Here is a 72,089-nt window from a genome sequence, read left to right as displayed (position 1 = left end):
GCGTTCGATAACTCAAAACGCGCAGTAAATCGAAATTTTCGGAATTCGTAATGACCCAATTAAAGCTACTTCCCGCGCTCCAGCTGATGGCCAACTGGAGCTCGGAAGTCGGGGGGTAGTGTTGGGGGAAGAACCCCAAGCCATACATTCACGGAGGCGCTCGGCCGAAGAACGCCAGCCGGAAAGTTGCTCGGCCAAAGATCGCCGACCAGAAAGCTGCTCAGCCAAAGGATGCCGACCAGGAAGGCGCTCGACTAGAAGGCGCCGACCAGAGAGCGCGCCAAGAGGTGCCCAACCAAAATAAGCTGCTCGGTTAGAAAGTGCCGACCAAAGACAGCGCCGAGGCGCTCTGCTAGAAGGTGCTCGCCTAAAAGGCGCCGACCAGGAGTACTCAAAGCAGCCCCGCCACAGGGCGCCCCATTGGGCGATCAGCTCGGCTCGGCACCCTTGCCGAGCCGATGCCTTAACCAAATGTTCAACCTCCGCCTAAAGTCCAAGGGACTTGACAACTCCTACGACTTGCGACCTGCCACTATCTCCAAGCCATCAAGGCATAAGATCTCCGCAGGCGTTCGGCACGACCTGCCATTAATGCATGAGACTCCCTCAAGTCTCCGATGCACTCAGGCATTTAATGAACACGGCCCAAGACGATCTCCGGATCACTGAACCGTCAGAGCGCATGGCTCTACCTGACCGCCGGTTCATTCGGTAATAAATGCACTTACCATCCACAGACCCCAGGCCCGCTACGGCCGGCGGTTCAACCACTCCAACAGGTCCGATCGACCGTGACAACTCCCTGGTTTCGGTCTGATTCGGCCCTGATCTCCACTATGCCATAAATGGGCCAAATCGTGCCCAATTATCACAGACAGGGACAAATCCCCCGGTTACCTCCCAGGTAACGTAACCCCCTCCTATAAAAGGGAAGCTGGGAGAACCAAGGGGGGGAAGAACAAACAAAAAAACGGAAACAGATCCCCGGGACTGAACCCGCCGGGAAGCACAGACACAATTGAGGACATCATCCTCTTCGTCTTCTTTATTTTATCCAAATGTTCTTGCTGTCTTCTCCATATACTCTCTTCCCTGCTCTCTCCACATACTTGCCCCCTCTGACTTAGGCATCGGAGGGCCGGCGCCGGGGAGCCCGGCCACCGGTTTTCCTTGCAGGACTTGCACACCCCCCCGCAGCGGAGGACGCAGCCGGCCGGCGCACCGCCGTCCGCCCCCTGTAGCAGCGGAGCTCCTCCTTCCCCGGCTTCGCGGCGGCCCCCGGGTCCAATTTCCAGCAACAGGTAGATTGAAGGGATCCTACAACTATAAATAGAGATGACCAATAATTATAAAAGGCATTTTGAGTTGAATTAAATTTCTAGTTTTTTTCATTATTCTATGAGTTGAGTTTATTATTCTTGTTGCTTTCTTCCTCCTATTTTGCTATTCTATTACTAGAAAGATCTTCTTCCTATTTGAAAAGGGATTTTTATGTGCACTATCTTGGCATCAAATCAATTTTGATTCATTCATTGTGTTCTACATCAATATTAGAAGCCATAGTCTTACAACATGGCTATATGCTCTGTTCTGGCCATGAGGCAATTTTTTTTCCTTTACGATAATCACCACACTATGACCTACTAAAAGACTTATACGAGGGAGATGCAGACTTTGGAGTTATTTGGTCCTCCTTTGAGCATTATGATACTCCTAACTTTTCTCTCTTCTTTGGAACTCAGACTTTGCATCTCAACCTGTTTCATGAGAGAGAAGATTATTCAAGAGCTACACCTTAGAGGATCGAATCATTTCGGATAGGATAAGCCGTAACCTTTGTCAAAGAAAAGTATTATTGGCCTTAGTTGTGGCATGATGTGATCTAGGTCACGTATTGTTATGCTTCTTTGCCTATCACTATAGCTTCATGAATTGAAGTGAGCATATTCTTAGTTTTTAGCTTACCTAGAACACCATGGGTTTAAGCCCATATATGTAACCGGAAAAGTTTGCCCAAATGGCTCACTTTATCTTCTGCTTGAAGATGCTGAATGCTTCATATATATGTGATGAATCTATACTTCGAAGAGGTGTCGAGCCATTATAAAAAGCTATCTTGAGTTGAATTAACTTTCTAATTATCTATCTATTATTTTGTAAGTTAAGTTTATTATTCATGTTGCTTTTTTCCTTCTATCTTGATACTTCATTGTTGGGTACATCTTTTTCTGCTTTAAAGAGAGATCATCTTGTGCACTACCACATAATCAAGATGAACATAAATATGACCATAACTAGCATGTCTTATTTCTAATATATAGGTCAAACATATGAAATCTTGCCTATCTTTCTATCATCTACATCTAAATGTTGTGGCTATGTTCTGCATAGATTCTCGAGAAACTTTTATTGGCATCATCTTGAGCAGCTCCCTCTTTGGAGACCTTCAGGCACCAATTTTGGTTGCATTCACTTTAGGGGCTTAATTGGAGAAAATCTTAGGCATTCTTTAGTACACTATTCCCATTTTCAATTCAATAATCTCAAAATAGTATAAAGAATATGTTATTCACCTTCTTATACCTAGATACTTAACGCACTTCCCTCTATGTCTCACTGTAAAACAACTATATATTATCACAAGTATTTGATAGGTCAGAAGCTTGTAAGACTACTTGATGGCCTAAAGCAATGTTGGTGGCACATCCTACCTTAAGATGTATGTATTGCGTAGTATGTGTTTATGACTACTCATCTGTTTCACATCTCAGGCATCACAAAGATAAGACTGCCATTGACACTCTTGTTGGATGATCAAATAGTTTCCCATTAACAAATGGATTTCATAGTCCTCTTTAAAGTGTTCCCTTCTCCAAATAGTTGTCCTTTTAGAGAGATAGAGAGAGAGAGAGAGAGAGAGAGAGAGAGAGAGAGAGCTGGTAGGCACGATCTACCAACTCATTACCTGAATTATTTTAGATTTAGCCAACCAACTAGGACCCATGTATCTATCATAGATGCTGCACCAATCCGACCAAGAGAGAGAAAAAGGACACACCTTCTATAAAATTCTACCTTGTAATTACTATCATAGATACGATCGTGAGATGGTGAAAACAGAGACTGCAAATAGGAAGTTACTGTTCTTAGATCCCCTATCTATCAACCAATCAACCTTACCCATGCGGTAAACTTGGGACTCTCTCTCATCATTGTATCAGCTCCCTTTTTCTATATTTGCTTCCTCTCTCCGCAATTTTCTACAACTACCTCTTGCATCCCTTTTCTCCCTTTTTCTCCCTGCCTCCCTGTCATCCCATTCCCTGTCTTCCATTTTAGCTGGCTTGTCCTCTGGGCTTTGTGGAAGGGCAAAGGAAGCCCAGCAATATAAATGAAGTACTAACGTATGGAAGAAGTGGTGGTGGAAGGATAGGAGAAGAAAAGAGGGGCTTCCCTTTTGGTGCATTCTTCTATTGTTGTTAGTCGATCCATTTAGAAAGCTCCAAAAAGGCAAGCAAACAAGAGCAATGGCATTCCAAGGGACGCAGACGAAATGCACGGCTTGCAGCAAGACGGTCTACCTGGTGGATAAGCTCACCGCCGACAACCGAATCTACCACAAGGCCTGTTTTAGATGCCACCACTGCAAGGGAACCTTGAAGGTACCTTTGCACACCCCCCCTTCTCTCTGTATCTATCTCTTAGATCTCTTGACAGATAACTGTCATGGCATTGTTTTTTTTTTTTTTTTTTTTTCTGGTGGCAATTGTATGATCTCTTTGAAGTTTTGGATGCTATTATCCCCATTTGATCCAATGATATCTGAATATTTTTTTTGGCTACCTACATTTCTAGCTGCAGTCCCTGTTCAAGTATGGATTCATTAAGACAGCTCTGTTCTTTCTTTTCTTTCTTTCTCTCTCTTTTTTTTATAGAAGAAAACCTGTTCTATGTTGTAACTGAAAATGTCTCTTTTTTCTCCTCTATTTCTGGTAGAAATATGAGGCTCTGAAGAAAAATATGGTGACAATAATTTGATACTTCTAACCTTGGATCCATCTCATTTGAAGGATTACCTCCAATTGATATGTTTTTCTAATCTATATCTTTATTGATATTCCTTTTGGGCTTTGGCTTGTTTAACATTTACTCCACCAAGTTCATCTATATGCTGTTGGGGAACTAATGTCTCATAGTTTTCCTCTAAGTTGTGAAGTCTAGTTTTCTGTAGCAAACCTTTTTCCATGTACACTTATTTCACTAGAGATGGTACGGATGAATATAATGCTATCAATCATCCACAAAAGATTAGAACATTCAAATTGTTCATCAGATTCAATAGCTCAGCCAAGAGAGGTCAAACTGAGAGGAAATCATAGAGCAAGACCGAACATCACAGAGAAAAAGAAGATGCATGTCAAGAGCACTCAATTCCTAATAAGAGTACTTCAGATCTATTTTGGCTTTTATAAGTTTCAACAGAGAAATGCTTGCATGTGGACTTCATTGACAAAGAATTGCTACAACATGCACCTGCTAAGATGCATAACCAAAAATGTATGAATAGTCGCATGCATTTGATTTAAACAAACTATGGAGCAAGAACCTGTATGTGCTGCCGGCTTTTATGTATTCTTCACTGACAGTTTCTTTTTGCAGCTGGGAAATTATAATTCGTTCGAGGGAGTCCTCTATTGCAGGCCTCACTTTGATCAGCTCTTCAAGAGGACTGGCAGCCTGGACAAAAGCTTTGAAGGTTATCAATGTTCCACTCATTCCCTCCAACATACTCCTTTCAATTCTGATACTCAAAATTGTCTTCAATTACCTTCTCAGGGACCCCAAAGGTTGTCAAGCCAGAAAAACCTGTTGATACTGAGGTACAGTAATCAGTCTGAAGACATTTGCAAGGTTCATGCATTTATAAATATCAGATATCCATTTCAGAAAACATAAATATCAGATATCTTCTGTCCGAAAAGACCCATACAACAACAACTACAAGACCTGAAGATAGTCCTTCCAGACCCCTTCATGCTTCTCTTAATGTTTTGGTGATTTGTGGGAAGCAATGTTGAGTCACCTTTGAGCTGAAAAAATTTCTTGACCTATCCCTAAATCTAGATTGAAGAAGTACCTGCAAGTACCTTATAAAATGTTCGTTTTTTTTTTTGTTTTCCTTTGAACATATATTCTCCATATTAATCTTTTGGGTGCTGCTAATCTTAATCTTGGACTTACACTGAACAGAAACCAACAGCCAACAGAGTTTCAAGTTCATTTGCAGGAACCAGAGAGAAGTGTGTTGGATGCATGAAGACAGTATATCCTATTGAGAGGGTAACAGCTTTCATTCTAATCAATACTGCTTCCTCTACGCTGGGACATCTGTCCACACACTTGCACATATTCCTTAATGCATATCTGATCTTCTCATGCCACCATTGATGCACTACTAATGGAGTATTGAGTTGAAGAATCTATGTTGTATATCGTGATTTAAATTACAAAATACCTAGAACAATCAATTGGTTTGGTAACTCGCAAGCATGAAATGGATCAAACCATTTCACATACTTCAATACTTTACATTCCTCGAAATACTTACACTCTACCTTTCAACATTGTATTGCAGGTTACGGTTAATGGGACCGCATATCACAAGAGCTGCTTCAAATGCACTCATGGAGGATGCGTGATTAGCCCTTCAAATTACATTGCTCATGAGGGAAGGCTCTACTGCAAGCACCACCACATTCAACTGTTTAAGGAGAAGGGGAACTACAGCCAGCTCGAAACTGACCAAGACAAGATGGGGAATGAGGCACCAGCCAGCGCAGGAGAATTGGTGTCGTAATTCATGAAGACAGATGCAGCTATCCTATTTCTCTTTCCTGCATGTTTCTTCATCCCGTGAGGAGCTGTGATTCGCTGAAATTTCAATGTATGGACCATTAAAATTGTTCGGTTGTGTTTTCATTGGGACTGTGCATGATGTTTGCTGGTTTTGAAAGAGCTCTGGACTGAATTAGTATCTGCTTGTAATGCTTCTTACTAGGTTCTCATGGAATTTCGATACAGTTCTTTTCGGATCTGTGCTTGAGTGTGGTTCAGATATAATGTATAATTTCTAGAAACTGGAGGTACTTGAAGCTTAAGTTTTTATTTGATCGCTCATATTGATAGTAGGTAATTAAAGGAGAACACTGAAGCTGGGAAAATGGCAAATGTTTAGTCATTACTAGAAATATCAGAGAACTCCCTTGTTAGATATGCCTTCATAAGAGCTTGAACAAAGTGTCCGTTTTCGAATTATTTGAAATTGTTTTAGAGGATCCAATTATTACCACTCAAGAGGCCTTCCGTTGCATTATTGCCTAAGAAGGCCAGAGAAAGCATGAAATTTCAATTGGAATTAAATGGTAGTCTTCACGAAGTGATCTCCTCTTTGAGTTTGGAAAGATATCCTCATAGGAGTAAAGATTGTTAAATGAGACGAAGACATGCTTCTGCAACGCTATTTGACCACCATCGGATATGACTAACTACGAGACCGCTTTATTATGACGCAGTGAAGATGCGGTTGGAATGAATTGGACTGTCAGAACTAAAAATAAGTGAAACCAGATGGAATGGAATAAGAAGTTACAAATATTCCGTCGAAGATTAGAATTTAGATCAGTGGGAGAATGCTTAAGGATGAGTTGGACGAATGCAGCAGCTTTTTCACTCTGAGACTATCTGGTTTGAATCAGATCAAAAATTCATAGTACTAGAGAAGAAAATTTGGAATGAGAATAAGAAGCAGCTTGGCGCATCTTTCTCCTATCCGGAAGCACATCTGCAAAGATCTTTCGCAATTTTGGAATTGCACTACCTTCAAGCTTGGTGATGGACGACACATTTCAATTCTGGAAAGACTCGTGGATAGATACTACTACCCTTTCTCTCTTATTCAACGATCTTTACTCCAGAGCTGAAAAATCTAATGTTTTGGTTGCAAACCGACGAGCATTGCAGATACCCTTATATGAAAGCTTACCCAGAATGAGTCGTTCACTGTGGATTCGTATTACAAATTTCTTAGCAGTGGAGGATTGCTTTGCCCTTGCTACAAAGTCATTTGGAAAGCAGAGAAATCTAAGAAAATCAAATATCTTTCTTTGGCTTGCTTTGAAGAATTGGCTCCATACAAGTGAAGTGTTAGCTAAGAAAGGTTGGATGTTGAGTTCGGATTGTCCACTCTGTGGCCGTAGTCTGGAAAAGGTAACTATCTTTTTCTTAGATGTCCTTGTGTTATAGCATTTGGTCCACTTTCAAAGCTTCTTAGGGGCCAAGCAGCTTCCTATGACCTAGGGACTTCATGGAGGAAGAGAAGCTCAAATTGGATGCTAAAAAAAGCATGGGACCACTTATTAATGGCATTACGCATATGACAGGAATAAAACAGAACAATATTCCTTAAAAATCTATTTGTATGACTGGGCTAAAAATTCTATTAAATTTATAGATTGAGCTAGTGCAAATAGCAAAATCATGTTTATTTTTTTTTCTCCCTATGAATCAGGCCAGCCCACTCTAAAACTATTCCAAAGTACTCATGAATATAGGAAGAAAAAAAAAACTTATGATTTTGCTAGTTACACTAACCCAGTTTAAAAATTTAATAGAATTTTCAGCTCAATCATCCAGCACTAAAGAAAAAATGCTTCGTCTAATCCGTTCTTACCAAGGTTCTCTACACCTTTCACCTATGGGAACATCTTGGCTCACATAAGGTCAAGGAAGGCCACTAGAAAATCTGGAACTGCTTGAGATCAATACTGCCGGCTAACCAACCTTGAATCCCTGCTGACACTTGTTTTGTGCATGTAAATAAACGCCTGGTCAGAAGGGTCTTGACTCTTGTTTCTGATTTTCATCTCCTTATCTTCCCTTCATCTTTGTACATTCTGCTTCTTTTCTTGTATCATATCTTCCTGATTAATAAACTGGGGGAAGAACCTTTCTTCTCCCTGATTCCATCCCCCCCCCCCCCCCCCCCCCAACCACCAAAAAAAAAAGCAGCTTATAATGACCGTCGAACAAGTGACAACCACTGACAATCGGAAAGAACAGATTATAAAAGAAGATAGCAACAGACAATCCGGTGAAACTTTTATTTTGATGGACTGGGTCACCAACAGCAATAAACCGCAAAGCAGATGTAAGGCTGATTGTGATTCTCCAGTTCTATTATCACACAGCAGTTGCATGGCAAGGAAAGATTGGGTGCGAGAAGTTGCAATCGCATGGCCTAGAACCCAATAATCAGTCAAGTATCAAGCTAGAGGGCAAAAAACCTGCACTCCCTGATTAGTACACTGCGGTGTAAGCTGATTTTCAAAGTCTGATCATAACAGAAGCTCCATGATTTTATTTAACCTCAGCAAGATACCAGAACCAAGGTTAAGAACCTAATGCCATCATTATATCTGCAAATAATTAGCAGCAAATAAAAGGATAACTGAACTCCATCCCCTGAGTATTACATGTATGCATTGCGATAAATTATGTTGATTTAATGTTAAGCAGAACTGAAGAACGAATTTCCATTAAAATACAAACCCACCTACCTTGCAGGATGACAACTCATGCATTGATGAATAATAAAAGAAAGTTCTGCACTTATATTGTTGTATACTGTCACTTCTTTTTTTTTTTTTTTTTGCTAAGAACGGGTGCTTCATACAGTACGGGTATGAATACACCCAATAAGATCAAAATACAAAATCTCGCGGAGTGCCAATGGCAGCTCCGCCTCCCCCGACCACAGGGCATACTCCGAGTGGTGGGCCGCATGGGCAGCCACCCAATCGGCTGCCCCATTGGCCTCCCTGAATACATGCTTGGCCAGATAGGCCCCCCCCTCACACAACATCACAATATCGCGAATCAAGGGGTGGTCTGAGCCCTCACCCCTCAATCCCCTCTGTATCCATCGGACGACAGTGGCCGAGTCACCCTCCAAAATGATCGAGCTGGCTCGCAATACTACCCGTGCATGTCGAAGGCCTGCCCAGGCTGCTCGCAGCTCTGCTTCAGGAACAGATGTGTCGAATAACTGACAGCCACCGGCGGCCACCAACCTGGAGTGCGGGCCCCGTATGACAAAGCCTGCACCGCCACTCGTGCCGCCATCCAGAACCGATCCATCAAAGTTGACCTTGAGGAAGCTCGGGGGTGGGGGCTCCCAGGTGAAGAACACCAACTGAGGAGCTGCCGAAGCAGAGGGGGAACCCCAGGTGTCCCGAGCTGTCAAAGATCGATCTGGGTGAAAGGCGGGTCTGATCTCCGAGGCCTGTGCTCGAGCAAACTCTGCCACAAACCTCGGAGACACCCTGCGCTCACCGAGAGTGCGGGCATTCCTTGCCAGCCAGATCTGAAGTGCTGTGCAAGTAGCTCTAATGCCCTCCTCACGGGTCCGTAAACTGGCTAACCACTGTCGTATCACCCGGAGAAACTGAAGCCGCTCACTCCGGGCCTCCTGCGGGATCCCTGCCCACTGCCATGTCGACCTCGCCCATGTGCACTGGAAGATAACGTGGTCCACTGACTCCGCAGCTCCACACGTCCCGCACTCAGCCGGGACCCCCCACCCACGCCTACTCAACTCTGCTCTCGTAGGAAGGCGGTCCCAGAACACCTTCCATAGAAAGAGAGCTACCCTCGGGTGAAGTCCAGATCTCCAAATCCACGTGCAATCCAGCCCCGGCTCATACTCTGGCTGAATGGCGCGCGTGAGATCTCTCAGCCTGACACTGGCCTGGCTCGAGGTGCCCCATACCCTGACATCTGGCCCCCCGCATCCTGGTAACGGGAGGGATCGAATCCTCGCGGATAGGTGTACCCCAAACAATAGCCTGAGTCTGGCCTCATCCCACTCAGCACCTCCTGGTGCTAGGAGGTCGCACACCCGTAGCCCCTCAACTGCCTCTGTGTCAAACATAGTCGGCCAACTGCTCAGGGGCAAGGAGTCCACCCATGAGTCGCCGGTCACATCAATACTCCGGCCGTCGCCGATCAAACACCTGACGTGTGCCGATACTGACGGCAGGTACCTCCCGATCTCACGCCACATGTAGGATACTCGGCGACCCCTCTGTGCCACCCCCGGAGCCCCTCGGCCATATCTGGCTGCCATCACCTGACTCCAGAAGCCGTGTGGCTCTAATATGAACCGAGCCGCATGCCGAGCAATGAAAGCCTCGCGCCTCTCAATGAGGGACTGCACTCCCAGACCACCCTCACTAGTGGGACGGCAGACCTGCTCCCATGCTAACAAGTGCACTCCGTGACCTCCACCGAATGACCCCCACAGGAAATTCCGAAGAAGGCGTTCGATCCTTAACAGGACCGTCTTCGGAACCACTGTGTTGGCCATGAGATACACCGGTATAGATCCCAGCACCGCTCTGACCAGTGTCACCCTCCCCATCATGGATAAGGAAGATGCCCTCCAACCCTCCAGCCTGCTCTGAACACGCTGCACCATACCGGAACACTCAGCCACCCGAAGTCTCCGGCCAATAGTAGGCACGCCCAGGTAGGTAAGTGTCCCCTCCTGCTCCGGTATCTGTAGGATCCCTCTGATCTCGTGTCTGACTCCGCTCTCTGTGCTGGGGCTGAAGACGACAGTAGATTTGGAAAGATTCACTCTCTGTCCGGACGCCGCGCAGTAGGCCGCCACCACCTGGCGAAGAACCCGAGCCGCTGAAGTCCGTGCCCTGGCCATGAGAAGACAATCATCAGCAAAGAGTAAGTGGGTGAGAGGGTAGGCCCCCGGGGCTGGGATATAAGCCTCCAGCTCCCGGCTGGCACACGCTCTCTGCAGAGACCGAGATAAAACATCAGCACAGATAATAAACAGATAAGGGGATAAGGGACATCCCTGCCGTAGTCCTATAGAGGACTCGAAGAATGGTGTAGGTGTGCCGTTGATCAAGATAGAAAACCTTGGCTCCCGAACACACCCCATAACCCAGCCGATCCACTGCCTGGGAAAGCCATATGCCTCCAGCACCCGCTGAAGGAAGCTCCACCTAATCCTGTCGTAAGCCCGCTCCATATCCAACTTGACCGCCATCAGACTATGCCGCTTCGATGCTCGCCGAAGATCCCACATCATTTCCTGGGCCAACATGACATTATGAGAAATATTCCTGCCGGCCACAAAAGCCCCCTGCTCCTGGCTAATAATACCAGGCAGGAGGGGTTTCATTCTGCCTACCATAATTCTTGCCACAACCTTATATAGGGTTGTGCACAAACTAATGGGCCGAAAGTGACAAGGTTCGGCCGCATTTTGACGTTTAGGTATTAGTGTGATGAATGTGGCCTTCCAGTCCACAGGCATAACTGCGTGGGCAAAGAAACACTGGATAGCCTCCACCACCGCTAGTCGAATAATACCCCAATACTGCCGAAAGAAAAAGGGGGGAAAACCGTCAGGTCCCGGGGCCTTGTCCGCTGCCAAGGCCCAGACTGCCTCCTGTACCTCCTGTGCCGACACCTGCCGGGTCAGAGATACACTCTCAGCATCACAAATACCTGCATCCACCGTCAGAGGGGGGGCCCCATCACTGGCCTCCTCATCCTCCGTCCATTTAGAACGGAAAAAATCGAGTAAGACCTGCCGGATGGCAGGCTCGCCCTCCACACGATGTCCAGATCCATCTCGCAGTGAGTGGATCATGCTCCTCAGTCTCCGGATGACCGTCGACCGATGAAAGAACCTGGTGTTGCGGTCACCCTCGCTTACCCACTGCACCCGAGATTTTTGTCGCCAAAAGATCTCATGCTGCCGTAGTAGCGAATGATGAGTCGCAAGAAGTCCCCGGAGGTCGGCCATATCGTCCTCCGGAAGCACGCCTCCAAGGTCTTCCTTCCTTTGCAGCTCAGCGATCGAGGTCTCGACCCCCTCCAGTCGCCGAAAGATATCGCCCACAACTTCACGGTTCCATCGGCGGAGGCGCCGTTTGGTCAACTCAAGTTTGCGTGAGACCCGTTGCATGGCATCACCATGCACCGGGGCCCGCCACGCCTCGCGAACAATATCCCAAGACTGGGGGTACGACAGCCAGACCTTCTCAAAGCGGAAGGGGCTGCGGTGCGTGGGGCCTGATGAAGTGGACAATAGCAGTGGGCAGTGGTCCGAGCCAATCCGTGACAAATGACTAACTCGGCCTGTGGGAAAGCGGAGGATCCAATCAGGGGTCGCAAGAGCCCTATCTAATCGCTCCCAAACCCTAGCACTGCCCAACTGATTATTACACCAGGTAAACTGTGGTCCCGAGAAACCCAAGTCTACAAGGCCGTTCCGAGACACAAAGTCTCGAAACTCTCTCCTGTCCACTCGGTCAGTGTAAACAGCTCCCCCCCGCTTCTCATTCGCGCTCTGGATACAATTGAAATCACCAATTGCTACCGCCGGGATGCCCTGGGCGGTCAGGTTGGTGATCTCCTGCCAGAGGACTCTTCTAGCTCGGTGGTCCGTGCTGGCATACACACCACACAGTACCCACGGAGCAGCGTCGGGTCGTGATACTATCATGATTACTTGTTGGGAGCAGTGGTGGAAAACATCAACTGTCCCCACACCCCGCCTCCACAGAACCAAGATGCCTCCCGACAACCCCTGAGAGTCGACTGCATAGGTCTCCCAATCCCTCTCCATGCGTCGTCTCAACCGGCTAAGTCCGTCGCCAGATAATTGGGTCTCGCATAGGAAACAGATCTCCGGACTATGGACCTGGACTAGTCGTTTGAAGGTAGACATGAAGGACGGCTTGGCCGCCCCCCTGCAATTCCAAGCAAGTATCGTCATGGATCACAGTCCACATAGTCGGCCTCAGACCCATCCTCTCCCAAGGTCACAGAACCACCCTCAGGCTCGGCGCCCCGGCAGTCTCGCCCCTCCTCGCCACTAGCTACGGATATGACCCCCATGACGGCTGCCCTGACACGCTGCACGGCAGTGGAATGGTCCATGCCCCCTCCTAGTGGCGGTGCCTCAGCCATGCTCCCCGCCGCATGTGGGATGGGGTGGTCCCCCACCACGCACGTGCCTGGGTCAGCGTCCTCCCGCACCCCCGCAGCCGGTGTGCCGAAGCGAAAGACTCCATCCGGGCCCCCCCAGGGCCCACGACCTCGCCCCACAGTCGCGGCTCACTCGGAGCGCCCACCATGGGGTGGTCCTGGCCGTCGGCCTGTGGGCTAAACTGGAAGGGCCCCGCTAGTGCCACAGGTCCCCCAGCCAGGGTCAACTCGTCCTGGGCTAAGAAAACCGGGGCACACAAATCCCCTGAACCCAAGGCTGGCTGGGCGGAGTCCAGAGGACCCCCACCCGCCAGACCCTGAGCAGCCCGGGCCTCCGGGCCAGCCCCAGAGGCCGGAACCATCAGGGCCAGCGGGCCCATGTCGGATTGGGCCCGCGGGCCCTGCAGGTCCACAGGGCTCGCGCCCTGCTCACTGGGGAAGATCCCCGCGACCGGCGCGCCCTCGTCATTGGGCGCGCCCGCGACAACAGGCGCGCCCGCGACAACAGGCGCGGGCCCCGTGCGGGGCGCGCCAACAGCCCTCGGCGCGCCACCGGCGCCTGGCGCGTCGTCAGGAGACGGCGCGCCAATGGCGCCGGGCGCGCCGATGAAGCGGGCCGGCCCACGGCCACGGCGCCCAGCCCGCTGGGCCCGTGCGCGTTGGGCCTGCCCAGGGGCTTGGTTAGGCAGACCTGGGCCCCCTTGTGGGCCGCGGCCCGCTGGGGGCCTCGGCCGTTTTTGGGCTTGGGCCCGTACCACATCCATCCCACCAGGCCCAGGCTCAGCCCGTGGGAGAACCGGGTCGACCGAGGCGATCTGGTCGACCCGCCAGCTCGGCCCCGGGTCCTCCGGTTCGACCGAATCGAAGTCCGGGTCGCCTCCCAAATCAACCCAGACGCTGCCTGTTGGGAGGTCCATAGCCGGTCTTTCCCCATCGCCGGCCAGCGGCGACCGGCGGCGCGCGACCTTCGTTGGCTTCTGCCAACCGTCGGTGTCCGCCGGTGACGCCGGCGAGGTCGGGCCAGCCGCCGTGGGTGGCACCCGAGTCGAAGACGACCCAGACCCCTTATCGGGCCCAGTCGTCTCCCCCGGTCGCGGCGGAGGGTTCTCCCATGGGGCTCTCCGCCGTGTCGCCACCATCCAAGGGCCATAGACTGGCCCTTGGTTCTCCTCTTCCATGGCCAAAGGCGACTGCTCTGTCCCGTCCTCCGGGTCCACCGCCTCCGAGAACGAGCCGTCCGCAGCACGGCCCTTCTCCGGGAAACGACAGGCGGCAGCGTCCGCATGACCCATGCGCCCACACCGGGGGCAGATCGCCGGGACGTTTTCAAAAACAAATGGCTGCCATCGTACCTTCTTGATTCCCTGGATCAAAACCCCCGGCAACAGGGGCGCCGTGGTGTCGATGGCCACCTTCACCCGGGCAAAGCCCATTGCCCCTTGTTGCTCGGTGATTTCGTCCACCGCAATCGGCCGGCCCGCCCTTGCCGCAATGTGGAGTATGGTCGAAGTCGACCAATACTCCGGCGGAAGGCGGGGCAGTCGAAGCCAAACCAGTGCGGTCTTCACCGTGTCGGCGTCCGGCTCGAAATCCGGGACCCAAGGGCACATGGCGAGGAGCTGCCCCGCCACCACCCACGGGCCCTCGCTCAGGGCACGGTCGCGGTCCTCCGTCGACCGGAACCGGAGGGCGATGTGGTCGTCCGCGAGCGGGACGGCCACCACGTCCTTCAGTTTAGCTCGGGCGGCCACATCTTTGGCCACCCACTCCGCCGGGACGCGGCGGCCGAAGCTGCGCGCCAGCAGAGCACAACCCTCCCATTTCAGCCGGGCCGCCGCTATCGGCTCCTCCGGTAGTCGGAGGACGTCCGGGAAGCGGCGGCTCAACCGCTCCACCTCCTCGGCTGTGGGCCGTTGAGTAACCCATGGCCCCGGCCGTGACCAAGCGCCGGAGTTACCACCGCGCCCAAATGACTTGGACTTACCTGGTCCTCTAGCCGCTCCCTCCGTCGTCTTCCCCGTCGGTTCCGTCGACTTCCCAGCCGGCGCCTTTCCTTTGCGGTCCATAGGGTTTCCCCCAGCCGCTCGAGGACCACCGGAAGCCGAGAGCACGCGCAGAGAGGGGAAGTCCAGGTTCCTGTGTTTCACACCGCCCCGCCCGCCCGCCGTGGATGCCACACCGGAAGGCAGGGACCTAGCCAAGCACCGACGAGACGCCGCCGGCTAGCCGTTAACTTTCTCGCACTTCGCTGGAGCTTCTCGCTCTAACTAGCCGTTTGGCATACTTTTTCTGTCACTTCTTTAAGCAGTCATGATCACCTTTAAAGTGACAAATATTAAATACAATATGCACCTTCCACCTGCATCCACATGAAACCAATACGACACATTCTAGTTGTCTTTGGACCAACAGAGACCACATTCTGTCCATTGTTGGGACAATGTTCAGAACCAAATTTACATTACAGAATCAAGGTTTTAAGATGACTTATAATGAAAAAACACCAGTTCCTGCAGTCCCCACAGTGGAAGTTTCTGGTGACACTTGGTGCTCAGCTTACAGATATATGGTACAACACAGAAAAATTGAGGTCAATATCATTCTGTCATCATGGCCATTCAGGGTCCTTAGTAAAAATCGATCAGATGTGTATAGATAGTTTTGTTTCAAAAAAGCATCACAACTATACATAATTACATACAGAAGTAATCATGCAGCCGTGTTTGATGCTATCAGTGACGAATTGAGCTCATCCTACATCAATGGCTGATATCCCTTGATTAATCAAGGTTCTTTTTCCCCTTTTCATGGGTGGTGAAGTGACGGTTATCAATGGACAAATTCAAAATATAAAGGCCATAGTGATGAGACAAGATAACTGCCAACTTCCTAAATTAAGAGCAAAAATATAAGAAAATTATTAGGAAGAGAAGTAAATAAAAAAATATATCATAAGATCTTACAGTAGCCTTGCATTTCTAATTTGCTAAGGAGAATCAAGATTTCTGGAAACATCACCAACGTTGCATCATCTAACTTCCTAAGAAGGCCATTCTCTCAAAATACAAGGCATAATCACACCACCTCGAGCAATCAGATATTGCTGAACATTGGAACAATCCTAAGTTTCTCATAATTTTATGGAGTTACGCTGCCACTTTATGCTGCATGCCAATTAATCACTCACCACCCTAATAGCTTATGATAACATAATTACCGCAAATATAATATCTTACCAACAAAGTCCATTGTTCCCAAGAGAAAGACAACATCTATTCCATCAATTGCACCAGGTTGTCCTTGTGGAAAAGCCCGTTCTTGTAGAAAAGTTGGACCACACACACAAAATACTCTTTCCCTTCCAAGGCAGTTTCCTATGATAAGTGGGATGCATTTTAGTTAATCAAGATATTAATTCCAATTCTACTTTGAAAAAGAGCAATCGGTTATTGCCATAATCACCTACATCACATTTAACAAGCTCCTGCAACATTCACAAAAATCAGTTACTTATTAATTCCCTGTGATGCAATAAATCAATTACGTTCATAATGCAATGTCACCAAATGTTTGGCCCCCAGATGATCCCACATACGAATCTCATATAACTCATGAAAGTAAACTGGGATTATTTCCTCATAAACAGAGTGTTTTCTATTAGGGCCACAAACACATTCTCAAAGGCCTCTACCAAATTGTTCATTTGTTAACGAAATATTTTTTATTCAGTAATTATGGGTAAAACTACCAAACTGAACTTCTGGGTTTGCAAAATAAATTGCAATTCAACAGTTATCTGTGGCATGAAGAGAAAGCCAGTTCATTTCTTTGTCAATGAGAGAGTATTCTCAAATCAAGTGCCAAAAGATGAAGAGAACTTTAATGCAAATGGCAGTTTAACTTGTACCTGAGTAGACAGCATCCCTGTCTGCTAAGTTTAAAACCCATTTATTTGCAACTAGGTTAGTTAATTTAAAGATAACATACTAAATACTATTTTGAGAGACTGGCTAAAATTCCTAAAAGAGGTAGATATCCTTCGTCTAAGCAAACCATCGAAAACATCAGATCTTGGATTCACGCACTTCTTTTTTTTTTTTGCTGAAAGCGGGTTATCATACACAACGTGTATGAATACACCCAATAAGGTCAAAATACACTAGCTCACGGAGTGCCAATGGCATCTCCGCCTCCCCCACCCAAAGGGTGTACCCTGAATGGTAAGCCGCAAAGGCAGCCACCCAATCGGCCGCCCCATTGGCTTCTCTGAATACATGTTTGGCCTCGACGGCCACCCCAACCCCACACATCATCTCAATGTCCCGAATCAAGGGGTGGTCTGTGCCCACACTCCTCAGCCCCTCCTGGATCCACCTGATGACTGTGGCCGAGTCGCCCTCCAAGACAACCGAGCCAGCCCGCAGTACCTGCCTCGCATATCGAAGACCCGCCCAAGCAGCTCGTAGCTCTGCCTCGGGGACCGAAATGCCGAACAACTGACAGTCACCTGCTGCCACCACTCTGGAGTGCGGGCCCCGTATCACAAAACCCGCACCACCCCGCGCACCTCCATCCTGTACAGATCCATCGAAGTTGACCTTGAGGAAACTCGGGGGTGGGGGCTCCCAGGTGAAAAACACCATCTGAGAAGCTGCCGAAGCAGAGAGGGAACCCCAGGTGTCCCAAGCTATCGAAGGTCTATCGGAAGAGGGTCTGATCTCCAATGCCTGTGCTCGCGCGAACTCCGCTACAAACCTCGGTGACACCCTGCGCTCACCGAGGGTGCGGGCGTTCCGGGCCAACCAGATCTGGAGAGCTGTGCAGGTCGCTCTAATGGCCTCCCGACATGTCTGAGGGCAGGCTAACCACTGCTGTATCATCTGTAAAAACTGGAGCCTTCCACTCCAAACCTCTCGCGGGATCCCTGCCCACTGCCATACCGACCTCGCCCACGTACACTGGAAGAGCACGTGGTCGACCGACTCCTCGACACTGCATGTACCGCACTCCGCTGGGATCCCCCAACCTCGCCTGCTCAGCACTGCTCTCGTCGGAAGGCGGTCCCACGCCACCTTCCATAGGAAGAGTGCAACTCTCGGGTGAAACCCCGACCTCCAGATCCAGGTGCAATCCCGTCCCGACTCATGCTCTCGCTGGATAACCCGGGAAAGATCTCCCAGTCTAATGCTGGACCGGCAAGAGGTGCCCCAAATCCTGACATCTGGCCCCCCACATCCAGGCACCGGGATGGACCGGATCCTCTCAGCTAAGTGTCCTCCGAACAGCTGTCGTAGCCTGGCGTCATCCCACCCAGACTCTCCCGGGGCAAGAAGATCGGAGACCCGCAGCCCCTCTACTGCCTCAACATCGACCGTGGTCGGCCACCACCTCAGTGGAACTGTATCAATCCATGGGTCCGTCGTCACATCAATACTCCGCCCATCGCCTATCAGCTACCTGGTATTTGCTGACACCGTCGGCAGGTACCTCGCAATCTCACGCCACATGAAGGAAACTCGCCGCCCTCTCCATGCCACCCCTGAGCCCTCGCGGCCATATCTGGCTACCATCACCTGACTCCACAACCCATGTGGCTCTAATAGAAACCGAGCTGCATGCCGAGCGATGAAGGCCTCACGCCGCTCCAACAGGGACTGCACCCCGAGACCGCCCTCACTGGTAGGTCGGCAGACATGCTCCCAGGCCACCAAATGCACCCCGCGACCTCCGCCGTGTGACCCCCACAGGAAGCACCGCAGCAGTCGCTCGACTCTTAGCAAGATCGTCTTCGGAACCACGGTGTTGGCCATGAGATATACTGGCATGGACCCCAACACCGATCTGATCAGAGTCAGTCTCCCCATCATAGATAAGGAGGCCGCTCTCCATCCCTCTAGCCTGCTCTCTACCTGCTGCACCAGACTGGAGCACTCTGCCACCCGTAGTCTGCGACCTATGATGGGGAGTCCCAGATAGGTCAATGTCTCCTCCTGCTCAGGTATCTGCAAAATCCCTCGGATCTCCTGTCTGACCCTACTCTCCGTGCTCGGGCTGAAGTGAACAGCTGACTTCTGGAAGTTAACTCTCTGGCCTGACGCCGCGCAATAATCCGCCACCACCCTACGAAGGACCCGTGCATCAGAGACCCGCGCCCTGGCCAACAAAAGACAATCGTCAGCGAAGAGTAAGTGAGATAGAGGACTAGCCCTCGGGGCGGGGACGTAGGCCTCCAAGTCCCTGCGAGCACTCACTCTCTGCAAATCACGAGACAAAATATCAGCACAAATAATAAACAAATAAGGTGATAGAGGGCATCCCTGACGCAGCCCCATAGTGGACTCAAAAAAAGGTGACGGTGTGCCGTTGACCAAAATAGAGAACTTTGGCCCCCTAACACACCCCAGGACCCAACCAATCCACCGCCTGTGGAACCCATACGCCTCCAGTGCCTGCTGAAGAAAACTCCATCTAACCCTGTCGTAAGCTCTCTCCATATCCAGCTTAATAGCCATCAAGCTGCGTCGCTTCGATGCTCGCTGAAGATCCCACATCATCTCCTGGGCTAACAGAACATTATGGGAAATGTTTCTGCCAGCTATAAACGCCCCCTGCTCCTGGCTGATAATGCCAGGCAGAAGGGGCTTCATTCGTCCGACCATTATTCTTGCCACAACCTTATACAAGGTTGTGCACAAACTGATGGGCCTGAAGTGACTGGGCTCTGCTGCCTCCTGACGCTTCGGGATGAGCGTGATGAAGGTAGCCTTCCAATCCCCTGGCATCATCGCCTGAGAGAAGAAACACTGAACAGCCTCTACCATCGCTATCCGAATGATACCCCAATACTGTCGGAAGAAAAATGGGAGAAAACCGTCCGGTCCCGGGGCCTTGTCTGGAGCCAAGGCCCAGACTGCCTCCTGTACCTTCTGAGCCGACACCGGTCGGACCAGGGCTGCATTCTCATCATCCTTGATTCGCGCATCCACCCTCAGGGGGTGGACTCTATCGTCGGAGTCCTCGTCCTCCGTCCATCTGGCACGGAAGAAATCCAGCAGGGTCAGTCGGATGGCAGGCTCACCTTCCACCCGATGTCCGGACCCATCTCGCAATGAGTGGATCATGCTCCGCTGCCTCCGGATAACCGTCGTCCGGTGGAAGAAGCTGGTGTTACGGTCCCCCTCATGCACCCACTGAACCCGGGATTTCTGACGCCAGAAGATCTCGTGCTGCCGTAGTAGTGAGTGGTGAGTCGCTAGAAGCCCCCGGAGGTCACCCATGCCATCCTCCGAGAGCGCACCTTCAAGATCTTCCTTCCTCTGCAACTCAGCAATCGCAGTCTCAACCCCCTCAACTCTCCGAAAAATATCGCCCACAACCTCGCGATTCCATCGCCGGAGGCGCCTCCTAGCCAATTCTAGTTTGCGTGATATCCGGTGCATAGCATCCCCCCGCACTGGAGTGCGCCAAGCATCACGGACAATATCCCAAGACTGCGGGTACGATAGCCAAACCTTCTCAAAGCGGAAGGGGCTATGATGACAAGGTCCCGATGATGTAGAAATCAACAGGGGGCAGTGGTCCGAGGCGATCCGAGGTAAGTGACTAACCCTGCAGGTGGAAAAGCGGAGGATCCAGTCCGGGGACGCAAAGGCCCTGTCTAGACGCTCCCAAACCCTCGCACTGCCGAGCTGATTATTGCACCAAGTAAACTGAGGTCCGGAAAAACCTAAGTCCACCAGGCCAATACGCGATACAAAGTCGCGAAACTCCCTCCTGTCCGCTCTATCCATGTAGGCAGCCCCACCCCTCTTATCACTCGATCTCAGGATGCAGTTAAAGTCACCAACTACAACAGTCGGGACACCCTGGGCAGTGAGACTGGTGATCTCTCGCCAGAGGACTCTCCTGATCCTGTAGTCCGTGCTCGCGTACACCCCACACAGTACCCATGGGGCGGTGTCTGGTGCCGATACAATCATAATCACCTGTTGGGGGCAGTTGTGGAAGACATCACAAGTCGCCACCCCCCGCCTCCACAGGAACAGGATACCTCCCGACAGCCCCTGGGACTCAACTGCATATGTCTCCCAGTCCCTCCCCAGGCGCCGTCTCAGACGTGCAAGCCCCTCACCAGATAGCCTGGTCTCACTCAGAAAGCAGATCTCCGGACAGCGAACTTGCACTAACCGTTTGAAGGAAGACATGAAGGACGGCTTGGCCGCCCCCCTACAATTCCAGGCGAGGATCCTCATGGATCACAGTCCACATAGTCAGCCTCAGACCCATCCTCCCCCTGGAACGCGGGGCCAGCCTCAAGCACGCTACCTGGGCCCACCACGAGCTCATCAGATATGACCTGCATGACTGCCGCCCTGACGCGCTGTACAACAGTCGTGTGGTCAGTATCCCCTCCAGGCGTCAGTGGCACGACCTGACACCCCTCCGGGAGCGGCACGGGGTGGTCCCCCGCCCCACTCCCACTGGAGGTGGCCCCCCGCCCCACTCCCACTGGAGGTGGCCACTCCCTGCTCTCCCTCGACCAGAGGCAGAGGGCCGAATCGGAAAACTCCATCCGGATCAGTGCCCATCTGCACGTCCCAAGGCTGTGCCTCACGCATCACATCCGACGTGAGGAGGGCGTGGCTGTCGTGCACGGGAGGCCCAGGCACCAAGTCACTCCCCCCACAAGGAGGGCTGTACCGGAAAGGCCCTACCAGTTCCTCGCTCTGGCCCTGCAGAGCGAGGTCATCATGACTCCCCAGACCCGATGTAACTGGGCCTCTCGACCTGCACCCCCCTGGCCCAATGGACAAGCCGTGGGGAGGGCCTGAAGGCCCAAATCCCCTTTCCCTTGATCAGACCGCGCGGCTAGGAGAGGCTGGCCGCGCGCCTCCTCGCACGGGCCCAGCGGAGCCTGGGCCCTTGCGACCAAAGCCACCAGCGCGCCAGGCGCTGATCCGGGCGCGATCTCAGCGCCCGGCGCGGCCCAGGTGGGTGGCGCGCCAGTAGCGCGGGGCCCGGAAAGTGGCGCGCCAGCGGCGCGGGGCGCGCCGATGGCCAGGGCCACGCCAGCGGCCTGCGCCCCCGCCGGCCCGCGACCCCGGCGCCCGGGCCTGTAGGCCCGGGTACGCTGGGCTCCTCGGCCCACATTTGTGTGGGCCTGATGGGCCCCTTGTCCGGGGACCCCAAGCGGGCCAAGGCCCGCCGGCGGCCTGGGCCGCTTTTGGGTTTTGGCCCGGGCCGTAGCCGCCCGGCTGGGCTCCGGATCGGCCCGCACCGGGGCCTTGCCGGGTCGCCGACTCGGTTCCGGGTCCCCTGACTCGGCCAGGATCTCGATGGCCGAGTCCGCCTGGAGGGGGCCGAAAGGAGGCTCCGGGTGCCCCTCCCCCCCAACGGCCAGTGGCGACCGGCGGCGTGCCACCTTCGCTGGCTTCTGCCAGCCGTCGGTGTCCGCCGGAGACACCGGCGTGGGTGGGCGAGCTGCCGGAGATAGCGGCCGAGTCGAGGACGACCCGGGCCCCGGTTGTGGCTCGGTCGTCTTTTCCGGCCGCGGCGGCCGATTCTCCCGCGGGAGTCTCTGCCGCGACGCCACCATCCAGGGGCCGTAGATCGGTCCCTGGACCTCCCCCATCGTCCGGAGGCGGTTGAGCAAGCCCGCCCTCCCCCGGATCCACCTCCGCAGAGGCCGTACCCCCCCCCCCCGACACGAGCGATCGCCGGAAATCGGCAGGCCACGGCCTCGTGCCCCATCCGCCCGCACCGGGAGCAGAGGGCCGGGGCATTCTCGAAGACGAAGGGCTGCCACCTCACCTTCGTCTTCCCCTGGATCAACACCCCCGGTAGCAAGGGTTTTGAGGTGTCGACGGCCACCTTCACCCGGGCGAAGCCCATCGCCTGCCTTTGCTCGGTGACGCCGTCCACAGCAACCGGCCGGCCCGCCCGAGCGGCGATGTGGAGGATGGTCGACGTCGACCAGTACTCCGGCGGCAGGCGAGGCAGGCGAAGCTACACCATTGCCGTCTGCACAGCCTCCTCCCCGGGTTCGAAGTCCGGAACCCATGGGCTCATGGCGAGTAACTGCCCCGCCACCACCCACGGGCCCTCGCTCAGCGCCCGGTCCCAGTCCTCCGTCGACCGGAACCGCAAGGCTAGGTAGCCGTCCGCTAGCGGGACGGCCACCACCTCCTTCGCTTTTATCCGAGCGGCGACGTCCTTCGCCACCACTCGGCTGGGACACGGCGGCCGAAACTACGGGCCACTGCCGCCCGCCCTTCCCACTCCAGCCGAGCCGCCACGATCGGCCCCTCCGGGAGGACAAGCACCTCCGGGAAGCAGCGGCTCAGCCGCTCCACCTCCGCGGCCATGGGCCATTGGGTTACCCACGGCCCCGGCCTCGTCCAGGCACCGGAACCCTTACCTTTGCCTCTCGCAGATCCCTCCGATGCCGTCCCCGTCGGTTACTTCCCTTTCCGTTCCATCGCACACCCTGCAAGGAAGAGGACGATGAGCGGGGTGGCTCTGAGAGACACCGAAAACAAACTTCCGTTGCTCGCCCCGCCGCCCGGAACCCTTGGACTGCCGGGCCCCGCAACGCCGAGACTCTCCTTCGCCTAGATCGGCGTTAACAAAGAGAAAGGAGAACTCCGGCAACTAGCCGTTGGCAATCCCCAGAGCTCTCCCTTCGGTGAAAACAGTTGCTCGCCCCGCAGCCCGGAACCCTTGGACTGCCGGGCCCCGCACCGCCGGGACTTTCCTTCGCCTAGATCGGCGTTAACAATGAGAAAAACATCACGCACTTCTCAAAAACACGTTGCTCTTAGTATTGATGGAGGCATTTACAACTGAATATAACTGCATTGACAATCTCAAAGCATTAAACAACAAACGTCACTACAATATCTTGTATTCATGTGCTTCGCCAAATGAAGTCTCTGAAATTACAACTCTGATAGCATTTACAATTGAAATTTTTATTTCAGTAAAAAGAATTCTAAACAATCTCCATAACAGACTCGAACTGATGACCAGAATTAAGACCAAAGTGGATGTAAAACAGGTTGCAGGTGTAAGGAGATACCAAAACTACCGGCCCAAGCTGGAGCGACCAATGTAGAAGGCTATGCAGTTTTCAATAGTCAAAATTCTTCAACTGGGAAGCAAGATAGTAGTTTCATCTGTCACATTAAAATTGACAGTAGGACCTAATGACATTCATATATATGTACACCAGGCGGATCTGGATAAATTTTGTGTTTAATATTATATTTATTAAGAAGTTCAATCATGGCATATTGGTTTGTTTCTGTTGCCCAAGGGTGGTTTAATAAAGTCTGCACTAGTTAAGTCCTACAACTTATGGATTCAAATGTGATAGCAGTGCAGGACATGGATTCTCAAGCTTATATAAGTGGTGTTACCACACTGAAGAAGTTAATCCTCACTTTTAAAGTTAAAATGTTTTCTCCCAGCTGTTCTTGTGGCTTCACGTAACTTATCCTCCAAGGAAGAAGGCAATTAAACTTCTTGTGCTCCCAATGCTTTTGCTGCATTTTCTGGAGCAGAAACACATTTTACTCAATGGTTTTGAACATTGAATCAGATTAAAACAAGTCCTTGGGTGGTGCTAAAAGAAGTTAGTATATGATGCCTCAGTCAAAGTGCTTTCATTCACTAGGTGGAATAATTAACTTGAAAAGGCATGTCCACGCTAGAAAAGGCTCTTTGATCTTAAACAAATGTCAATAAGCAGGCAGCTATCATATGGAGATTAATATATTATCTATTCTCTCAGGAGGTTGGGGATAAAACCCAGTGCTGTCCCATCAGGGAAGACCACCTTGACTTCCTCATCCAGCATCAGGTCATGAATTTCAAGGTGAAGAAGCAAAGCAGGTGGACTGCAAGCTAAAAGGAGTTCTGTCTTGGTTTTAGTGATCCCAGGCACTTTATTGAACTACTTACTATTAGGTATTGTTCCAGAAAACTGCATTTGTTGCTAGGAACCTATCCTATAAAGGCTTAGGTAGAAAGTTTTTCTTCATCAGCTTTATGAAATAACTCGTTTATTACAGAGCTGCAACAAATTGCAATTCTTCTTCTACTTTGGACACCATTCAACAGAAGGTCAAATATGCAACTGCCTATACAGTAAGCAAGTTTCCACTGACTGCACAAAGGCACAACTACAATTACCTGATTCTAGAGAATCAACCATAGTAGGTGATGGTTGATCCTGGTAGGGACAGCATAAGCCAAACAGAAAGGCCTTTTTAGGGTGCATTCTCAACCAACTACCAGCAAAAACCAACAATAGTGATGTTGACAACCCAATCAGCAAGGAGGACCGATAAATACAATGCATACTCTTAAAGAAAAATAAGCATTATTGATGTGCTTAACTTGGGGTATTGTTCTGAACAACAACCATATGCTGACTGGCTTGCTCGGCCACTGATCATTAAAAAATGGATGGGAGCAAGGTATCATAAAAGGTAGAAAACAAGGATCTCTTAGATGATATGGGAGAAAGTGCTACAACGATGAGGACGGACTCCCTGTCATAAGAAACTATTACACACCACAAAGCAAGTGGAAAATGTAAAACATGAAAGCTATAGACCAAGTATACAATCAGCCAACAGATATGGGATTTGATTACAGATTGACTTGCTGAGGCAACAACAGAACCTTGTGACCAGACCATTATGCATATGCTCCGACGTATTGAAAAGTTGTAAATAAGAGAGTGGTATACAACACAATGGGCAGTGACATGTAGCACATTTGAATACTAGATGAAAGATAATGCAGAGTTCACACATAAAATCTATTAATTTTTCCTTTGAGGATAAGAGAAAATAATCCCTACCCTAATGTGACGGGAAGCCATGAGAAACCTCCACCTCAAGAATAGAGGGGTTACCACTGTCATTTTTGGTAAAATTACTATAAGTTTAAGAAAACATCAAATTCAAGCCTACAAGAAACATAAGAAATTATCAAGAATTTTGGTGCATGGTCGTATCCTTACACCATGGTCTAAGCATTACATCGGAGAGTAATGCATGGCCGTATTGTACCGTACTAGGTATAAACTGGTACAAACTCAAGTTGGGATCAATTCAAGCCCCATATTGCCCCATATTGAGGTGTGCACCAACCCGTACTGAGGTGCACTGAGATAAAGGAAGAAAATTGATTAGATAGCTGTTTTGGTACGGGGTGCATACCGTATTGTACCAACCATACCATACCCAACCAATAAGATATCAATGCAGTACCCGATATCAAGATTGCAGACCTTACTAGTGACAATGCCTCTACTAATGGGATTTGTTTTCTATACATCAAACAAATAAGTCACTTCTAAGATAGCTGATCATCTTTCCTACATCAGCACAGATGAAGAAACAAAAGTCAAACAGCAAATTAAGGCAGCCAATTCTCTGAGCATAAGAGCTCTTCAGCTAGTTATCACGAGCAATTAGTTTACAGAATCAAGTATCGAAAGGTCTTATCCAAGAAAAAATCAAAACATGTTTATCATTAGCTAGGCTTGTAAGCGAGCTACATCTTTGTGAAAATGCTCTCTTGAAACAGTCTTTATATTCTTTAAGTATTCCTTGCAAAACAGGAGATTATGTTGGGACAAGATGGTAGAAATTGTTTTCATTTTGAGCATGATAATGATATTACCTTAATCAAGGGGAGATAATTGAAAGAACATTGGATAGCTTGTAAGTAGCTGCCACATTTATTAGGTAAGTGAAATTGAATCTCTAGAAATCTGATATGTAAGAAAGTCAAACTTGTCCATGTTTTCGTTTGTTATTTTCCTGAGATAAAAGCTAGGTACAACTAGTAGCTGACATGTTCCCAAAAATGACAACATTATACCAAACATAGCCAATAATGAAAAAAAAAGATTATCTTCTTTAGAAATAGAAAATGATGACCATACCTATAATCATAAAAGTGCAGTGAAAAACAGAAGGAAATGTAATAATTGATGGAAACACAAAAGAACCAAGGAAAAGTGTATCTGGGTACCACATCTGATGCCCTCAAGTAGATACAATTTTCTATCCATGTGATGATGAGAGCTCATCCTAGAACAAAGTTTATGGGTCACAGATGGAAGAGGGAAGAAGACGAGAATATTGGCACAAGGGAGTGACAAGAAAGAAAGTAAGAAACTGAACCACTACATACATAATGTATAGGAGCATCAGTTGCAAGTAATCTATTAACTCTTATGGCACCCAAATTACCCTAAACACTTGTGACTCCTGAAATAATATTAATGAGTCCTTAACAACCCACTACTTCTTAACTCCTTGACCTTGACTACCTAATAGATCTAATAAATCAACAGATAATAACTCTAGGGATACTACTAATAACTCTCCAATGACCAATTACCTTATACTTTTTTGACAATCTACTTGATTAATTACATAACAACAAGGATACATCATCACTCCTGGTTACTCTTTAATGACCCATTACAAGTGGGATTTGGCTGCCATTCACCCCATTAACATACCTTCATTATCATGCAGTATTGGAAAATAGCAACCCCATGACCAAAATACCTAAAAATCAAAATAAATGGAAAAATAACCAAACCAATTGACACACCATCAACTAGAATAATGGATTCCAGTACTTCACAAGCTTAGTTTCAAACTAAATGAAGCATACATCAGAAATAAAATCTCGCTTTGCAATCATGTATACATGATTACTCAAGCACTATAGTGGTTTACTATTTTAATGAACTAGAAGTATCTGTGTTGAATATTTGCCTCTCAAAATTCCAATCACCTATACCTGCTAATATACTTGTCATGCACTTCTGCCAGCTTTGAGAAGATAAAAAAAGCAAAAATATATCTATGACATTACGCACAGCCCTCATCCCGGCGATATATATACAGCCACAACAATGCATATCTAATTCAATATTCAAATTATTTCTGTATCACATTTTTACTACAGAAAATCAATTTATCCTGAAAGATCCTCATACATGTAAGTCCGTCTTAAATTTTGAAGAAGGTTGGCTACTCCCTATCCAGCTATATCTCTGTTGGTGTCTATTTATCATGCCAGAAACATATGATTGATGCAGTTACTTTATCAAAGTTTTCAGTATTAAAACAGCTATTAACTGTAGAAAACATAATGAAGCAGATCATGACCTAGAGGAGGCTAAAAGAGTAAAATGTAAATACATTTTGACAACCAGACGCATAGGTTTTCAACATATATAAAAATGCAATAAGTTGATGATTTAGAGCATTTGCTAGTGAGCACATTAAACAAATTTAAAAAAAAAAGGACAAGTGGACTAGAGGTGTGCAAGAAAATGACCAAATAGCAAAACCGACCTGAACCGGTTATTTCTTCACACACACACAAACACACATATAGATGAATAGAAAGATAGATATAGAGAGAGATATACATATATATATATATATATATACATATATATATATACACACACATATATATACATACATATTTATATATATACAGATACACATACGCATGTATACATATAGAGATGGATGGATAGATATGGATAAATATATACATATAAATATATATATGGAGAGAGAGAGATACACATATATATACATATATATATAGATACACACACACACATATATATATATATATATAAATATATAGATATATGTATGCATATACATATATATATATAATATGAAATCCAATCCCGGAAATACAGGATCCCACTTTTTTTTATTGCTCAAGGCTTCGAGACATTTCGAAATCGAGAAACTTCTATAAGAGTAAGTACTATCAGAGAACAAGTATCCGATTCAAATTTGCAAAAGAGAGATAAGGGGGAGAGAGGGAGAGAGAAGGAGGGCTGGTGGAGGCCAGCGGAGGGCTGGTGGAGGCAGGCGAAGGACGACAACCTGTGTGAAGGCAGCAGAGGAGGGCTCCGCGAACGAATTTTCTGTTTCTTTTGAAACAGGGGTCCGGCTTCTTTTTTATTTTTGTGACTTTTAAGTGAAGTCGGCAAATGAAACAGAAAATCCGACTTCACTTAAAAGTCACAAAAATAAAAAAGGGACCAGACCCCTATTTTGAACGAAATGGGGGATCCGGCCGGGGAGCCCTCCTTCGCCTCCTTCGCGCGGCTCGTTGGCCTCCGCCAACTAGCTTCCACCTCCCTTTCTCTTTCTTTCTCCCTCTCCCTCCCCCCCGCTCGCTCTCGCTCTTTTCTACTCTTTCCTTCTCCTTCTCCTCCGTTGACGGGGTTCGTTTTCATTGGTATGGCTTCGTACGTCCCGAACCGGACGAACCGTCCCAAATCGTGCAAGTTTTAGTGGTTCGGCCACTTCAATAGCCCTAGCCACCCCAAATCGTGCTCTCGCCTCTCCTAGATCTCCTCCCACTCCGCTCGTCCGCCATTCAAGATTGTCTTCACCCACTCTCCTCGCCGAAGGAGAGAATAGATCCGGCACTCTCCCTTGCCTCCCTCCTCCTCCAACCCCTTGCTTAAGTGAGATGTCTTCTCTTCTTCTCTGCTTCTTCATAAAATGTTTAAAGCCCTAGTTCCTGCTCATAGAACTATGGATACATGGAACCATAGACCCACGCCATTCCGCCATCCTTCTTCCCCCCATGATCTCCGCCCCCAACTCCTCCCCAGCCGCCTAAACTGCTGCTATATATAGATACATACATATAGATATAGATATAGATATGGATATTCATATATATACACACATATATAAACCATTTCACTTGTACAAGCTTCAGTGGTTTAGTCACTTCAACAGCCCTTGCCACCCCCAATCGTGCTCTCGCCTCTCCAAGGTCTCCTCCCACTCAGCCTGTCCTCCATTCGGGATTGCCTTCACCCACTCTCCTCAATGAAGCAGAGAATAGATCCGACACTCTCCCTCGCCTCCCTTCTCCTCCAACCCCTCGCTTAAGTGAGATATCTTCTCCTCTCTGCTTCTTCATAAAAATGTTTGAAGCCCTAGTTTCTGCTCATAGAACCATGGATACATGGAACCATGAACCCACGCTGTTCCACCATCCTTCTCCCCACCCCCCCCAAATCATCTCCGCCACCGGTCCCTCCCCGGCTGCCAGAACAGTTGCTGCCACCACCACTTTGCTACAAATCCTCAAACACTCTCCATCACGCTTCACATTGCTCAAAATCCCCCACTATAGGAGCCATAAAATCTTAATTGGTTCGATGAATATGGTCAATCAATAACTGGTTTGATGAAGCATTCTTTGATGACTTCAGGGAGGGATCTTAAAAAGCTTTAAGAAGTTCAACATAGCAAGTTCCTCACGAGTTGAATGTATTTGATATGCATGTCCGTTTATTTCATCTAAAGGTGTAACATCATGGATATCCATAATGCTTTATTAAAATAATTTGTTTTCTTTTTCTAGCAGTGACATAAGATCTTGCTCTCTCTTTGAAGAAACACCTTATTGTCATGGTGTTATACATATGTTATTGGGAAACTTATGTCTACTGATATCAGGAATTGGCTGGTGGGATCATCATAGACCTAGGATCTACTCTTCATTTCAAGGGTGAGGACAATTGAGAGTGACGTAAAAGATAAAATAATGGTAGACAAAACAAGAGTTGATTTTCAGTTGAAATGAAGAACTAGTTGTTATTTTTAGTTATCACTAAGAAATCTTTTATGTATCATGTTCTGCAAATGAATGAAAAATTACAGCTTATAATTAAACTTTGCCTACCCGCTCTTCATGGCTTGTTTGTGATCTGGATGGATCTCATCAATATAACTATTTTTTTATTCCCTTCTCTGCTGTAATTATTGAAACTATTTATTATATGTTTATATAGGGCTGAGTACTGCACAAAATTGTTTCAGTCTGGTTGCCATGAGGAACCATGTGGTGGTAGAAATAGAGATGGGCACTGGGCCGGGCCGCCCACGGCCCGGCACGGCACGGCACGAAGCACCCGCCAGCTACAGTGCCGGGCCGTGCCTGGCACGGCCCCTTTGATAGGGCCGTGCTGGGCTAGAGGTTCCTGGCCAGCGCTTCGGGCCTGGGCCGGCACGGCCCGGTCTAGGCCCGCGGGCCAAGCACGGCACGGCCCGCGGGCCAGCACGGCACGGCCCATAAGGGCCTGGGCCGGGCTGGCACGCGAGCCTGGCACGGTCCGGGCCTGGGCCCGGCTCGGCCCGATAAAATTTTTTTAATAAATTAATAAATATTGAACACTAAGAAATCTTGATTTATGAATATAAAGCCACCTTAATGGTGGGGGGTTTGGCATAGACCCCTACCAGTTTATTAATTTAAATCAAAATGGTACATGAAGGGAGGTTTGGACCTTGGTCTGACCTCTAGATTCTAGAATACAATAAGAAACTAAGAAAGGGCCGAGGTTTGGACCTTGGTCTGACCTCCAGAATACAATAAAAATGTACAATTATAAAAAATTAAGAAATCTTACTAATCATCAGTGATTCAGTGAATTAGTATTCACTCTTCAGTCTTCAGTCTTCAGTCTTCAGTCTTCAGTAGTGTTTGTATCATCATCATCAGAAGATGTTGTATTATGTCCACCTTTATCTTGAAGTCTTGCCTCAGCATCCAGCCAATCCTTGAAGCAGAGAAGCATCTCCACCGTTTCGCCCGTCATCCTACTTCTCTTTTCGTCAAGAACACGCCGACCTGCACTAAAAGCGGATTCCGATGCTACCGTGGACATCGGCACAGCTAAAATATCGCGTGCAATTGCAGACATAACAGGATATTGATTTCTAACACTCTTCCACCAAGATAATACATCTAGATTCTCTATTTGATTTTCATCATATGCAGACTGAAGATCATTTCGTAAATAAAATTCTAGTTCACTACTTAAAGATGAAGAAGATGAAGAGGAACTTGAAGCATGTGTGTGTCTTCTCTGTGCAATGAATGAAAAAATAGATGACGAACGAGAACTACTAGAAGGAGGAATAGAGGTTTGTATTTGTGTTCTAGATCCACGAATTTTTTCATCATATATAGCATAAATATCATAAAGAAGTTGTCTTACCTCATCTTTAGCAGATTCAGCATCTTGATTCATATTTTCAGCGTATGCATCAAGTAAAATTAGCACGCCATTTAATTTAACTCTAGGATCAAATACAGCAGCTAAGTTATGCATAGGACATATCCTGTCCCAATACTCATTCCATTTAGATTCCATTAGGTGAATAATAGGCATTAAAACATCATCATATCTATGTTCTGCAAATTTTTGACTAATTATATATGCTTGTTGTAAAAATGAACATGAAGTAGGGTAATAAATACCAGAAAGAACATTGGTAGCATTATAAAAACTAAGCAAAAAATCTTCCAAAATTTTTCCTTTATTCCAATCAGTTTCAGTCAATGTAAATCCTAATCCACGATCATTAATATATGCACTTAATAAATTTTTATATGGGTATGCATCATGTATCATGCTATATGTGGAGTTCCAACGAGTAATTACATCAAGTTTAAATTTTTTAAAACGTTTACCATGATTTATGCATAATTCCTTAAATTCTTGAAGTCTTGATCTAGAAGCATGAATAAAAGAAACTGCATTTCTAATTTTTGAAATCACATCTTGAATCATGCCCATGCCAGCTTGAACAGAAAGATTTAAGATATGACATGCACATCTAATATGCAGTAAATTTCCATCTAATATGGGATGCAATGAGTCTTTTAATAATACAACAGCAGAATTATTATTAGATGCATTATCAAAAGTAATAGACATAATTTTATCATTAATATTATATGAACATGCAGTTTGATAAATTATATTTGAAATTTGTTGCCCAGAATGTGGAAAATCAAAAGCACGAAAAGCAAGAATACGTTTATTTAATTGCCAATCATTATCAATATAATGAGCAGTAATGGCAATAAAACAATTACTACCTACAGATGCTGACCAAATATCAGAAGTTAATGAAATTTTTACATTTAAAGTAGAAAGTGTTTCAATTAAATTTTGTTTCATTGCTAAAAAATTGGTCATAGCTACTCTTCTAAATGTACGCCTACTAGTTCTTTTGTAAGCAGGTTGTAGGTTTAATTGAACATATTCTTCAAAATTAAAAGATTCACATAAACTAAAAGGTAATTCATCCTTAACTATCCATTTTACAAGTGCTTTTCTTTGATTTTCATGATTATATGCAAAATTACCTACAAGTAATCCCCCTTGTATATTAAGGCTACTTTGAGTTTGAGCATGAGAATCATGCATCCTATGACTCTCTTGATGTCTTTTTAAATGCCCTGTTCCCCCACTACTACTACAACTATAAAGTTTGGCATATTTTTTACATTTAGCTTTCCAGACTCCCTCAACCATAACTCTATCAAATTCATTCCATACAGTACTAGTCCTCTTACGAGAAGAGGTTTGACCTTCACTCGGTTCACCAGTTCTAGAGGAACTAGGAACAGGGGGTTGGGGATTAGTTTCTTCTCCCTCAGAAACAGGAATGCCAAACTGACTTTCCTCAAAAGATGACATATCTATGATTAATTCAAAAAATAAAAACTAACCGCAAGGAGGAATTGAGTAGAGGGTCGGAGGGCAGAGGCAGAGCCGAGATTCCGAGCTTCCTCTTGTGCTCTCAACAGAAGCGACCTTCTCTTCTCAACAGGAACCTCCTCTTGTGTAGCACTTGAACAAACTAAAAATTAAATTACTAGAAGAGCACTTTAGAGGAGAGAAATAATAGCAGTAGAGAAGGAGAGAATGAGAGGTTTGGTGTGGTGAGAATGAGGGAGGAATGGGCTATTTATAGAAGCCCAAAAATTTTTTTTCCCAAAATACCCCTCCATTCAGCCGTTATTGGACTGTTGGGAGGGGTAAAATCGACTTTTTTCCGAAAATAGCCGTTGGAAACGGCTATTTTCCCTCCCCCTCTCCAGACGGGCCGTGCCAGGCACGGCCCGTCTGGAGCCGTTACGGGCCGTGCCAGGCACGGCCCGTTTAGAGACGTTGCGGGCCGTGCCTGGCACGGCCCGTTTGCGCCCGTTACGGGCCGTGCCTGGCACGGCCCGTGCCGTGCCGTGCCCGGCCCGGCCCACCAATAGAGGGGCCGGGGGCCGGGCCGGGCTGGCCTTCCGTGCCTCACGGGCCGTGCCAGGCACGGCCCGCTTAGAATTTGGGCCCGGGGGGCCTGGGCCGGGCCGGCCCGGCACGGCCCGTTGCCCAACTCTAGGTAGAAAAGATGATACGTGATTTGCTGCACAAAAGATTTCTCTGCAGTCCAGTCCATTATAGCTTGTAGATTATATACAATTCATTACTTAAAGTTCATTACTCAAAGGGGGCGTTTGGTATGGGGTGATCGTCCCAGGATGATGTGGGTGCAGATGATGAGATCACCGCGTTTGGTTGCACCATGGTGATCCTACGTGGCGGTGATCCTAAATTACCTCCACTCCTCAAATCACTGCCCAACTCGATGATAGGATACCCATCCTTGAGGTCGGAAATCCAAGATCACCCCAAGACAGTGATCCTGGATTGAAAGTTAAAGACAAAAATACCCCTCAATTTAGCAAAAAAATTGATATATCAATATACCATAATATATTATGTCAATGTTATATATATATATAATATTATGTTGATATTATATATTATATTAATGATATATATTATATTATAATATATTACTAATCATATTATTATCCTACTATTATTGAATGATAATTTTAAATTATAGTAGAAATGTATTATTATATTTTATATTTATATAATGAAAATAATTAATATATTACTCTTATTTACCTTATTTTCTTAATCAAAATAATTATTAGTACTAAAAAATATATTATTAGTATAAATAAAAATATTAATTCTATAATGAAAAATAACATATTTTTATAAGATTACTAATTTATAGGAGTAATAAATATATTTTTATAGAATATATTAATAATTAATATATTGACAAATATATTAATATTTTATTATAATATATTTTATATGATTAATAAATATATGATAAGGGCTACTAAAAGTAGAATATGTGACAAAATTATGGAGCTATTATAGGAATTAGCATATTGACTTACATTTTTGATTCATGAGAATTAAAAACACATAAAAAATCCATCTAAGATATATTATGGGTATTTGTGGTATTATGTGGTCGGTGATCTTGGATCCCTGTACCACACCAAATAAGTTACTCATGGATACTCGAAAATTTTTAATCACTGGACCATGGCCTACCAAACACATTGATCTTAGATTACTGGGGATCAAATCATCTCAGCATTCGGATCACCGAAGATCTTAGATCACCGTGGTGATCCTATTGAGGTTACCGCCCCCAAAGATGATACATGATGGCCTGACTTCTGTATGTTTCTGACAATTTTTTTAGGTTCACGTTACTTTGAAAGGGTTGAATGTTTGTGATATGAGAAAAACTTCTCTATCTGTATGCATTGTTTGACTCAACGAATGTGTTGCTTGTGATTTCTGGGCCTAGAGTTTGTATGAGCATTACACCTTATCATTGCTTTCTTTATGTTTCTGCCTCATGAAATATCATGTTGCTGTACAATTTGTGCCATCTCATTTATGGACATGTGCCCTGATTTTGTTTTGGCGCACATTCTAACATCTCATGTGTTGAAATTGGCTATCATTTATGATGATCTTTTATTTTGACCAAGTTCATACCTATGCCTGCAACAGATAATTACAGCAGAATATTGTTCTTAAGAAAATGAGTTGTTATTAAGATAATTGCAGCAGAATTTTTTTTAGAACCTGTAATGGTGAATAGTCACGTCACTATGAGCTAGATTTTGGCCTGCTTTTCATGGTTCTTAAGATTTAGCAGCTGACGATGGCAGTCTTTTACATATCTAACTATTTTCATTGGGTATCTGGAATCAAAAAATATTTTGCCTGTGATTTTATCTTATCAAATCTGTCACCACCCAAACTCTATGCTCCTCGTGGTTTCATTATGGACATGTTTGGATTTCTACCAATTCATCTTGTTCCAGCAACCAGTTCTGTTCTTATTGTCATCAAGATTGTTTACTTGAGTTATTATATTTTTGGCATCATAATCCCTGGTGTGGTAAACAGAAGCTTCCAATCATTTCTCATCACTTTCTTTCACCCCTCTTAAGTTGCTCCATCATTGTCAGGTGTTGTTTAGTCATGGCCTCATAAGACCAATAGATCCATTGATCCCACCATTTCACCCTATAAACACCACTGCTATTACAGGCTTAAGCACAACTTATCACTATCATCTTATTCTTCTTACTCTTGTATGTACTATGGATGCTCACTGTTCTTTTAGAGCTTGTCAGATTAATCCATTTGTCTAGCCAGACGAACAATATTCTGCTATGAATGTAGAACAGATGTTAGCTACTTGTCATCAACCAACGACTCATGCACCAAAGACATGATCCCTTGGATTATCTAATGCAGGCATAGATAATTCCAACTCATGTGGGCTTCAGCATAGCCGGCAAAGAAAGCATCCTTATCCTACAATAGCAATCAACCAAACCGTCAAAAAAGAACTCAAAAATCAGCTATTAAGAAATTGATAACAATGTAAACAAACTAAGAAGAAGAATTGTACTGCAGCATATTTTTCCATAAGAGGGTGGAAAGCTGGATTAGTTCAAAGAGCCTTGTCTGATGGAAGCTGGATAAGGTCTTCATTCTCCCCACTCAGGAGCTCCCATTTAGCCTAGCCCATCTGATAGAAGCCCATTTAGCCCAGCCGTATCCAACCCGATAACTTGAACCAAACCGAACTGAATTTTTTGGGTCAGTTTGAACTGAATTTTTTACGTGGTCAGTTCGGTTTCAGTTTCGGTTTCAAGAAACGATTTAAACCGGTTTAGTTTCAAAAATAATTCTAAACCAATCAGTCCCAAATCGTGCACACCCCTACAGCGGACCACATATTTAGGATGGCCATAGCAACATATGTTGTTCCTCCTAAGAGCATGATGTATCCAGAATAATTAACATAGTCAACCTTTTCAAGATATCAAAGTGGGACCAAAAGGTCATGCAGATTGCACCTAATGAATTTCCAAATCAATAAGATCACAGAGTCTCAGGTTAAGGCCTCATAAAGTAGCTTGCAGAAAGGTTAAATCCTTAGAGTGAGAAGCTTATAATATTTTTTTATATTTTGACAATTTAGGTGTTAACCTTATATTGTCCCATTGATTCTAAGGTATTTGGTCCGTCTGACATTACTCAGAAATATAAAAGGATTAAAAATCAATTTGAAATTTGGATTTGAAAATTACTTTTCCTTAGGTTCATTACCAGGGTATGTGGAGGAGAATCTTAAGTTAACCATCACTGTTGAGTCTTCAGAGGTTTGTCGATCAGGTCAGGTTCTTCTAGAGTCATGCTGCTATGCTATAGGCAAGTAAGGATATGAGACATAAATCAAATTATGATTAGGAGCTAAAAGCTCATGTGAACTGTTTCATGAAGCTATTTAAATGGCCAATAGTTTGGCACCATATTCATGCAATATCCCAAAATTTGTTCAAACTTTATCTCAAGAATTTAACAGTTTAATCCTCATACTTAGACTTGTTTTCTGCATTTCCTGTATAATAAGGTTGAAAACACTTGGACATCAGAACTTATAATCATAAAGCTTTTTCCTGGAAATCTAAGCAACAGTATCATGCATTATATCACATTTAATTCATAGACCAGATAAAGATTTTCCATTTACTAAAAATGATTCAAAGATTACGCATTTACATTAAGTTTGACTTGATTTGGCTGCACAAGGCAATCTTGGAGGATGAACACACCTTCTATTCTAAAAATGATGGATGTGAAAAAAAAAAAAGCTAAACTATGAAGCATAGACCAAGAAACAAACTGCTACTTCATAGACCTACCATTGAACAACGACACTAGCTTTATGGAGAAAAGGAAAAGAAAAACTTATACTGGTATTGCCCTTATTACTCATTCATCATAAGGATATCACTTCTGTACACAGTTAAATTTACTATACATAAAATAGGGAGGCAAAATCAGACTAAAGATTAGCAATGCAAGCATCAACATCATCTTGCCACTTTAAATGCTTATGACAAAATATGAATCTGAAGCAACTAATCAATGACTTACAAAATTATAAGAAAGTCATTTATTTAAACATTATAAAACTTACATTACCAAGTCATAGAGTTATAACTTACTAGATAAACAGTGTTGTACATAGATATATCTAGCAAGCATTATAAACTAGAATGATTGCAGCAATACTCTAGGTTATCAAGAAGATACCCATTTAAAGTTATATGCTTCAGGTCAATGATAAAGTTGTTCCGAAAAAACCCGAACCCGAAAGTCCCATCTTCATACTCCCATATCCTTCCCTCCACATTTCTTGGATCACCAGAAGAACCAGATAGATCTGGAATCACCAGGTCATAACTGGAGTTGATACAGAGAATGCGTGAGACCACTTCCCTGTCCATGTTGCTCCAATTCGAAGCCACTGCACGTATGTGCTCACGGCTACTATACAGATCCTGTTCCTCTTTAGAAAATGGGGATTCAAGAAATGTGGTGTTTGAAGTCCAGAAAACAGGGGAATAACCAGCGAATAGCTCCCCCGCATCACCAACACGTCTACAAGTTATTCCACCGACATCATCATATGAAACAAGGTAAAAATCCAGGACATTGTCCTCACAAATCCCCTACAGGAGGAAATGTCGTTTAAGAAAACTGTTAAAGAACTAAAGAACAGATTTTTCCAACATAAAATAACACGCAGAGAGAAACAAGCACCTTCCATAAGCCTTGCAAAGGCCGTGAAGGGGTGGGTTGATAGTTGACAATCTTCACGAAATGCTCAGCTTCCCATAGTCTCCTCCTTCCAAGCTTCTCCCTTTCCTTCTTCCTCTGCCTTCTGGAAGCCCTGTCACCGCCCGGGCTCATCCGGTTGGCAAAGTACTGGTAGATCTCCGACATCAATCGGTCCGGCGGTGATGTACTCTCGATCTCTGCCACCTCATCCAAAACCCCTGAATCGCCACCCCGAGCCTCAGCGTAGAAGCTACGGTTCTCCTCCACAACAAAATGGTTGCAGCCCATAAAACTAACGGTCACCGGCACCAAATCGGAATCCGACGACGGCCCTGAAGCCGAACTGAAGAATTCTCCCGGTGACTCGAACCGGGATCCCGGGTGGAGGAAGCTCACGGGATCGCCATGGGCAGAAAGGCCCAGCCAGAGGAAGGGAACCTTGAGGACGCCGTACGTACCGGTCTCGGCGGAGGGGGAGACGCGGGATCCGGTGATGTAGGAGGGCCCCCACTCGAAGAAGACGAGGGGCGGGGTGCCAGGAGTGCCCTGGCCGATGCGGCGCCAGAAGCCGATGAGGCTCTCCCAACGGTCGAGGGTGCGATAGAGGCGGGCGTAGGGGACGCGGCCGCCGCCGCCGCCGGAGGCCCAGGAGCGAATCAGGGTCTTAGAGCCCCACCGGCGGTCGCACATGACGAGCCAGACGGGGCTGTCGGAGGTGGAGGCGCTGCATAGGGCGGCGAAGCGACGGGAGGTGCAGGCGAAGGCGGAGACCTCGGCAGGAGAGAGGAAGGAGAGCACGTTGAGCTGCACGTCCTCTGGGAAGTCGGAGAACGAGGTCGGCGGTGGCGATGCCATTGCTAGGATTGGGGTTAGGGCTTGCGGGTGATGGAGAAATGGAGGCGAGAGCCGAGGAGGATCGTGATCGATTCAATGGATTGGGGAACACGGAAACAGAGCTTCGCGGAAAAGATAAAAAATGGCATTACGAGGCGTTTTGGCTTTCGCCGGTACCACCGCCGAACCGAGAGATGGGGAAACATTGATGGAATATTCTAATCAGCTCATCAAAGTCCCCAGGCTAATTGTTTTTTTTTTTTTAACATATCAAAAAAAAAAAGTCTAAATATATATCATTCTAAATCTATAAAATTATATAAATATTTTTATAAAATTATTATTTATATGTATATTTTTTATTTTTTATACATATTTGTTTCATTTAATATTGTTAAAAAATGAACGACTTAAAGTAAAATGACCGAAATATTTTTATGAGTAGATATAAAAAATAATTATAATGGTATACATGCAAATAGCAGCTTTATAAGAATATTCATATAATTTATATTTAGAAGAGTATACATTAAAAAAACAAAATTCAATCGAAATTTATCAAGTTCTTATGATTCAATTGGATTAACAAGTCAAAAAAAAATTGAGTTACATTGTTAATTTTTTTTTTTAAGATCTTGACTCGGTCAAGTTGGAATATTAGATGATCATTTTGGTAATACTATTATCCATTTTGATTTTGATATCATTATCATTATTGAATCTATTTCATCTACATATACTTCATTATTTTTAAAAGATTAAAGCATATCGAATTTAAATTAATTATATGTGCTTAAATTAATAAAATATTTTTTTAATGATTTGTAAATGTTGACTTGTGGTTTATTTTTGAGGCAAGAATTTTGTAAAAGTTGAAATTAACATGATTTAATCTTTTTTGTTATCTTTTTTATTGATGAATTATTTTTTATTAGATTTTGACTATTTTATTATTATTATTTTAAGTGTATACCCTCATAAATATACGTAATTGCATGAATACCCTCTCAAAGTTACTCTTTGTATGTATATCTACATGAAGTTTTCTTTTTGCATGTAACCATCAGGGTATTTCAGTCATTTCAATGTTAAATTGTTTATTTTTTAATGGCATTAGATGGTATGGGTGTATATATATATATATATATATATATATATATATATATATATATATATATATATATATATATATATATAATGAAGTAAGAAGGGTATACATGCAAAATAAGTATTTTATGAGCGTATACATGCAAATAGCAATTTTATAAGGGTATTCATATAATTTTATATATTTTGGAGGATATACATGCAAAAAATCTTTTTTTAAGTTAAACAACATTAGTCATTAGTTTGCTGGCTTTTATATTTATGGCCAAAAGACAGACCAGGAAATAAAATCTGTGCTGGAAATAAATGGAACCGGTTCTAAGGATAAGGCTTGCAGCATCTTTGATCTAGGAGGTTCACTAGATTCAATATGAACCACTTTGACCACTACAAGTATTTAGAAGATCGCTAAACTCAATGTGGATCACTTTGGCCACTACGAGTATCCAATGGAATCACCAAACTTAATGTAGAATACTTTGGCCACTATGGATATCCAAGAGAATCACTAGACTCGATGTGGAGCACTTTGGCCACTATAAGTAGGAGTGGATAGGGTTCATAAGCGAGATCCATTACATTAAAAAGTTAAGTTGCGTGCCAAACTTTCAGAGGCCATAACTTGGTCATACAATGCCTTATTGAGATAAATTTTTTTTTAAATTAGGTTTCTTTTCGAGATCTACAACTTTAGGTAGAGGTTGAATCAAGCCACAATTATATTATTTATGCTCCAAAATAGACTGGTCAAATCGAAAGTTTTTTTTTTTAGGTAAGACTTTGACCGGGCATAGCTTCTATCCAAAAAAATGAGGCAGAGCTACAAAAGGCAGAGTTGATATAGAAGTCGAGATTTATCTCCTCAAAAATTTTATTTTTTTATAGAGTATTTCTAAATTTTAACTTTTTCTATAATATTTTTATTAATTATATTTAGTTTAGGATATCTAGTCCTAATCGAACTAGAATAGGAATCCAACCTAAATTATGAAAGGGGGGACCTCACTAGTATTATAAATAGAGGCAATGTACCTTAGTTTAAGAGGTGTGAAGAAGGATCAATGAAATAAAGAAGACTTAAAGCCCTACTTTCGAGATTCCTCCACCTTCTTCTATTTTTTTTGAGAGATTCGAGCTAAGCGGATTAAAAATATTTCTTCTCCTAATTAGATCAAGTTGGTATCAGAGCTTGGGTCCTATATATCTGTGAGAGCCTCTGTTCATGGTCGAGATGTATGAGTAATACAAGCAGTCAGAAGAAGAGCTATCCATAGTTCAAGTACATTGAAGAACCAAGGTGAGTACGGCTGCTAGTTCTTCCTTGATGGATGATGATCAGATAAAAGTACGTCTCATACAATTAGAGAAGAAGATTGCCCAACTCACCGAAATCGTATTGAGATTGGCGATACCTTCAACATAAGCACCAGCAACTATTGTTGCGAAACTGTCTCCTATGGCTCAAGATGAAGAACTACCATCCAGTGAGGAGTATGAAGATGAGCGACCTACTGATATGAAAAATCTCTCTCTTCAACTGTTTAAAATTGAGGCTTGAATTAAGATCCATGTATATGACGAAATTGTTGATACAAAAAAGCTAGATAACTAGCTAGACTAGTTAGAGACATAGTTTACTATCTATGGATACTCTAGTATCTAGACGGTAACTTTCATCTGTCTCAAGCTTGCTTGGTAGAATTCATACATGAGGAACAATAATACTTCGAATCCGACATGGAACAAATTCAAGAGCTTAATCAAGAAGCAATTCTACCTAATCGACCATAAGAAGGATTGGTGGAACAAGTGGCAGTACCTATGGTAAAAATATGATCAGTCTGTTCAAGACTACACCATCAAGTTTCATAAGCAAGCAATCTCATTTAAAATCTTCATCGATAATCATGCAGTTTTTATGAAGTACATCAGAGGTCTCTATAAGAGCATCCAAAAGGAGTTAAAACTCTTCAAAGTTGAAGATATTAGCGAAACCAGTGTGAAGGTCAATAGGATTGAGGAGAAGAATCAACCTAGGAAAGGTAAAAGGGCGACAAGTTCAAGAAAGACAGTAAAAAAATAAGCCAACAGCGGGGAGTAGGGCAAGAAGCAAGCCAACATGACTCAAAAAAATTACTGCGATCATTGTGACCTCCATGGACACACCAAGGAGAAGTATTAGAAACTTCACTCCTAGTTGCGGTTGAAGAGAAAGACGCAGAAAGAAAAGGATTCCAAGAAGAAGGGGAAGGCAAGTCTTAATACTGTAGAAGTTGGAAAGCTGTGTGAGCTTGAGCAAGCAGACTCAAAATTGAGCCTGATGACGAGGAAGCCTGAGACAATTATTGAAGTAATTTTAGAGGTGCGAGAGAAACTCTTTCATCTGAAGATCTAGTTGAAGTAGAGCATCATCGAGGCTATAGTAGACCCTAGAAGCCAGAAGAACCTAATCTCTGAAAATCTAGTTTAGAAACTAGGTTTGCGGACCAAGCCTTATCCATATCCTTACCCTCTTAGTTGGATCCAGAAGGATGTCGAATTGAAGATTGCGAAGCAGTGTATCTTCAAATTTGCCATAACTGAAAGGTATATTGACGAGGTAACTTGTAAAGTAGTTTCTATGGATATTTGTTAGGTTATCCTTGGGAGCCCATACCTTTGGGATCGAGATGCAGTCTTCCACCGGCATTTGAAGTAAATATCGGTTCGTGAAGGAAGGAAAGGAGCCTATGATTAATGCCTCCAAAATACAAGAAAATGTAGACCTTGCAATTGCTGCCCTAGTAAAGCGATTTGTTAATGTCTACAACAAGTTTGCGATCATGGTACAAAAATTTGATACTACTTATAAGAGGCCAAGCTCTTGTACTTTGGTTTCATTGACCGATTTAATGAGATCAAAATCAAGGAGGTGTCGTAGTCGTCATCGACGAGGAAGAACGACAAGGAGCGTCGCTACCACAAAGTCTAGATGCAGGAGTAGAGCAAGTGGTTCGCTAAGACTCAAGAGTGAAGAAAAATCCAGCCATAAGCCATTCTAAGCAAAGCGAGGTGGTTCAACCCCGAGATGAGAAAACAGGCATTTATCCACCTTCAGTTCTGATTTAGCAGGAGCTAAATCCTCTAAATAGAGAGAGCTCTAATCCAAGAGGATTACCAGACTCAATGCGGACCGCTTTGACCACTACAAGTATTCAAGAGGATCACCAAAATGGATGTGGATTATTTTATCCACTACGAGTATCCAAGAGGATCACCAAACTCAATGTGGAATGCGTTGGCCACTATTGATATCCAAAAGGATCACTAGACTCAATGCGAAACATTTTGTCAACTACAAGTAGGGCTGAATAGGGTTCAGAAGCAAAATCCGCCACATCAGAAAGTTGAGTTGCATGCCAAACTTTCAGAGGTCAAAACTTGGTCATACGATGCCCAATTGAGATTTTTTTTTTGAAATTGTGTATAATTTCGAGATTTATAACTGTGGACAGAAGTTGAATCAGGCCGAAATTCGATCGTTTAGGCTTGAAAACAGACTGGACAAATCGAAAGTTTTTTTGTAAGCAAGATTTTGACTAGGCATAGCTCTCTATTTAAGAAGAATCAGATGGAGCGACAGAAGACAGAGTTGATATATAAGTCAAGATCTACCTCTTCAAGAATTTTAATTCTTTCTAGAATATTTCTAAATTTTAACCTTTTCTAGAATATTTTTATTAATTATATTTATTTTAGGATATTTAGTCGTAATCAAACTAGGAGAGAAATCCAATCCAAATTGTAAAAGAAGGGATCTCACTAGTATTATAAATAGGAGCTATGTACCTCAGTTTAAGAGGTATGAAGAAGTATTGATGAAATAAAAGGAGACTTAAAGTCCTACTTTCCAGATTCCTCTATCTTCTTCTAGTTTTCTTTTGAGATATTCAAGTTGAGTGGATTAAAGAAAATTTTTCTTCTCCTCGATCGGATCAATATCTCTGCTCTTAGAAGTCTAGCATGAGATTAACATAAGGGATGGTTGAGAACCAGAAATATTCCAACTCTACTGCAATGAGTTGTAAAATTGATAATTATATGCAGAATAGGCTAGATCTAGAAAGAGTTAAAAGTGAAAACAAAGAAGTGGCATTGGTGCATTCTTTAGTAGATGATTGATTGCAAGAAATTGTCACCACTCTTCTTGGATGGCCAACATGTTTTCTTGAAGCTTGTCAATTTGTAATTTTGCAACATGTAAATTAGTAAGTAAGAACATGGAGGTTTTGGTAGTAGTGTGTTCTAATACTATGTTAAAATCCTATCTAAAAAATTAGACATTTAGATGGATGGGTCGAAAAGTATATAAACACTACAAAAGTCTTTAACCTATCCAATGGGGGTCTATCATTCATCAACAATATCAAACAGTCATCCAAGGTTGCTAACCATCTAGCTCTAACCGAAGGTACCAAGTTTTCCTTTCTTAGGTGTTCTCTTTCAAATAAAAATGCAACTACTCTCCCTTGGATCAATGATAGGCTAAACTATTCAATGAGCAACTTTTGCTCTTCGCCCTTGCACCAATCTAGCATTAAGTTAATGCCATGTCCTCTTCCTTAAATGTGTACAATGCAAAAGGATTTGAGGGGAAGTACTTAGCAACACTAGGCTAGAGAAAATCTATTCATAATGTATAGGGGACAAAAAGGAGGTATTGACATTGTAACTAAACAAGTAAAATAGAAATAGGAGAAAAAATCAATCCAATTTCATTCAAACTAGAAATGCACTAATTTTATAATGCACATGTAGATAAGAAATACAACTTAGATTTGGAGAATTAACACAAGGTAGCATGCAAATTACATAGAAGGTGAATACAATCCTCCATGCTGCTGTTGGATATCTACCAAATACAATCAAGACACTAAAAATCTGCAAATCAGCATGCTTCCCTATCAAATTCTCTTTCTAAAGTTCAACTGCTAGTATCAGGAGCTCCACCATCTCTAATCCTGTAGAAGAAACATGATTAATCTTCCCACTTTTAGATGTCCTAAAGGGTTGGCTCATAAGATTTTTGTAAGTAACAGCATCAGCTTCACCGCCAAATCGGCTGACAGGAAGTAAAGTGCCAACATTAATTGGTTTGCACTAAAATTTTTCCGATAATTTTGGAGAGGATTTTTTTGTTCTTGTGAATCGGCAAAGAAGACAAGTTTTGCACTCTTTCTTTGTTTCCTATTATAAAAAGTCTTGCACTCTCTCATATGTATATTGGTTTCAAATGAACCTTGAAAACCCTTTAGCGTAAATGGTGACTTAAGTTCTTTTTATTACTTGGTATGGGCCTCCTATCATTAGGTTATCCTATATTAGAAATCGTTATGGTTGGAGCTTGGCCAGACCAAGATGCTAAGTTGCCTGAGCTACTCAAGTGCTTGGGTGATTGGTTGCTTAGACCATGGAGGTCGGCTGAAGATCGAGATGTATCTCCAAGATGGGGAGGTGGTGGTTGTTGTGCTCGGGTGGTGATGACTTCGACGTTGGTTGCTCCCAAGGTAGTGCTAGAAAGAGGAGATTGTGCTTGGACCTTCGCTTCGACTTGGATCCGATTGAAATAGCTAAGACAAAGAAATCCTCTTGTCGAAGAGTGTCTGGCAAGAGAATAACAAAATGGCAAAGCGGCAACAGAACAATATAAGAAGGCTCAAGAGCATCTACCTGGAGGGTCCTTCAAAAATGGTTTATATGGACGAGGGTCAGCACTCATCGCTGAAAAATTTGGATGCATGGATCGGCCATTTTTGGTAGTTTATTGCACGTTCAAAGGTTACATGCGGGCATTTCGCCCATGCATCATACTTCGTGCATCTCGCCCATGTAGTTATGGAAAGTACTCGCGATCGTAGCCGAGGTATTGCCATCTAAGGGGAGAATTTAAAATTCAAAGGACTCTCCATATGCCTCTAGGTTGGCCACGTGACGGGCTTTGGCCGGTTGATCGAAGGCTTTGTGGAGAGCTCTGATTGGTCGGTCCACCACATCGGCTATGATCGGTTCCGAGGTATATCAGAAATAATTCTCAACTTTTAGAGAGGTGACAAATTTCTTACTTTTTATAAATTTATCTTCTCTACTTTTAGTAAAATACGAGATGAACTACAATTTTAGGCTTTCAGGCCACCTTGTCAGAAGTTATGCCGAACCTTCGGCACATGAAATTGCTTTTGTTTCTCTTGATTAAATACACTATCCTAGATGATGAACTTTATCTTCACCTTGTTATAGTACTTGTTTCCATGACCTATAAATTAATAATTATTATACAAAATCTGAGATTGATGCCAAATAATGATGCATAAGAAGTTCAAAATCGAAATCATATGAGACCATAACATTTTGAGACAATGTTCCCTTCCAATTATGATACAAATCTTGATTTGAATATCAAAAATACTAAAGGATTTAAAAATTATTATCTATACATATACAAGAATAAAAATAGATGCCTTAAAATATGAAATGTATTTGGTATTGTTTTTTATTTCAACAAGAGTATTGGTCGGTTATATATACATAGCCCTTGTCACGCCCTTTCAGTTTAAACGGGCACAACACAAGACTCACTACTGCTCCATGTGCCTCAGAGCACCTAGCCTTCCTCTTCGCCACAACACTAGATACCACTAACAAAGTAAAGAGAGAATGATTCTCTAGAACCTACGATGAAGCAAAATGAAGCTTCATCAAAGAATTGTCCTATAGTTAAATGAGGGCAGAAGAAATGAATATTCTTTTCTTTAATTGGTACAAAAATGAATACTTGGAAGATAAAAAAAACCTCAACTAAAACAAATTAAGCTACCCTAAAGCAATAGTAAAACATCTATGTTACAGTTCAATCTGGATTAACTAATGGTTATAGTATAATCCAAGCACAATATTATTAGAGTAATTTGCCATGTTTACAGTACTGTTATAGTGTTAGCTACAGTACTCTCCCACACTTTCACTTCCACATCCACTTTCACATCTAACTCCACTAAACTTTCCACTCACTTATCGTCCATCCATCCACTTTCTCTCGCTTTCTCAAACCCATTTTCTCACGAACCATACTATGTAAATCCAATGTTACCTGTTTACCCTCAATTTAGGTCAACACCCTCTTCCGTGATGGTAAAGAACTTTATTAGGGATAAAAATGGGTTTTCTTGAATAATTCCTTGTGTTAGATTTTTAACTAATAAAAATGATGTCTTAATACACATTTTTTCTATATAGACATGAATTTTTAGGATTTTGAAATTTACCCTAAGTTCTCCACCAATGGCCGTGTGAACTTTGTGGGCTGATTTTTCTTAGTACCTGAAAAGGATCAATCCTTCTTTGATGTAGTTTATATTAGCTCCTGAGTCTATTAAAGTTTTATGTTGGAACTTAAATCCTTCTTTAATTTAGCACTGAATTTCACAATACTATTTTTGTTTCATTAATCTTTCTATAGAGCTTATAAACTCTAAAGGTTCTTCTTGTACAAAGGGGTTTTGGTCTGGTTTTAGGATCTGCTCTAGTTCTTCATCCATCCTTTTCTCTAATTCTCTTGATTGCAGAAGTTCTACATTTTTCTTTAATAGTTGTATTTCTCTTTTCACCAGGTTTTGTTCCCTTAATAAGTCTTCTAGACTTGTTTTCTTATTGCATTGCTTAGACCTTCTTAATCTCTATTACACTTCATCAAGAGAATTGAGGAGTCATTTGGTTCACAGAAAAATTTTTTTGTCACTAATATATTTTTCGTAGGAAGATAAATCCTGAAAATATTATGCTTGGAAAAATAATTTTGATATATTTGGTTGATCATAGGAAATGTTATGTTTGGTTAAGCATCTATTTTTATAAGAAAATTGTATGAAATATCTATTATACCCTTAAAGGAAAAGGCCTTACTCATGGATTTTGATGGCTTAAGAGTACCTTTTATATCCTCTATATTTTTTTTTCATTAAATATAAAAATTTTATTTTCATAGGAATGCTACTTTTTTACCTTCTTTTTTGAAAAGTACAACCAGACAAGGGACATTTCTTTGTTTTTTCGTACCACACTTTTTTTCTTCTTTTCCTTCGAATCAAACAAGTCCTGAAATCATTGTCATTTTTCAGAATTTTGGAGGGACTTTACCTCTTGACACTTTGTCATGGTAAAGAACTTGATGAGATAATTTCTTTGCTCCTCTAGATCTTTTAGGGAATCGATAATGTTTATGATAAACTGCTCTTCATCAGTCAATACCATTAAATCATCATTACTGGATTGACCTTCGGTGTAATATTCATCACAGCACGAACAGCTTTCAGTTTCCTCTTTCTTGCGAGTATCTAGTTTTAGACTACTAATGAGGTCTTCTAATTTTTCTTTTATGTCATCAAGATTGAGACAAATATATTAATATAATAATTACTCTAGATAGATTGCTCGAACTATACTGTAACCATCAGTTAATATATATACACACACACACATATATGCATATGTACATATGTGTATATATACACACATATATACGTATACTTATATATATTTGTGTGTGTATATACATACATATGTATATATATGTATATGTATATATGTGTATATACATAAGCATATGTGTATATACGTATATACACATATGTATATACATGCATATATATATATATATACACACACACGCACATAAAATGGAGGCCTAGCTTATGCGAAGTTCTCCATTCACCACATAGATACTAGTTTTACTGATATTGATATTAATATACTCAGCTATTATTTTTTTTGAAGAGTTATGCTTGATTGTTATTAAAATTGATTGCTTAATATAAACTATATATTAATAACGTTAATATTAATGTGCTTATGCAACAAAAAACTGGCTAATATTTAATTTATTATAGTTTGTTGCATGTCATATGGGATCGATATTAATGATAATGATATTAAAAATAAGACTTTTTGCGCGATCAAATTTGACCATAAATTTTTTTTATTTATTATAATTTATTATTTTATTTTATTACATCTCAAGGATAGCTAAAAAAAAAAGAGAAAAATTTGTATCCGCGAGTTACACGAGTTAGATAATACTATAATTTTAAAATTAGCCAATCATCTCTATCCAGACTACCCAATTTTTGTTAGCGTTCTGTGACCCCATTCTGCACCAGACCCAAGGCCGAAGCGATCAGGTCCAGTGGACTACACCCAACTGCGGCCGCTCTAAAAAAACCACAACATGTCATACTTCATATCGCAGGTCGCTGGAACTTCCGGAAGCCGACCGAAGCCCGAGCCCACTCCCCGTCCTCTTCTTTCCGGCGTTGAGGCAGAAGAGAGATGGCCGCGCCGCTGCAACGAAGGAACCTCTCTTTAGCTCGCCTCCTCCTTGCCCGCACCTCTCACCTCTCGCAGTCGAGATCGCTCGCTTCGGATGCCATCGTCGAGATCAAGCCCGGGGAGATCGGAATTGTCTCTGGGATTCCTCAAGAACACCTCCGCCGCAGGGTATCCTCTCGAATTCGCCCGATTTTTCTTCTGCCTGTGATCAGTTTCTTTAGTTTTATGGTTTCTCTTTTTGTTCCCAATCGAAATCATTTCGCTATTTATAAAGAGATTCGCTGTCTAATCTATCTCTGATCAGATTCCAAAAGCCAGTAGAGTTTTGATTTTATTTTCTTTTCTCTTAAATTTCATTTATCCATTTGAATCGTTAATAGCTATGACTTTTTTCGGTGATATGGGCCTCGGAAACTCTTTAGGACAAACAATTAGACAGATGAGGGCATAAATTTTTTTGGAAGTTTATTGCATTTTCTTTACAGACATTAGTGGATTAAGATGGTGGATTTTTTTAGCCTAAATTATGGCGATTTTTGTGCTTGTGGACTTATTGTCCATATTCGAAATGAGATGAAAAGGACCTCTTGGTAAACATGGATCCTTTCATATCACGCAAGAATGTTATGCGAATAGAAAGTAATTTGACTCGACTGTTTTCTACGTTTGATATTTTACCGATCAATAGAGAGTTTGTTGGATCAAAGAATTAGCTTATAACACTTTCACCAAATCTCTCTCCGGAAATACATGACTTCTGGCCTCACTTTCTTTCACCTACTTTTACCATGAAAGATCTTATTCATGTCAACTGAAATTTGTTAAAAATGACACCAAGCCGGTATTGCCTTTGTAGATGGTCTAAATGTTGGGGTGATGAATTGTTATGAATTCTAAGCCTTGTTCTTCCCTCTGTGTTGTGTGCTGAAGTAGCAAGATTGCACAATCGTTGTTGAATTATTTGTTTGAAGGAAGGGAAGACCAGCAGGATATTTTAGTACAATATGAGATGTTTGCAAGGCCAAAGACTCTTATAATAGTTTTCATGTCATTTATTTTTTGAACTATATGAATTATTGTGGGGTAGATTTGGTCAATTTAAATGCAATTTACATCTTCTTGTATGCTAGCATTGTTACATCTAAATTTGTTTTCATTTTTTAAATTTTTGAAATGTACTTTGACATATGTTACTTATAGTGAATGCAACTTACTAGAAATAAAGTGTACTATTTTGTCAATATCTTAAATATGGATAATATATGAAATGAAAAGTGGGGGGCGGGGAGTGGTAAGCATTGTGCTCTAACAAAAACCAACGTTCATCTATTTTACAATTAATTAATTTGAAGATATGGAAGTCTATCTCGTAATAACTATATTCATTTAAAGTCTTCATGGAAGTCTAGTAAGAATTGTGCTCTAACATTCATCTATTTTACAATTAATTAATTTGAAGATCTGGAAGTATATCTTGTAATACCTATATTCATTTAAAGTCTTAATGGAAGGCCTAAAAAATGTCAAATTCTTGGTTACACCTTATTTTATTATTGTCTGAAGCATTTTGACAAAAAAAATGTGATCTAAGAAACAGTGTTTTTAGAGCACTGTGTAAGCTTTAGTTTTCTAGCTAATCACATATTCTGCGCTATGATGCATGCATATATTATGCATTGCACTTGTGGATAATTGTCTCCTTTCTCTCACCAATCAGTAGTTATATGTAAGATTTTATGCTTACCTATAATCATATTACTTACTACAAAAGACAATGTGTCAGAAAATGCAACGATGTTTTCTTTTGATGCAAGCATAAAATTTAACACTTGCTTAGGGTTACAAAATACAAGAGAGCCATTTAGATTACATTTTGTTTGCTTTGTTTGCTTTGTTTGCTGGCATGATTAGAATATAGATTAAATGCATCATCATCTTGCACTTGTGGAAAAATTGGAAATCTATACATAGAGTGCTCATAATCTTGGTTTATTTTCATTATAAATTTCAAATCATTCTGAGGACTCCCTGTGAGGATCCGTGCGGGCGCGTGTTTAGTCCCATATTAATTATTTGCTAGGTAAATCTTAGATACTTATACAGGATCAATGAACTCAAATAATACCTTCTAGTTTGCTATTTTGGGTGAGGTTTTGGATTGTTACAAATGATATCAAAGCAGATCCGGCTCATAACTTAGTGGACTAGGAGACACTGTGGCACGGATCCATTGGGGTTGACCACGGACCGATCATGGCGCTTGTGATTAGATTTGAATGGATTTGAACTCTTACCCTGATAAAAACGTCAGGGCGTGAATGAGGGTAGTATGTGAGGACCTATGCAGGCGTGTATTTAGTCCCACATTAGTTATTCACCGAGAAGATCTTGGGTACTTATATAGGATTAAGGAGCCCCAAAAAATACCTTCTGCCTAGCCATTTTGGATGAGATTTTGGGTTGTTACAAATGGTATCAGAGTAGATCTAGCATATAACCTATATGGACTAGGAGACATTGCAGCACGGATCCATTGGGGCTGACCACGGACCGATCGTACTGCTTGTGATTAGATTTGAATGGATTTGAACTCTTAGCCTAATAAGAACGTCAGGGCTTAAATGTGGATAGTATGTCCGGACCCGTGCAGGCATGTGCTTAGTCCCACATCGGTTATTAGTTGGATAGATCTTGGGCACTTATATAGGATCAAGGAACCCAAATAGTACTTTCCGGCTAGCCATGTTGGGTGAGGTTTTGGGTTATTACACTCCTTTGTAAGAAAGAACCTTTACTATGCACTTCTTCAAAATTTTGCATACTAGAAATTTTGTAGGCCTCATCTTGTCCATTGTATGTTCTTTAGATTGTGCTTCGTCCTTATTCCAAATCTGAGCACATCTAATGAAATGAGAATTCTCTTGAATTCCCTCTCACTATGTCCATCCTAGTCTTCTAAGGCTTTGTTTTCTTCTTTTCTGATATTTTGGTCTGGACTTCTTTTATATGTTCTTGATCACGTAAGCTATGCATATGTAAAACAACTTATTGGGTTCACCCAGATGATAAAGCAGATACATTCGAAATCCATACTCAATCATTCTGGCTCACAAAAGCAAATGTTAATTTTATTAAATTTTCTTTAGGCGGCTCTATACCTTTTTGGAGACTCTGTTCCTTTAATCAAACAGAAAATTTATAAGGTGGTTTTAGTTGGTAGTAGATGTATAATATGTCAATACCTCTTCATTATCAAGTACATAACCAACTGTTTACTAGCTATTTTCAAAGGGACTCTTGGACAATGAAGGCTGATTGTCCCTATAGGAGTTTATCAAAAATGGCCATTGAAGCACTTGGGTAGCCACTTGGATGGCCATGCGTGATCATTTGAGTCTTACTTGTAAAAAATGCTAAGCAGTCATTTGGTAACTCAGCTGTTTAAACATCTTCTGATATGCTTTATTGTCCATGTCATCAGTTTATCAATTTAAATAATGATCCATAGATTCTTTGAACTTGTAGCTTGTCAATGTTTACTATGTTTTATTATTGATCTAATGATCGAAGTAGATATTCAATACCAGCTGTTTATGACTTTACGTACATGTGCCCAGTCCTAGCCTCATCTAACAAGAAGCTACTCATTTTGTCTCCTGTTGGTGAACAAAGGCACTCACAGTCTAATTATCTTACTGTATCCAAACACCTGCCTTTCTCTATTGGTGAAAAAGCTATCTCCTCTCAAAATGTGGTTAGCTAAGAAGCATTGACTCCAAGTCAAGGCTTCATGGAAGGATTGAACAAAATTTTGTGTTCAGCTGTCAATTTCCTTACAGAGGCTACTTTAGGCAATATTTGGCCTATCATGACATTTAGAAGGCCAGTTGATGAGTAGGACTGCTCAGTAACTCAACTCATTTAACAAGGGAGATTAATTGGAAAATGCTTTTTCTCTAGAAGCCTCCATCTCCCTCATTTTGTTCTCATCCTCAATTTTTGTTTAAATATATTCTTTATTTTAAATATTTTTTTTCTCTTTTTCTTTATTCTCATAATTATCATATGTTCTACTTTTCTGCTCCTTTTATTCCTATGGTCGATAATGATGCTACACCCCCATAATGATTAAGACAGCTGCCAATCATACAAGTCATTTCACTTAAATTATAATGTTTCTAACAATTTTTTATTATATAATGTGGCTAATTTTGATGTCAAAGTCATTCTTTTCGCATAACAGTTTAATAGGCCCTTTAACTGCATAAACAGATTAATGCAAATGTTCAACGCTATTCTATTGCTTATGTTTAAAAAAGAATAGAATTAATGTTAGATTTGTAATTTTGTGCGGCATAATAGAGCAGTGAAAAAATATATCAAAATTTCTTTGACTGGATTGAGAAATGTAATGCAGCTTCCCATGCATGTTTTTATTATTTATTGAATGAATGTATAACTTATGCTTCATCTGTTCTATGTTTTGGACAGAAGGATTCCTTTTGTGCTCATTTGCACTTTTTTGTAGGTCATAATCTATTCACCAGCTCGGACTGCAACTCAGCAAGGTTCTGGAAAAGTGGGAAAGTGGAAAATCAATTTTATGTCAACCCAGAAGTATGATTCTTACTGATTTTTTATTTACCATTTTTTCTTTTTAGTTAAAGGAATAGTCAATGTTTGTAACATAATTTTTTTAGTGCAATCATATTGCACGGCAGATTGTTGATTTTTTTTTGATTGACGCTAATGTGGTTTTTAGATCTCATCTGTGAACGTGGACTTCTGAATCCTTCTGTTCATGCAGGCTATTTCAGCATAGCTAATTGTTCTTAATTATGTTTATGATGTTGAGCAAGTCGATTACAATTTTATCTACATTGCATTCATTTGTTATGTTAGTCCATTTGTTTCAAGAATCAGCTAAGCTATTTGGATCTCATATACAGCTAGCTGATGACTCCTAAATATGTAAACCATCGCAATTATCCCATCTGTAGTATTGGGAGATATCTATTTGATCAGAAATGACATGGGGATTTTATTTTTCAACTGTATATAACCTGAGTGATAACTAAAAGAACATATCACTTTTATTCAATGTCGGTAGAATCGGGCGGTTCAGGACGGTTCTGCAGACCTTGCTCTTATTCTTTGCTACTTTCAAAATATAAAGTTTTGTGAATAACCACTACTAAAAGACATGATGAGAGGCATTCAGGACAATGGACTTCTTTAAAACATTAGTGTAAATCTAGGAAACCATTTATTCCAGAAAGAAAAAATGAGGGATGCAGTGATAGTTTCCTTTCGTGAGGGATCTGAGAAAAAAGTTATGATGATGCAAATTTTACCTAATTTTTTAGTCCAGTTCTCCTCTTTTTGATACTTGCATTTGGTAAGAACATTTCTAGCTGAGGATCATTTGATAGTTTACCATTGAATTTGGAGTTGTAATCATTTTTTCCTGTTCGGTGTAAGGTTTATGATTCAAATTTCAGATCAACTAATTCAGCTAGGAAGATAGGTGATGAAGTATCATGATGGATGTGGAAGGAGGGGTACTGAACAACTTATAGATCAATCGAGCAATATATAATATAACATATGCCTTTTCAATTATTGAAGTAACATTGTCATGGACAAGCATATTTAATGACTGAAATGTGTATTAGTGCCATCTACATAAATTGCATGCACCAGCCAAATTAGGAGGAGAGTTGCTGCCTAAAGGTGTTGTTGGGGCAATGGAGCAACCACCTTGGTTTAGCCTAGTTGGGGTGGCCTATAATTTAGTCAAGAAGTCAAAGTCTAGTATTAATTATTCTATAATAGCTAGTGGTTGTTATGCTTTAGTGTTATGTTATTAATCTTGAATGTGTGTCTTAATATTCTAGGATTATTAATTATTAAAAATATTTTTTTATTTATCTTTTGGAAAATTGTAAGTAAATGCAGTGGGATATGTAAGGTCATCTTGCATCTATATAGATATATAGCAGGGAAAGAAAAATAGTGAATAGTGAAGAATTTGGAATGACATTTGTATTAAAGTTTCTTTGAATTTAGTGGTGGATTCCACTTGTTATCTCTTTTTTCCTCCTTTCCTCTTCCCTTATCTCTTCTCCCTCTTTGTTTAAGTCCCTACTATTTTCTACATTAGTTGGTATCAAAGTATTAGTTTGATCTCTCATCCCTTTTACTATTCCCTCTTCAACAAGACATCTTCATCTTAAAATCATGGTCCGCAACAACAAGAAGTAAGTTGAATCCCTTTGACACGGTGAGGAGTTAATGAACATGAAGGATGCTTGGCTAGACTAGAAGGATAGATAAAGGTTTCAAAGAAGTAACCAATTAGTTCGAAGAACAAAACAAAAGGTTCAAGCAACTTCAAGCTATGCTTTCTCAACTCATGACAACTAGAACTTCTTCAATTGAAAGGCTATCATCCTCTGAAGGTTTTCATCATAGCATCAAGATCATCATGAGGGTAGCACAGCAAAGACATCTATAGGCCTACACCATCAACTTCTTAACAAAGCTTTGAACACAAGGATGAGTTCCACACAGTGGAAGTGTTGGACACTGAAGCAATGGAGCAACCATCTTTGTCAGCCCGTCTTGGTTGGTTCCCATTTTGGAGTGGCCTATAATTTAACCAAGAGGTCAAAGTCTAGTGCTAATTATAACTCTTAATATTTTTAGGCTTATTAATTGTGTTTCATGTATGGTATTTTTTAGAGTTTGTAGAAGTATTTATTTATTTGATTTTTGGAAAGTTGTAAGCATTAATGCAGTTGGAAATGTAAGGTCATCTTGTCTCTATATCAAGGTCCACCGTACCGGGTCCGGTAGGCGTACCGGTTGCCTACTGGACCGGTACGGGCCGGTTCGTACCGTGCTCCGGGCGGTACGAACCGGGAAGCTCTTCCCCGCCGGAACCGGGGAAGAAGAAGAGAACCAGAGAGAGCGCGGGGAAGAGAGGGAGAGAGCCCACCTTCGGCCGCCATCGGAGAGCCGCGGTGGGGCGTCGGAGGCCGGCGGGGGGCGGCGGAGCCCGCGGGGGCGCTGCAGAGGCCGCGGCCGCGGCCGCGTTTTTTAATTTGGGGATTTTAAGTGAAGTCGGCACATCGGTTGCCGACTTCACTTAAAATCCCTAAATTAAAAAACGCGGCCGCGTCCCCTGTTTCTTTCGAAACAGTGACGCGGCCGCGGCCGCGGCCTCCGCAGCGCCCCCGCGGGCTCCCCCGTCCCCCGCCCGGCTCCGCCGCCCCCCACCGGCCTCCGACGCCCCTCCGCGGCTCTCCGATGGCGGCCGAAGGTGGGCTCCCTCCCTCTCTTCCCCGCGCTCCCTCTTTTTCTCCTCGTCTTCTTCGTCTCCGGCAAGGAACCGGCCTGTACCGGTTTCCACGGCTCCGCCGTACCGGTAGCTGGCCGGACCGGTTTGTACCGGCCCGTACCGGCCGGTACGGGCCGGTTCGGCATACGCTGGTCTATATAAATAGATATGCAGTAGGAAAAGAAAAATAGTGAATAATGAATAATTTGGAATGAAATTTGTATTAAAGTTTCTTTGAATTTAGTGGTGTATCCCAGTTGTTATCTCTCTTTCTTACTTTCCTCTCCTCGTTCCCTATCTCTTCTCCCTCTTTTTTGCTTAAGCCCTACTATTTCCATTGTCAGGAGGTGTGATGTTGAAGCTTTTAGATTGAGAAAAAAAGAGAGAAGAAAGATGGAATAAGAATGGGTAGAAGAAAAAGCAAGGAAATGTCTTCTTTTGGTCTTCAATAAGTTCACATGATATGGGAAAACTGTAGCTTATGCCACTACAAGTGTTTAGTGCAGCTTAGGAGAAACCTCCCAGTTTTGACTGTGCCTACTTTAATTTCTTTAACCATGAGTGTACCAGAAGTTTGGGATTTGGAACTATTTCTTCATGCACTAGAGACAATACCATGGATAAATAATCTGGACTTGCACAAAGTGGGTTGTAATAGTAAAATTTGGCTTCTCTCTCAGATCATTCTATACCATCAATCAACACATACACGTGTGGGCATAAATATTTCTGCTAACTTTGTTTAGATTTTGTGTCTGTCGTAGTGCTTGTCGTTCCTCATTTCTTCTTGTGGTCTGTAGTTTTTCTTAGGAATATAGTATAGTATAATGACAAAAATGATTCAGTTGTGTTTTGTGCAATATGCACTTGTTTTGACACTGTATTGCCTGTAGGTGGGAGAATCCATTGATGGGCTGGACTTCCACAGGTGACCCATATGCTAATGTGGGTGATGCAGGTCTCAGTTTTGTCAGTGAAGAAGCTGCAAAAGCATTTGCTGAGAAGCATGGATGGGACTATGTGGTAAGCATTGCTCATTCATAACTCTTTTAGACTGTTAAAGTGAAAGATGATACCACCAACTTTTGATATAAACAAGTTTTTAATTCCTGTGATTAGCAGAGTATTTACTGTGTTTAGATGAAATTTAGTGCTCAGTCATTTGTAATGTACTCATAGCTGAGTAAGCCGTGGTTTAGTGACAAAAGTCCTTTTGCACCAGTCTCATCTATTGCCTTTTGGAAGACAGACATGCAATTGTTTGTTTGGTTGACCTTTCTTCTAAACTTGGATTTACTATCACCAATTGGTACCCTTGTACCTACTTCCATTTATTGTGCTCTGGACCTACTATGGTTGGAAATTTCCAAGACGTTGTTGGTAGCCATGGAACTTGTTATGATTTTTCTTGTTATCTTGAATCTGATTATGCAGAATGCATTTTCTTTAGAAGTTGTCCAGGCCAGATGAAGCTGTCAGTGCTTTCCGATGATGTCTAATTGCTGCATCACACTAAAATTTAAGAGGACAATTACTTTTGGATAAAATTTAGAAAAAACATCGTTAAGGAAGGAAATGAGGTGTATACTATAGACATACATGCTTATGATAATGGAAGAAAAGTGCATGATGAGTGCATACCTCCTACCACTTTTTATACTAGATCATTAAGATAAGATGATGAGAGACTATAGCCTTTGTAATTAGAGAAGAGAAATGATGAGACCCAATTATCCAAATTAAAATCACTAATCATGGAGCTCTCCATTGTAAAAATTGGAGCTCTATAGATGCATTGGTAGAGTCCTGAGTTTCTCGAATACAAACTTCTGATGATGTTGATCTCCTTCTGACTTGTACCTTCATTATGAGTTACACTTATTCTACTCCAAGTAGGACTTGTAAAATTATTAAATATGTACCTCTCCATTCCATGTGGAATTTGGATATGGTGAATCGGTCAAGACCGGCATCATCCATTCAATACTTGGCCTCTAGGGCATTCCACAGTTCCTTAGCTGTCTTGGTGGGAAGGTGCATATCCTAAAGACAATCGGATAAGGCACCAAGAATCCTATGACGAAAATAAAAGTCTATTTATTCGGGGGTTTTAGTTTAAGAACTAGAGGATCCAGTTTTCTGGGTACTAGGAGTTAAAGCTAGGTGGGTGGTCAACCTAGAAGATGGTTTAGGATCAGGTAATTGTATAGCCGAGATCAAAGTCGGCCGAACGGGACCGAACCGTCTGGTTCGGCTCGTACCAAGCCGACCAGGTCCCTGACCAGGTTAGTTTGCCTAATAAAATTGGGTCCGGCTCCAAACTGGCCGGAACCGGACCAAACCGGTTGGAACCGGTCGCGAACTGGACGGTTTGCACCGAGTCGGCCTAGTTCGGAACCGGGCCCCCTCCCCCTTTTCTTGTTAAAAGAAGAGGTTAAGAAGGCTCGAGGTCTTCCCAACATTACTTCTCTGTAACACTTACACCCTAATGGCTCTTCCTTTTCCTCAGTTTGAAAAATTACACCGATTCAACATAATTGAAGGAAGATCGAGAGATGCTTAGACGAGGCCACATGCTACCCAATCGACTCGGTCAAGAAGGCGACATACATTCTCCCAACATAGCTAGACAGAGGGGCACAAAGGGAAGCAGGCAACGAGTGGCATGAAGGATAAGCAGGCAATTGCTCTGTACGCCAAAAAAAAAGGCACCTGCAGCCTCCAGGAGAGTGTGAAAGAGCAGCCAGTACACTCAGATTTAGAGACGAAGAGTAGCAGTTCTGGTAGTCATTGATCAGCTGGCCAGAGAGAGTGGAGGACATGAGACCACCGTTTATAAGACAGCCGCAGGGTGGTATTTGATTCACCAGCGAGTCTTAGTTTACGCATGCTGCACATGATAGGGACCACAATGCATGATTTGAAAGAGCCTGTGAGGATACGATTGCATATAGAAGACGGGCTCCTTGACGTTATTCAGGAAGACACGATGCAGCTGTAGATGATTCACACATGGAGTAGGATCCATAGATGTATTAAATTTCGAGTCGTATACTGCATCCTATTACCCACAGCCATAGGCAGCCTATGATTCATACAGATACGGATATGGATATGATACGTTTGAGGCATCTTCTGGTGGCTACTATCCTACATAGTACGAAGCATCTTACGAGTCGGATTTTGCTGTCGGTTTATTCGGATGGACTTCTTCACAGTTGTTTTATCAGTCAGATGACACATCTCAGAGCCAGAGCTTTAGCGAGAGATTCAAGAGGCTTATAATTTAGAACGTGTTCCTTATAGGATAAGCATACAAGTCTATAATGCTGTTTGCTTAGAGAGGTGGATTGATGTGCCTCGTGACTATGCTAATAATCCGGATATCTATGAGAGGAATCACCACTCGACGAGATTTTATATATCGATATGCATGTTGTACTTTAAATATATATAATTGATTATATTATTTTATATTTTTTTACCTCACTAGTTGATTTAAGAATATTTCATTTTGCTTTTTGTAGCATACATCTCACTAATCATTTTATGTTTTGTATCACTTTAAAACAACAAGATGCATCTTTAAGTTAAACCGAGATCATAGAAACATCAAAAAACATTAAAAAACATCAAAAAAAATTAAAAATACATCAAATTAGACTTAAAATTATTGAAAAAGTTGAAAAAGATTGATTGCTAATTAATTAAACTTAAAAAACTCAAAAAAAAATTGGGTGTGCCGGTTCCGGCACACCCAAGCATATTGTGTGTCGGTACGGTATCGAATTGGTACCATACTGATCCGTCTGCCGACCAGTACGGGTCTCAGTACCAGTTCAACGGACCTTGGCCAAGATCAAACTTAAAGTGGTAAGCTAGTATCTCACTTAATTCTGTCATTTTCTAAAGGAAGAGCCATTACACTTTTAAGGTTTGATATGTTGAATTCATACTAACTAAAGTCGACATCATAAATTAAAAAGTTTTTGTTCATCTTGGGCTCTAAAAGTTCATCTAATTTGCACTCATTTTTTTAATCTAACTTCCAAGAAGTAAAGAATATCTCACATTTTTTCTCTTTTCTTTTATTTCTTTTGTGAATATGTCTTATGGTGTCCAGAACAACCGTAAGCATGATGCTTGCTAAATTTTTGGAAGTAAAAAATTTGCACTGGTTGATGATAAAGTGACAAATATCTGTTTTTTTTTTTTTTTTTTTTTTTGCATGTATACTCTTCTAAATATACGAAATTGTGTGAATACAAAGTTGCTATTTACATGAATACTCTTATAAAATACTCTTTTTGCATGTATACTCTCGATGTTACAATTCTATCAATCACATAAGTTCAAAAGGCATTTATTGGAATTAAAAAATAATTAGAATTATGAATTGGCCTTTTTATGATTTAACAATTAAATCATTTTTATAATTTTTAGTAGTTATGCTTAAAAAATAGCTTGAAAATCAGAAAGTTATATGTGAAGCAATAAAATACAAAATGGCAATTTTAGAACTCATCGTGTTAATTTGTTCCATATTTATTATACTTAACTAACATTTGTTTTCAATTTTTCATTTTTCCATTAAAAATAATCTAAAAATCATGAAAATATCTATTAATTATTTAAATGCATGAAAATGATATAAATGTTAGATTTATACGAGACATTTGCTGATAATTTTTTAGATTTTTATGTAACATAGGAACTTTTAACTTTCTTGATTAAAATATTAGTTATATGAGCTTAAATACTTTCAAGAAGATATTCTAGCCACAAAAATTATTGCATATGCATGCTATGAATGCAATCATACTACCATATTTTTGGACTAAATTTCCATATATTTTAGTTTTTATTAATATCTTAATATATAAAAATATTTCTAAAAATAAGATATTGGTCCAAAAAACAAAACTCGCCATATTGTAAGCTGCCGTCCACCCTACAACATATCCAATATTCAGATAAAAAAATTTGACATGGGTCTCCCATTTTCTCTGATTTATGTCATCTTTGGGCCAAAAAAAAAGCAAACAAAAGATTGGAGGGCCTCACCTGAATGGAGTACCCTCCTTTGCTGTGGTGTTGGTGAGACCCTTCCTGATGAGAAGAAAGGAGCAGGGAAGAAAGAAGCCTGCTCCTTTCTTCTCCCTCTCCTTTCTCCTTCGAATGTAGGACATCCTTGATTAGGCAAAATGTAGGGATGCTTGATGGGTTGTTTGGCTAAAAGGTTAGGAAAATTTTGTGTAAGAACCTAGGGTTTATGTTGGTATATAGATGGATAGCAATTTGGGTGCAACATAAGAGCAAAAGGATGAAGTTTTGAGGATTTTATGTGAGCTGGAAGTAGAAAAACAGGAATAAAAATTTTGTATATTTTGTGAATTTGAAGGCTAATTAATTGATCATCGGCTATGGGTTTTGTTGCCTTTGGTTGCTTGGGGTTAGTGGAGATGGAATCAAATCTAAATTTAGATTTTAACGTGCTATAATTAAAGAAAAAAGAAGAAAAAAAGAGAGAGATTTTATAGGCATCACACCTAGAATCCCGTAGAAATGCATCACACAACTATCAAAGAAAGCATAACTTCTTAGAAAAATTCTCTGAAATTTTGACTGCCTTTTTTAATAATGGGAGATTACAACCCTATTTATAGAGTTCCAATACACCTATTCCTACTAGAACTTGGACTCCAAATAATAAATCTGTAATTTAACTAATAAAACGCAAGTGAAGATCAGAAATAAAGTCCCAAAACATAAATAGATCTAACATACAACCCATGAGCCATATGACAGCCCATATCCAGAAAATCTGGAAAATTACAAAAATGCCCTGGACTCTAAAAATTTCAGAAATCACTAATAAAACTAAACTAACATTATATTACTGCTGAAAATATAAAATTATGATTGTATAATGACTAATTGACCCTAAGCAATGTTCCAAGAAGGTCCCACATCATCCAACACATTCCAAATCAAGGCTTGAGCATTAGAACCAGCATTAGGATGCCTTTTATAAGTCTTCAATGGCTGTTGTCAACATCCTCCATCACCTTCTCTCTCCCTCTCTCTCCTCTCTTTCTCACATTATGGGGCTAGAAGGGCTCACAAGATGCCTAAAGGATCTTTAAATCCAGCTGCCCCCCTTTTCTTTAAAAAGGAATCGCGAGCTGTCTCGGTTGGGATCGACTCATATCGACAATATCGATATCTGTACTTGGTGGAGCTGATTCGGTTTGGCAGTGACAACCAAAACATGTGACATGTCGACCGAACAGAGGTCTATGTTGGCTAGTACCAACCCTTCTTGGCCAGAATGCTTCGTCTGGAGTTGGTTTTGAAGACTTGAGCCCTATCCTAGTGCTGGAATACAAGTACAAATAGAAATGAATTGATAAAGCATTGCCTGAGAAAAAATTCTGTCACTCCTAGTGGAATGGTATATGTTGCCGGTATCGTCTCATTTTGCCAGTATTCTAAACCATGGTTTGTCATATCACCTTCGACATGGATTCACCCATTTCCCTGAAAGAATTTTCTTTTTTAGGTCTCTCTTTTGGTCTATGTAGAATTATCATTATTATGTTTATGGAAAATGAATAAGATCGTACCATTCAATTAGTCCTCATAAAGCTTATGTATATATCTCTTGACTTTTGCATCATGACTCCATTATCTCTTGTGCAGGTGAGGAAGCCTCATACACCTCTTTTGAAGGTATGTAATTCTTTCCTCAAGCATGTTATCCTACTTATAGTTAGTTGAGCCATTGCAAATTTATAATTCGAGCAAATTTTGAAATGTTTATTTGCATAAAAAGGACCATGAATTCTTTGGGATATTCTTGCTGTTTTTGTAAGTAATAGGTGCAACAAATAATCAAATAGAGCCATCTTCTTCATTTTTTTTTTATGGAGAAACTGTATGGTTGCTCCTATATTATTAAAGAATCATCAACATATGGAGATGGGTGAGTGTATAATAAGAATCATTCAACTTTGAAATTTATAAAAGAATTGTATTAAGAACATATGGGTCCTATAAGGTTACCAATTTGCTTGCAGCCAATCTTAGAAATGCATTTGTGCATGTATGCATAGCATGCGATAAAGGGAAATTCCACATTATGACTACATGGTGTTAAATAATTCATTGATAAAATCTAATATTCATAAAAATAGTCAAGATATGTTTTGAAGGAAGGAAAACAAGAGAGCTGCCCCATCTGACAGTATTTCTTTTAATGATTAGTAAATAACTACTTATTGTTTTATGATATGTTGATGGATCCTGAATGGGTATTTCCTTGTTAAGATATAATTAACAAACATGAACATTTGAGAACTGTCTTTTGGTTCAGGCTACTTAGTGTCATGGACTTGCAGTCCAAAAACTTAAGCTGTTAGGAGGAGGACCGACCCAAAAGCTAATAAACTCATGTGGCATCCTTTTTATTAGTCAATATGGGGCTATGACAATCTCCCCTATCCAATCTGGTGATGCCCTCGTCATGGTTGGCTCTTACTCGAGAGAGGAGGATACCCATGACCTGGGTCCTACTTGACCCTACTAGGTCCTTGACCTTGGTATCCCCCAATGAGGGTCTCACATGACTAATAAAGGTTATGATGCACAATGGATCCAGATACCACATGTCACGGGCCCAGCCTAAAAGTTTAACACTGACTCGCAGCTCAAAAGCTTAAGCTGTTGGGAGGAGGATCAACTCAAGCTAATAAACCTATGTGGCACCTTTTTTATTAGTCAATGTGGGATTATGACATTAGGCAAGCTATACTTGAGAAGAGATACCCTTTGGCTTGTCAAGACAATTGAATGTGGTAGGGAAACACCATAGTTCTTCCAAACATGTTGCCAAAAATAGGTGGCAGCATATAACGTTATCCTTTATGAGCTTTTGCTTGCAAATGGTTTCTTTGGAGATCGCTGCTTTCCTCCGTTAACCCACCATCTTTGATCTATTGAAATTTAGGCATGGCTTTCCTATCTCATGTTATAACATTAATAAAATGCTGAAAATCCAGCTTCATGACAATTGGAGTCAGAGTGGGTAGTAGACGAGCATAACTTTTTTGGTGTTTGATCAGACAATATCTGACCTTGTCTTTTGTTTGCATGTCCTCAAGCTCTGAACTCTAAAGTATGGTAAGCATTGATGTGAATGCTTTTATAAAAGGAAACAGTTTTTTGTAGGTAGGAAAAAAGGTGGAAACTTTACATTGTTAGGGGCTATGCTTTGTTTAACATGCTACTCTCTGTATTTATGAGATGTGCCCCTAGAATTAAATAAGTTCTTTGCCCATGTTATCTCTAAATTATGCTTTTTTGGATGTATGACCTTATATTTGTTATTTGCATGTATAACTATGCAAATTGCCTTTTGGTGTAGTTACATTTTCTGGTTGATCTGCAGTTTGAAAATGTTAGAAATATGTCTGTCTAGCAGCTAAAGGTCTAAAATACTCTTACAGTGTCACACATTTGTCCTCTGGAATCATAGCTACTAACACCAAAGATGATTCTAGCTGTAAGTTTGTAGGTTGGGTTATGTTTTAACCCTTTTGGACTGTGGCTAATGTTGGATAGATGAAAAGCAATTTGCAAGGTTGCACATAGAGATTGTAAAATTACAATGGTATATATGCAGGAAGGCATATTCAAAAGGTATATGTGCAGACAACCCTTACATATATATTAAAAGGATTAAACACTTAATCTCACCTGAGAAGTGGCCTAGTGCTCCACTTACCTGCATACTATATATTTAAACAAGAAGGAAAATGAATGGAAGAAGTTTTTGATTGAGGGATTGATGTTTAGGGTTTTCTGCTGGAGCCATGATTTCCGTTCCATAGCCTAAGGAAGGGGAGGGGGTTTGGGGGAGGGGAAACCATCCCATCCCCTGATATCCCGAAAGTTCCCGAACCTAAGTTTACGAGGTTCGGGTTCCCTAACCCTTGGAAGGGGAGACCTATCCAGAAAAATTGTCGGCCCACGAATGTGGTTCCGATCCCTCCGGTGATGCCAGAAGTCGTTTCGATATACGATTTTATCCGGTTCCTATTTTATTTATTAGTCACCAAGAAAGTCATGACTAAAAGGAGTGTTTTATAGGGCTAGCAAGTCGATTAAGACGATAGTGCCATAGATAATAGAAAGTTTATGGAGTAAGAGATAATTAAGGATACTATTGTTTTAAAGTGAATTAGATTAAAATTGATTATTTTGGGCAGATGGGGTTGATTATGGTTCCCTGAAAAGTGAAAACGGATGGGCGAAGGCCAAACAACCTTGATGTGACACAAAAACATGAATAATTGACATTACGAATGACAATCCAAAGCTTGCAGAAAAACTAAGAGCAGATCCGGTAGCCAGATGTCTTTTTTTCTAGTCTTTATATTTGAATGAGAGATGGCAGAGGGAAGGTTTGCACCTCCATTTCATCAGTTTGGTTATTGATCTCAGAGGCTTGCTGGTTTGGATTCAAATCCCTATAATTTGGTCTTGATCCAGGTACTTGTCTGATGGTTAATGATGCGTAATTCTCTGATATTAAGCAACAGCTTGACAAGATTTACTGCTGAAGGAATAACATTTTGGGGAATGAAGAGACAAGCACATACAATGTGAATATTGGCAAACAATAATCATGTGTAAAATAAGACTTTGCACATGTATGGCCTAGCAATACATACTGATTATATAAGACATGGTTTCACATGTTTAGTATAGCATATGGCAAGCAACATGGTTTGTATTTTCCAGAAGACAGTTGAGAGATGCTTGGACCTATCTTTCAGATTATGTTGCAGGTTAACTGTATGTGATTAGGAGTCAGAGTAGGAGACCTTTTTGTCGATGAACATGTCTTTTTCTCTTATGGGGTCTTTTATAATGGTATGGATGTTAGAATGACAATGATTTTGTTATATAAAAGCTACGGGTTATATCTAAGCCAACAAGATCTATGATGTGCATAAACAAGGTACAGTGCAACATCTTTTCATTGTTGTATAGTGATGTCTGAATTATTCCCAAAATCCTGTCACTGTTAATCAGACCTTTTGTGGTGGGTCAGGTTTCCTATTCTATGTTTTGGGGTGGAAGCACCATAACTTTTCTAGCAGTCTAGTCCACCGTTTCTATCTGGCTAAAGGGTTAATCAGATCTTAGGTATTTATGGAACTTCTGTATTCTGCTCTGTTGGAATCACAGGGGCCATGTTTTGGTCTAACTCTGTCTTGTAATTTATGCTTTTACATATCAGACTTGCCCTCCTGATAGTGTTGGAAAATCTTGGAGGTTGCTCCTGGTTTGCAACGAATTTAGATGGCATATCAGATTGGTCCAGTTTATCGTTTAGTGTTTCACCTCCTTGGTTTCATGGCAGTGTTACCTGGGCATATGTCACGAGCATCAGTTGTCCAAATTCTAGAAGAGCTGGACATGGGAACCTTCAAAACATTGGACATGGGGACATGTCCATATTACCAGGCTGTTTCCATGAACATGTACATTTATTTTTTATCTAAGGAATAACTTGTTGGATCAGTTGCTTTTAACTTGATAATATTGATACAACTTTTGCTAGAAGTTATGCTAGACTGAAAAAAACTTTTAAATGCAAAAGTTGATACTTGATAGTGATGACATCATGCTTTTTTGATTTGTAGTGTCAAGGTGTGTCATGTAGTATTGAGGCTTTTTAATATATGAATGCATAAAAAAAAAGGAAGTGTTTGGTAACACTTTTTCATGGGAAGGCTCTCTTGCCCAATTAGTGAAAGCAATTTGGGCAAAACATAGTGAAATATCACTACTTAAATCAATCCGAGGGCCTGCTTGGTATTGTTGTTGTTTTGTGTTTTTGTTTCTCAACCAATTAGGTAAATATCGCAGGATTGATGTTGGATATAGCATTTGGACAAAACTGCTGCTATCCCTTTTAATCACTTTTTTTTTGAAAGCAATAAGCCTTTGCTACCAAAAGCTCCAAAGATTTTACAATTCTAAAAATAAAAGGGTTTCATTGTACATGCGTTCGGTCTAGTTCGGTTTTTTCATGGATTTCTGGAAGCAAAAGCAGAAAATAAAAGCAATGTCAAACGGGCCCCATGATTATTTGCCTACCAGTTTTGTGATAGACAGGCTATTTGTGCTTTCAGCCAGTGTTCCTGAGTTTAGCTTGTTATGAGGTTAACAGTAAAAAGGACAAAGGGGAGAGATATATCCATGGTCAGTCTTGTCAATTGCAAGTGTGCAATGCATGGTATGCCGTATCGTACCGAACCGGACGATACTAGACGTACCATACCGTATCTGTTTGGTACCGGTATCAGTGGTGGCATACCAACTCCTCTAGGTGATAGCAGAGACGAGTCATGGTCGTAGCAAGTAACACGTGCCTCTTAATTATCCAGCATCAGTTATATGCTGCTGAAGACATGGATTCTGAAAAGATCTGGAAATGGTTCTTTCAGCTTCCTGATCTTATAAAATTTCTTAATCAATTGGAGCATAATTGTTTTTTTGTTTCCAACAATAGTGTGATCCTATGTTTTCCACGCCATGCTCTCAATATGTTAGATCGATTGCAATTGCTTAAACAATTTAAGCGTTATGTTTAAGAAGCATGTTCCTTTGACGTCCTTGCACGGCAGCCTCGTGATTGGATGGAAGCTAGATTGAATAAAAGCTTGTCATTTACGTTTTGTTGTTTACTGTTATCAAATTATTGTCAGTGAAGTGTTTGTTTCATAGTGACAGTACGTACTGTTTTGAGATACCATATGTTTTCTTTTGGGTCATTTTGGCTTGAATCTCTCTCTGTTCTGAAATTTTCCTTTGTGCAGGCAAAGACTTACGCAGACAATTTCAAGTGGAAGGGCCCCCCAAAGAGTGATGAAGAATAAAAACCACTCTCTATCTGCTCTCTAGTTGTTCTTTTTTTTATTTTCCATTGTGGTTGGGCTTCTGATTTCTCTTTTGCGTCCAAACTGAATGCAACGCATGCAAGTCAGTCAACACTGTGAGCTCTGGCACATCTAACGATAAATAATATTGAATTAAACTCATTTCATTTCTATACACTCTCCAGTCTAGTCTCTTCTACCATACGGTTACAGCACTTCTGTTCTTAATATTGTTTACACGAGATAAACAGAAAAGGTGGAAGACGATGGAGAGCCGTTCAAAGCTTTGCAATAGCTGACAAAAGCCTCATCATCAAGTGTGGAACCTCCAGGTGAATTGGACTCAACGGTAGAGCCTTATCAAATGAAAGCTGCACCGACGACTCGGACAGGTCGAGCATCACATCTTGGCTGATCCTCTTTGATGCTAGCCGCTTCCCGAGCCCATGGCTGCCATAGGAGACCATCTAGTCGAGCCAGGGGAACTACTTGTAGGCGGAATTGGCGAGCTGGACCTGGTTGTGGGAGTTGCAAATGACCGCCAGGAGCACGATGGACTCCACCTCAGCCTCCACCGCCTCCGGTTTCTTCTTGGATGCCGGTGGGGTGGGGCTGGTGTGATGACCTTTTTTTTTTCCTTCTCTCTTCTGTGTTTTTTTTTTTTTTTTTTTTGTGGGAAGATTATGGAAAGTGTTATGGAAGGAGATGGCACATGCGCTAAGATTGGTTGCATGGAGAGGTGGATTATGGAAAGAGGACGCGTTGGCTCAGAGTGGGGTGATTCAAATGATCCATACCGTGATAGAATGGCAAGGTGATAGGGCTAAAATTGAATCAGATATGGATAGGATATTGGTGGGTGTATGTATTACAAATACAAATATAGATAAAATATTAAACAAATACTAAAGTTATTACTCTAAATAGATATGGAAAAGAACTACATATAAGCATGTCCATATTTCTTCTAAATTAAGGAAACAAGTTGGATATTAGTTGTGAGGATCCGTGTGGGTGTGTGTTTAGTTCCACATTGATTATTTGCCGGAAAGATTTTGAGTACTTATACAAGACTAAGAAATCCAAAAAATATCTTTCAGCTAGCTATTTTAGATGAGATTTTGGATTATTACAAATGATATTAGAGTTGACTTAACCTGCTTATGTGGACTAAGAGACACTGCAGCATGAGGTATATGACGTTCGTGCAGGCATATGTTGGTCCCACATCAGTTATTTGCCAGGCAGCATGAGGTATATGAGATTCGTGCATGCATATGTTGGTCCCACATCAGTTATTTGCTAGGCAGATATTGAGTACTTACACAGGACTAAGAAACTAGAAATATCTTCCGGCTAACCATTTTGGGTGAGATCTTAAGTTGTAATAAATGGTATCAGAACAAATCTACAGGATACTACAGTATGGGCTCATTGAGGTTGACAACGGGCCGATTGTGATGCTTGCGACTAGTTTTGAATGGATTTAGATCTTTAGCCTGACGAGGATGTCAAGGCTTAAATGGGGAAATTATGTGAGGATCCGTGTATACAGGACTGAGGAACCTAAATATACTTTCTAGCTATCTTTTTTGGGTGAGGTCTTAAGTTGTGACAAATGATGGTATTATAGTGAACTCGACCATGACCAATGTGGACTAGGGTATATTTAGCATGGACTCATTGGGGCTGACCATGGGCTGATTGTAGTATTTGTGATTAGATTTGAATAGATTTAGACCCTTAACCTGACGAGGACGTTAGAGTTTAAATGGAAAAGTATGTTAGGACCCATGCGAGCGTGTATTTAGTCCTATATCGGTTATTCGCCATAGAGATTTTAGGTACTTATACAAAACTAAGGAACCTCAAAAAATACCTTTTGGTTAGCCATTTTGGATGAGATCCTGCATTGTGACATTAGTTATATTCATAACTTTTTAATCTAAAAATATAGATATATGTCGGGTATTATTTGAATATAAATCGAAGTTTAATAGAATTCAACAGTGAAAATTAGCACTAGTTATATAAACATAAGGACAAAAATATAATTTACTACATAGATCGTATATGACTCAAGTAATTAAAAATCTAAGTATGGTCTGCTGAACTAGTACCAGAGCTCGTACTAGCTAGTAATCAATTTAGTATGGTATGGGTTCGTACAGTCATACCAAGGCGCACTAAAACAAAAAGAGGGAGAGGGAGAGGGAGAAGGAGAGAGAGGAAAAGTAAGAGAAGGGGGAGAGAGAAAGAGAGCAAAAGGGGCTTACTTGGGCATTGTTTAATATTGGTCAGTGTCGATCGACATTATCAAGAAGCGAGACAGGCGACTGAGCGAGCAAGATGGCAACCGAGTGAGTGAGATGAGTGATCGAGTGACAGGCAAGACATGCGATGGAGCTTCGAAGCTCCTATCATGGTAGAAAGGGGGATACAAAGGAGAGCATAGCGTTGAGGGCATTGGGGAGGGCTTGGGAGGGTGTTAAGGGACCAAGCTGTCCCA

At 42.3% G+C, this 72,089-nt stretch overlaps 4 protein-coding genes across 7 annotated transcripts in view; 2 read left to right on the top strand and 2 right to left on the bottom strand.

Annotated features, from left to right (window-relative positions):
- Window positions 1-2,756, bottom strand: part of LOC120106048 (uncharacterized) — a 5,904-nt gene extending 3,148 nt beyond the window's left edge. Inside the window, exon 1 of the mRNA XM_088711901.2 lies at window positions 1-2,756. This exon is cut by the window's left edge and continues 1,774 nt beyond it. The gene's annotated coding sequence lies outside the window, so the exon portion shown is untranslated.
- Window positions 2,757-2,895: 139 nt separating this feature from the next.
- LOC103722768 (LIM domain-containing protein WLIM1) lies at window positions 2,896-6,158 on the top strand. 2 transcript variants are annotated; one of them, XM_008813444.6, is made up of 5 exons: window positions 2,896-3,662; window positions 4,660-4,756; window positions 4,837-4,880; window positions 5,251-5,340; window positions 5,636-6,158. In XM_008813444.6, the coding sequence occupies exons 1-5, from the start codon at window positions 3,528-3,530 to the stop codon at window positions 5,855-5,857; spliced, it is 588 nt and encodes a 195-aa protein (XP_008811666.1). In that variant the 5' UTR covers window positions 2,896-3,527; the 3' UTR covers window positions 5,858-6,158. The 2 variants fall into 2 exon arrangements, with proteins under 2 accessions (XP_008811666.1, XP_088568030.1); XM_088711904.2 differs by lacking the exon at window positions 5,251-5,340.
- Window positions 6,159-15,366: 9,208 nt separating this feature from the next.
- Window positions 15,367-40,035, bottom strand: LOC103722769 (F-box protein At3g12350). Of its 3 annotated transcripts, none has more exons than XM_008813445.6 (3): window positions 38,969-40,032; window positions 38,459-38,877; window positions 15,367-16,451 (listed from the first exon to the last, which is right to left on the bottom strand). In XM_008813445.6, the coding sequence occupies exons 1-3, from the start codon at window positions 39,839-39,841 to the stop codon at window positions 16,358-16,360; spliced, it is 1,386 nt and encodes a 461-aa protein (XP_008811667.2). In that variant the 5' UTR covers window positions 39,842-40,032; the 3' UTR covers window positions 15,367-16,357. The 3 variants fall into 3 exon arrangements, with proteins under 3 accessions (XP_008811667.2, XP_026666443.1, XP_088568029.2); XM_026810642.4 differs by lacking the exon at window positions 15,367-16,451 and adding an exon at window positions 36,062-36,667; XM_088711903.2 differs by lacking the exon at window positions 15,367-16,451 and having other exon boundaries at window positions 38,285-38,877; window positions 38,969-40,035.
- Window positions 40,036-50,181: 10,146 nt separating this feature from the next.
- On the top strand, window positions 50,182-69,753 carry FRO1 (NADH-ubiquinone oxidoreductase-like protein). Its single transcript, XM_008813446.6, has 5 exons — window positions 50,182-50,455; window positions 54,816-54,904; window positions 58,523-58,652; window positions 64,332-64,361; window positions 69,521-69,753. Exons 1-5 carry the CDS (start codon window positions 50,288-50,290, stop codon window positions 69,578-69,580), a joined length of 477 nt encoding a protein of 158 aa, XP_008811668.4. The 5' UTR covers window positions 50,182-50,287; the 3' UTR covers window positions 69,581-69,753.
- Window positions 69,754-72,089: the final 2,336 nt, after the last annotated feature.

Source organism: Phoenix dactylifera, chromosome 15, assembly GCF_051530095.1.
Source record: "Phoenix dactylifera cultivar Ajwa chromosome 15, Ajwa_hap1_PhDact_Kaust_v1.1, whole genome shotgun sequence".
NCBI classification, from domain to species: domain Eukaryota; kingdom Viridiplantae; phylum Streptophyta; class Magnoliopsida; order Arecales; family Arecaceae; genus Phoenix; species Phoenix dactylifera.
The sequence above is the reverse complement of the archived record's forward strand: the minus strand, read 5'-3'. Positions and strand labels throughout refer to the sequence as shown.

Coding starts and splice junctions, on each gene's coding strand:
- FRO1 (XM_008813446.6), top strand. CDS start 50,288: ATGGCCGCGCCGCTGCAACGAAGGAACCTCTCTTTAGCTCGCCTCCTC. Junction 54,905..58,522: donor AATTTTATGTCAACCCAGAA/GTATGATTCTTA, acceptor TATTGCCTGTAG/GTGGGAGAATCCATTGATGG. Junction 64,362..69,520: donor CTCATACACCTCTTTTGAAG/GTATGTAATTCT, acceptor TCCTTTGTGCAG/GCAAAGACTTACGCAGACAA.
- LOC103722769 (XM_008813445.6), bottom strand. CDS start 39,841: ATGGCATCGCCACCGCCGACCTCGTTCTCCGACTTCCCAGAGGACGTG. Junction 38,878..38,968: donor CTTTGCAAGGCTTATGGAAG/GTGCTTGTTTCT, acceptor TTCCTCCTGTAG/GGGATTTGTGAGGACAATGT. Junction 16,452..38,458: donor AAGCATATAACTTTAAATGG/GTATCTTCTTGA, acceptor CACTTATCATAG/GAAACTGCCTTGGAAGGGAA.
- LOC103722768 (XM_008813444.6), top strand. CDS start 3,528: ATGGCATTCCAAGGGACGCAGACGAAATGCACGGCTTGCAGCAAGACG. Junction 4,881..5,250: donor AAAAACCTGTTGATACTGAG/GTACAGTAATCA, acceptor TACACTGAACAG/AAACCAACAGCCAACAGAGT. Junction 5,341..5,635: donor CAGTATATCCTATTGAGAGG/GTAACAGCTTTC, acceptor ATTGTATTGCAG/GTTACGGTTAATGGGACCGC.